Here is a 72,089-nt window from a genome sequence, read left to right on the forward strand (position 1 = left end):
TGAAGATCACGGAGAACTTTGTATTGAAGATCCAAGAGAGAGAAGAAGCCATCTAGCTACTAACTATGGACCCATAGGTCTAAAGTGAACTACTCACGAGTCATTGGAGGAGCGATGATGATGATGAAGAAGCCCTCCAACTCCAAAGTCCCCTCCGGCAGGGTGCCGCGAAGGGTCTCCAGATGAGATCTCGCGGAAACGGAAGCTTGCGGTAGTGGAAAATTATTTTCGAGGCTCCCCTGATTTTTTGTTGTATTTTAGGGAATATATAGGCCAAGGATCTAGGTCAGTGGGCGGCCAGAGAGGCCACAAGCCCTGACACCGCCGCCTCCCCTTGGTGGCGGAGTGGGAGCTTGTGAGCTCCCTGGAGCCCACCTGCCTTGGCCCAGAGGCCCCTTGATCTTCTTCCGTTTGGGAAAAAATCATTTCGGGGATTTTATTCCGGTTGGACTCCGTTCCGAAATCAGATCTGAAAAGAGCCAAAAACACAGAAAAAACTGGAACTGGCACTTGGCACTGAATTAATAAGTTAGTCCCAAAAAAAGATAAAAAGGGTACATAAAACATCCAAAGATGACAAGATAACAGCGTGAAACCATCAAAAATTGTCGATACGTTTGAGACGTATCAAGCATCCCCAAGCTTAACTCCTGCTCGTCCTCGAGTAGGGAAGTGATAAAGAATGAATTTTTGATGCTTTCATGCTACCTAGCATAGATGTCCTTTGTAACTCCTCTTATGTGACGTGAATGTTCAGATCCATTAGATTCAAAACAATAGTTTGCTATTGACGTGGAAACAATAATAATTCAAGCAAACTAGCAAGGTAATCATGAACTTTCAAATTAACAAGGCCAAAAGAAAGTTATCCCTACAAAATCATATAGTCTGGCTATGCTCTATCATCATTGCACAACGAATTTAAATCATGCACAACCCCGGTATTGGCCAAGTAATTGTTTCACACCTTTACTTTTTCAAACCTTTTCAACTCTCACGCAATACATGAGCGTGAGCCATGGTTATAGCACTATAGATGGTGTGGAGTATGGTGGATGTTGCAAGACAAAAAAGGAGAAGATAGTCACATTAACTAGGCATATCAATGAGCTGTGGAGATGTTCATCAATAGATATCAATGTGAATGAGTAGGAATTGACATACAAATGATGCACTAGAGCTAAGAGTATGTGGAAGCTCTTAAAGAAAACTAGTGGGTGTGCATCCAACTTGCTTGCTCACGAAGACCTAAGGCAATTTTGAGGAAGCCTATCATTGGAATATACAAGCCAAGTTACATAATGAAGATTTTCCCACTAGCTATATGGTGGTGACAAAACGAGAGACTCTCAATCATGAAGATCATGGTGCTTAATATGCACAAGTGTGGAAAAAGTGGTAGCATTGTCCCTTCTCTCTTTTTCTCTCATTTTCTTTATTTTTTGGTGGGCTCTTTGGCCTCTTTTTTATTTTATTTTTTTATTTTGGTGGGCTTCTTTGGCCTCTTTTATTTCCTCACATGGGACAATGCTCCATTAATGATGATCATCACACTTTCAACTCAAAACATAGAGCAACTATGACTCTATATGGAATGCCCTCGGTAGTGTACCGTGACAATGATCTAGCATGGCATAGACGTCAATGGAAACATCATGCTATCTATCTTACGGTCGTGCAATGGAAATGTAGACATGGTGGCACATGTCATGGTGGTAGTTGCATGGCAATATATCTCGGAATGACTTGGAAAAAGCCATAGTTGGTAGGTATGGTGGCTGTTTTGAGGGAGGCTAATGGTGGGTTTTGTGCACCGGCGAAAGTTGCACGGCACTAAGAAGATAGTGATGGTGGCACGTGAAAGTGCATCTAAACCATGGACTCAACATTAGTCATGAAGAACTCATATACTTGTTGCACAAGTTTTCTTAGTAATCGAAACAAAGCATTCAACGCATACTCCTAGAGGATGGGTTGGTAGGTATAAACAATCGCGTGATCCCGACCGCCATGCAAAGGATGACAATCAATATACTAATCATGCTCAGATTTCATCACATAGCGGTTCACCATACGTGCATGCTACAGGAATCACTAAGTTCAACACAAGTATTTCTAGATCCACAACACCTTACTAGCATGACTTCAATATTACCATAACCGCAACTCAAAACTAATTGAGATGAATCAAACTTCTCTAACTATTCAATGCACATGAAGGTGGAAGTTTTCGTATCCCTTTGGATAACTAACCCTTTTGAGACTACTTTCAAAGCATAGATCAACTACCAAACCACGCACCGCTGTGCTCTAAAAGATATAAGTGAAGAACATAGAGCAAAAGTATCTAGCTCAAAAGATATAAGTGAAGCACATGTGAGCTGAATTGTCTACCAAAAGATATAAGTGAAGCTCGACAAAATCATGGTGACTGCATGTCTCTCTCTCTAGGTGTGCATCACGGATGATTGTGACACAACAAAAATAAAAGACTCCTACGATTCAAGACGCTCCAAGCAAAAACACATAACATGTGGTGAATAAAAATATAGCCCCAAGTAACGTTACCGATGGATTGAAGACGAGAGAGGGGATGCCTTCCCGGGGCATCCCCAAGCTTAGGCTTTTACGGAATCCTTGAATCTCTTGGGGTGCCTTGGCCATCCCCGAGCTTGAGCTCTTGCCACTCTTTATTGTTGGGGAACGCCGCATGGGAAACAAAAAATTTCCTACGCGCACGAAGACCTATCATGGTGATGTCCATCTACGAGAGGGGATGAGTGATCTACGTACCCTTGTAGACCGTACAGCAGAAGCGTTAGAGAACACGGTTGATGTAGTGGAACGTCCTCACGTCCCTCGATCCGCCCCGCGAACAATCCCGCGATCAGTCCCACGATCTAGTACCGAACGGACGGCACCTCCGCGTTCAGCACACGTACAGCTCGACGATGATCTCGGCCTTCTGGATCAAGCAAGAGAGACGGAGAGGTAGAAGAGTTCTCCGGCAGCGTGACAGCGCTCCGGAGGTTGGTGATAACCTTGTCTCAGCAGGGCTCCGCCCGAGCTCCGCAGAAACGCGATCTAGAGGAAAAACCGTGGAGGTATGTGGTCGGGCTGCCGTGGAAAAGTCGTCTCAAATCAGCCCTAAAACCTCTGTATATATAGGTGGGAGGGAGGGGGCCTTGCCTTGGGGCTCAAGGAGCCCCAAGGGGGTTGGCCGAGTCCAAGGGGGAGGACTCTCCCCCCCCCCCCAAACCGAGTTGGACTAGGTTTGGTGGGAGGGAGTCCCCCTTCCTTCCCACCTCCTCCTTTTTCTTTCTTCCTCTCTTGATTTTCTTCTCCTTGGCGCATAGGGCACTTGTGGGCTGTCCCACCAGCCCACTAAGGGCTGGTGTGTCTCCCCCAAGGCCTATGGGCTTCCCCGGGGTGGGTTGCCCCCCCCCCCGGTGAACTCCCGGAACCCATTCGTCATTCCCGGTACATTCCCGGTAACTCCGAAAACCTTCCGGTAATCAAATGAGGTCATCCTATATAGAAATCTTCGTTTCCGGACCATTCTGGAAACCCTCGTGACTTTCGTGATCTCATCCGGGACTCCGAACAACATTTGGTAACCAACCATATAACTCAAATACGCATAAAACAACGTCGAACCTTAAGTGTGCAAACCCTGCGGGTTCGAGAACTATGTAGACATGACCCGAGAGACTCCTCGGTCAATATCCAATAGCGGGACCTGGATGCCCATATTGGATCCTACATATTCTACGAAGATCTTATCGTTTGAACCTCAGTGTCAAGGATTCATATAATCCCGTATGTCATTCCCTTTGTCCTTCGGTATGTTACTTGCCCGAGATTCGATCGTCAGTATCCGCATACCTATTTCAATCTCGTTTACCGGCAAGTCTCTTTATTCGTTCCGTAATACAAGATCCCATAACTTACACTAAGTCACATTGCTTGCAAGGCTTGTGTGTGATGTTGTATTACCGAGTGGGCCCCGAGATACCTCTCCGTCACACGGAGTGACAAATCCCAGTCTTGATCCATACTAACTCAACTAACACCTTCGGAGATACCTGTAGAGCATCTTTATAGTCACCCAGTTACGTTGCGACGTTTGATACACACAAAGCATTCCTCCGATGTCAGTGAGTTATATGATCTCATGGTCATAGGAATAAATACTTGACACGCAGAAAACAGTAGCAACAAAATGACACGATCAACATGCTACGTCTATTAGTTTGGGTCTAGTCCATCACATGATTCTCCTAATGATGTGATCCCGTTATCAAGTGACAACACTTGCCTATGGCCAAGAAACCTTGACCATCTTTGATCAACGAGCTAGTCAACTAGAGGCTTACTAGGGACCGTGTTTTGTCTATGTATCCACACAAGTATTGTGTTTCCAATCAATACAATTATAGCATGGATAATAAACGATTATCATGAACTAAGAAATACAATAATAACTAATTTATTATTGCTCTAGGGCATATTTCCAACAGTCTCCCACTTGCACTAGAGTCAATAATCTAGTTCACATCACCATGTGATTCCAACGAATCCAACACCCATATAGTTATGGGGTCTGATCACGTCTTGCTCGTGAGAGAGGTTTTAGTCAACGGTTCTGAAACTTTCAGATCCGTGCGTTCTTTACAAATATTTATGTCATCTTATAGATGCTGCTACTACGTGCTATTCGGAAATGCTCCAAATATCTACTCTACTATACGAATCCGTTTCACTACTCATAGTTATTCAGATTAGTGTCAAAGCTTGCATCGACGTAACCCTTTACGACGAACTATTTAACCACCTCCATAATTGAGAAAAATTCCTTAGTCCATTAGTTACTAAGGATAAATTTTGACCGCTGCTAGTGATTCAATCATGGATCACTCTGTGTACCTCTCAACATACTTTGAGTCAAGGCATACATCAGGTGCGGTACACAGCATGGCATACTTTAGATTCTACGGCTAAGGCATAGAAGACGACCCTCGTCTATTCTCTTTATTCTGCCGTGGTCCGGTTTTGAGTCTTACTCAAATTCACACCTCACAACGCAACCAAGAACTCCTTCTTTGCTGATCTATTTTGAACTCCTTCAAAAACTTGTCAAGGCATGCATCTTGTTGAAACTTCCATTAAGCGCTTTCGATCTATCTCCATAGATCTTTGATGCTCAACGTTCAAGTAGCTCAATCCAGGTATTCCTTTGAAAACTCCTTTCAAACAACCTTGTATGTTTTACAGAAATTCTACATTATTTCTGATCCACAATATGTCAACCACATATAATTATCAGAAATTCTATAGTGCTCCCACTCACTTCTTTGGAAATACAAGTTTCTCATAAACCTTGTACAAACCCAATATCTTTGATCATCTCATCAAAGTGTATATTCCAACTCTGAGATGCTTGCACCAGTCCATTAAAGGATCACTGGAGCTTGCATACTTGCTAGTATCTTTAGGATCGACAAAACCTTCTGGTTGTATCACATACAATGTTTGCTCAAGGAAACCGTCGAGAAAACAATGTTTTGACATCCTACGTGCAATATTTCATAAATAATGCATCAACAACTAACATAATTCTAACAGACATTTAGCATCGCTACGAGTGAGAAAGTCTCATCATAGTCAACTGTTTGATCTTGTCGAAAACATCTTTGCGACAAGTCGAGTTTTTCTTAATAGTGACTTATCACCATCATCGTCTGTCTTCTTTTAAAGATCCATCTTTACTCAATAGTCTTATGACCATCAAGTAGTTCTTTCAAAGTCTACACTTTGTTTTCATACATGGATCCTCTCTCGGATTTCATGGCTTCCAGCCATTTGTCGGAATCTGGGCCCACCATCGCTTTCTCCATAACTCGTAGGTTCACTGTTGCTCAACAACATGACCTCCAAGACAGGGTTACCGTACCACTCTGTAGTAGTATGCGACCTTGTCAACCTACGAGGCTTGTAGTAACTTGATCCGATGCTTGATGATCACCATCATCAGCTTCCACTTCAATTGGTGTAGGCGCCACAGGAACAACTTCCTGCGCCCTGCTACACACTGGTTGAAGTGATGGTTCAATAACCTCATCAAGTTCTACTACCCTCCCACTCAATTCATTCGAGAGAAACCTTTCCTCGAGAAAGGATCCGTTTCTAGAAACAAACACTTTGCTTTCGGATCTGAGATAGGAGATGTACCCAACTGTTTTGGATATCCTATGAAGATGCATTTATCCGCTTTGGGTTCGAGCTTATCAGACTGAAACTTTTTCACATAAGTGTCGAAGCCCCAAACTTTCATGAAACGACAGTTTAGATTTCTCTAAACCTCAGTCTATATTGTGTCATCTCAACGGAAATACGCGGTGCCCTATTTAAAGTGAGTGCGGTTGTCTCTAATGCATAACCCATAAACGATAGTGGTAATTCGATAAGAGACATCATAGTATGCACCATACCAAATAGTGCGTGGCTATGACGTTCAGACACATCATCACACTATGATGTTCCAGGTGGCATGAACTGCGAAACAATTTCCACATTGTCTTAACTGCGTACCAAAACTTGTAACTCAGATATTCATTTTCATGATCATATCGTCGACAGTTTATCCTCTTGTTACGACGAACTTCACTCTGAAACGGAATTGAACTTTTCAACATTTCAGACTTGTGATTCATTAAGTAAATACTCCTGTATCTACTCAAATCGTCAGTGAAGTAAGAACATAATGATATCCACTACGTGCCTCAGCACCCATTGGACTGCATACATCAAAATGTATCACTTCCAACAAGTTACTATCTTATTTCATCTCAATGAAAACAAGGCCTTGCTCATGTGGTATGATTTGCATGTCACTAGTGATTCGAAATCAGGTGAGTACAAAGATCCATCAGCATGGAGCCTCTTCAGGCAATTTATACTAACATGACTCAAGCGGCAGTGCCACAAGCAAGTGGTACTATCATCATTAACTCATATGTTTTGGCACCAATATCATGAACATGTGTAACACTACGATCGAGATTCAATAAACCATTGAAGGTGAATATTCAAGAAAATAGAGTAACCATTATTCTCCTTAAATGAATAATCGTATTGCAATAAACACGATCCAATCATGTTCATGCTTAACGCAAGCACCAAATAACAATTATTTAGGTTTAACACCAATCCCGATGGTAGAGGGAGCGTGCAACGTTTGATCATATCAACCTTGGAAACACTTCCAACACGTATCGTCACCTCGCCTTTAGCTAGTCTCCGTTTATGCCGTAGCTTTCATTTCGTGTTACTAATCACTTAGCAACCGAACCGGTATCCAATACCCTCATGCTACTAGGAGTACTAGTAAAGTACACATCAACATCATGTATATCAAATACACTTCTTTCGACTTTTGCCAGCCTTCTTATCTACCAAGTATCTAGAGTTGCTCTGCCTCAGTGACTGTTCCCCTCATTACAGAAGCACTTAGTCTCGGGTTCGGGTTTAATCTTGGGTCTCTTCATTAGTGCAGCAACTGTTTTGCCGTTTCACGAAGTATCCCTTCTAGCCCTTGCCTTTCTTGAAACTTAGTGGTTTTACAAACCATCAACTATTGACGCTCCTTCTTGATTTCTACTTTCGCAGTGTCAAACATCGCAAATCGCTCAAGGATCATTGTATCTATCCTTGATATGTTATAGTTCATCACGAAGCTCTCACAGCTTGGTGGCAGTGACTTTGGAGAACCATCACTATCTCATCTGGAAGATTAACTCCCACTTGATTCAAGTGATTGTCGTACTCAGACAATCTGAGCACACGCTCAACGATTGAGCTTTTCTCCTTTACTTTGTGGACAAAGAATCTTGTTGGAGGTCTCGTACCTCTTAACAAGGGCACAAGCATGAAATCACAATTCATCTCTTTAGAACATCACTTATGTTCCGTGACGTTTTACAACGTTTTCGGCGCCTTGCTTCTAAGCCATTAAGTATTTTGCACTGAACTATCGTGTAGTCATCAGAAACGTGTATGTCGGATGTTCATAGCATCCACAGACGACGCTCGAGGTGCAGCACACCGAGTGGTGCATTAAGGACATAAGCCTTCTGCGTAGCAACGAGGACAATCCTCGGTTTTACAGACTCAGTCTGCAAAGTTTGCTACTATCAATTTTCAACTAAATTTTCTCTAGGAACATATAAAAAAACAGTAGAGCTATAGCGCAAGCTACATCGTAATTCGCCAAGACCATTAGACTATGTTCATGACAATTAGTTCAATTAATCATATTACTTAAGAATTCCCACTCAAAAAGTACATCTCTCTAGTCATTTGAGTGGTACATGATCCAAATCCACTATCTCAAGTCCGATCATCACGTGAGTCGAGAATAGTTTCAGTGGTAAGCATCTCTATGCTAATCATATCAACTATACAATTCATGCTCGACATTTCGGTCTCATGTGTTCCGAGGCCATGTCTGCACATGCTAGGCTCGTCAAGCTTAACCCGAGTGTTCTGCGTGTGCAACTGTTTTGCACCCGTTGTATGTGAACGTTGAGTCTATCACACCCGATCATCACGTGGTGTCTCGAAACGAAGAACTGTCGCAACGGTGCACAGTCGGGGAGAACACAATTTCTTCTTGAAATTTTAGTGAGAGATCACCTCATAATGCTACCGTCGTTCTAAGCAAGATAAGGTGCAAAAAGGATTAACATCACATACAATTCATAAGTGACATGATATGGCCATCATCATGCGCTTCTTGATCTCCATCACCAAAGCACCGACACGATCTTCTTGTCACCGGCGTCACACCATGATCTCCATCAACGTGTCGCCATCGGGGTTGTCATGCTACTCATGCTATTACTACTAAAGCTACGTCCTAGCAATATAGTAAACGCATCTACAAGCACAAACGTTAGTTTAAAGACAACCCTATGGCTCCTGCCGGTTGCCGTACCATCGACGTGCAAGTCGATATTAACTATTACAACATGATCATCTCATACATCCAATATATCACATCACATCGTTGGCCATATCACATCACAAGCATACCCTGCAAAAACAAGTTAGACGTCCTCTAATTTTGTTGTTGCATGTTTTACGTGGTGACCATGGGTATCTAGTAGGATCGCATCTTACTTACGTAAACACCACAACGGAGATATATGAATTGCTATTTAACCTCATCCAAGGACCTCCTCGGTCAATTCCGATTCAACTAAAGTTGGAGAAACTGACACCCGCCAGTCATCTTTGAGCAACGGAGTTACTCGTAGCGATGAAACCAGTCTCTCGTAAGCGTACGAGTAATGTCGGTCCGAGCCGCTTCGATCCGACAATACCGCGGAATCAAGAAAAGACTAAGGAGGGCAGCAAAACGCACATCACCGCCCACAAAAACTTTTGTGTTCTACTCGAGAAGACATCTACGCATGAACCTAGCTCATGATGCCACTGTTGGGGAACGCCGCATGGGAAACAAAAATTTTCCTACGCGCACGAAGACCTATCATGGTGATGTCCATCTACGAGAGGGGATGAGTGATCTACGTACCCTTGTAGACCGTACAGCAGAAGCGTTAGAGAACGCGGTTGATGTAGTGGAACGTCCTCACGTCCCTCGATCCGCCCCGCGAACAATCCCGCGATCAGTCCCACGATCTAGTACCGAACGGACGGCACCTCCGCGTTCAGCACACGTACAGCTCGACGATGATCTCGGCCTTCTTGATCCAGCAAGAGAGACAGAGAGGTAGAAGAGTTCTCCGGCAGCATGACGGCGCTCCGGAGGTTGGTGATGACCTTGTCTCAGCAGGGCTCCGCCCGAGCTCCGCACAAACGCGATCTAGAGGAAAAACCGTGGAGGTATGTGGTCGGGCTGCCGTGGAAAAGTCGTCTCAAATCAGCCCTAAAACCTCCGTATATATAGGTGGGAGGGAGGGGGCCTTGCCTTGGGGCTCAAGGAGCCCCAAGGGGGTTGGCCGAGTCCAAGGGGGAGGACTCTCCCCCCCCCCCCAAACCGAGTTGGACTAGGTTTGGTGGGAGGGAGTCCCCCTTCCTTCCCACCTCCTCCTTTTTCTTTCTTCCTCTCTTGATTTTCTTCTCCTTGGCTCATAGGGCACTTGTGGGCTGTCCCACCAGCCCACTAAGGGCTGGTGTGTCTCCCCCAAGGCCTATGGGCTTCCCCGGGGTGGGTTGCCCCCCCCCCCCCCCCCGGTGAACTCCCGGAACCCATTCGTCATTCCCGGTACATTCCCGGTAACTCCGAAAACCTTCCGGTAATCAAATGAGGTCATCCTATATAGAAATCTTCGTTTCCGGACCATTCTGGAAACCCTCGTGACTTTCGTGATCTCATCCGGGACTCCGAACAACATTCGATAACCAACCATATAACTCAAATACGCATAAAACAACGTCGAACCTTAAGTGTGCAGACCCTGCGGGTTCGAGAACTATGTAGACATGACCCGAGAGACTCCTCGGTCAATATCCAATAGCGGGACCTGGATGCCCATATTGGATCCTACATATTCTACGAAGATCTTATCGTTTGAACCTCAGTGTCAAGGATTCATATAATCCCGTATGTCATTCCCTTTGTCCTTCGGTATGTTACTTGCCCGAGATTCGATCGTCAGTATCCGCATACCTATTTCAATCTCGTTTACCGGCAAGTCTCTTTACTCGTTCCGTAATACAAGATCCCGCAACTTACACTAAGTCACATTGCTTGCAAGGCTTGTGTGTGATGTTGTATTACCGAGTGGGCCCCGAGATACCTCTCCGTCACACGGAGTGACAAATCCCAGTCTTGATCCATACTAACTCAACTAACACCTTCGGAGATACCTGTAGAGCATCTTTATAGTCACCCAGTTACGTTGCGACGTTTGATACACACAAAGCATTCCTCCGGTGTCAGTGAGTTATATGATCTCATGGTCATAGGAATAAATACTTGACACGCAGAAAACAGTAGCAACAAAATGACACGATCAACATGCTACGTCTATTAGTTTGGGTCTAGTCCATCACATGATTCTCCTAATGATGTGATCCCGTTATCAAGTGACAACACTTGCCTATGGCCAGGAAACCTTGACCATCTTTGATCAACGAGCTAGTCAACTAGAGGCTTACTAGGGACCGTGTTTTGTCTATGTATCCACACAAGTATTGTGTTTCCAATCAATACAATTATCGCATGGATAATAAACGATTATCATGAACTAAGAAATATAATAATAACTAATTTATTATTGCTCTAGGGCATATTTCCATGTAACGTTACCGATGGATTGAAGACGAGAGAGGGGATGCCTTCCCGGGGCATCCCCAAGCTTAGGCTTTTACGGAATCCTTGAATCTCTTGGGGTGCCTTGGGCATCCCCGAGCTTGAGCTCTTGCCACTCTTTATATCTTTGTCCATAAGAACTTCACCCAAAACTTGAAAACTTCACAACACGAAACTTAAACAGAAACTCGTGATAACATTAGTATGAGAAAACAAACCACCACTTCCTTAGGTACTGTAGCAAACTTAAACTCAACTTATGCTGATGTTGGGTTGATGTATTTTCAATCTTCCATGGCTAGTACCCCCCTGGTACTATCCATAGTTTCATCAAAATAAGCAACCAACACAACAAAAACAGAATCTGTTAACAGCAGACCAATCTGTAGCAATCTGTATATTTCGTATACCTCTCTTACTTCACAAATTCTGAAAAATTACGAAAGTCTGAAGAATGTGCGTAGCAATCAGCAGCAAAAAGAATCAACTCAAAATCTCTTACAGAAGAAAAAAAATGAAAATTCTTTTCGTGAGCAGAAAGTTTCTGGCTTTTCCAGCATGACCAAACGATCATCCCCATGACTAATCATAACGGTTTTGCTAGGCACAAACGCAAAAAGAAACACAAAAAACACAATCATAATAGAATTATGAAAGTGTGAAAAACACAAAACAGAAAGAAAAAGGATAGATTCGTTGGGTTGCCTCCCAACAAGCGCTTTTGTTTAACGCCCTTAGCTAGGAAAAAAAGTGATGCAATCACGTATATTCATCTTTGGTGCTCAAACCATAAGTAGCATGATCATTTATCATCTTAAGATCTTCATCTTTATTGGATGACTCACCACTAGCTTTAGGAACAAAAACAGGCTTGACGGTCTTTTTGAGAGTGAGATTTGGAGTATTTTGCACAGCGGCAAAAGCGGAAGCCAAGTTGGTTATGACATCTTCTAATTTGCCAATTCTAGAAGAATCATTAACTATAAGTTCCTTCTCCCTTAAATTTTTCAAAAAGTTTCCCACTTTGGATCCGTACTGAGTAATTTGATTGTGGATCTTTCTATCCAAACCCTCAATAAGTTCAACTGTGGCAATTTTGTTTTCAATAGCGTCAAGCCTTTGCATCACGTGTTCCAAGGTCAAGATAGTCCCATTAACCATGAGCGGGGGTGAGCCTACCAAATTCATGATAGCTCTATAGGAGTCAACAGTATGGCTCCCCAAAAAGTTCCCGCCTACAATGGTATCTAGGATATACCTATTCCAAGGAGAAATTCCAACATAGAAACTGCGAAGGAGGACGGTAGTGGATTGCTTATGAGTAGATCTACTTTGAGCATTGCAAATCCTATACCAAGCGTCCTTCAAATTTTCTTCCTCATTTGGCCTGAAATTGAGAACTCCATTTTCAGGGGTGTCGTTTGGAGTGGTGGGTGTAGCCATTGATGGACTATCTCACACATAAACGAGCAGGAAGAGAGAGTGAAACGAGGAAAAGAAAACGGCAACAGAGAAAGGCAAATTTAAACGGCAAATGTGAAGTGGGGGAGAGGAAAACGAGAGGCAACTGGCAACAAAAGTAAATGCAAGAGATGAGTTTGTGAGACCTACTTGCATAGATCTTGATCTCTCCTCCCCGGCAAAGGCGCCAGAAATACTTCTTCTACTGCGACAACAGACCTTGCCTGGCAATGGCACCAGAAATACTGCGACAACAGACCTTGCCCGGCAATGGCACCAGAAATACTTCTGATGTCAGCTATGCTTCCCTTGCAACGGCGCCAAGAATAGTCATGTCGATAGCACCAGGAATCCTTGTGCTACGGCTACGCCTTAAGGGACTTCCTAGGCAAGTATGCAAAGGATTTCCCCCGTGGCCTTGGAGCCTTGCGTTGGTGTTCCCTCGAAGCAGAAAGGGTGATGTAGCACAGCGGTGGTAAGTATTTCCCTCAGTTTAAGAACCAAGGTATCAATCCAGTGGAGGAGTATCACAAGATCCAGCACAAACACAAAAGCTTGCTCCCAACGCTATGAAGGGGTTGTCAAGCCCTTATAGATTGTTCGCCAAGTGAGAACTGAAAGCAACAAAGTAACAAAGCAATGTAAAAGCGGAGGTGTAAACGATGGATGTGAATAGACCCGGGGGCCGTAGTGTTTACTAGTGGATTCTCTCATGAAAGCAAGTAGACGGTGGGTGAACAAATTACTGTCGAGCAATTGATAGAACCGCACAAAGCCGTGACGATATCTATGGCAATGATTATATCTATAGGCATCACGTCCAAAACAAGTAGACCGGTACTTTCTGCATCTACTACTATTACTCCACACGTCGACCGCTATCCAGCATGCATCTAGTGTATTAAGTCCAAAAGAACAGAGTAACGCCTTAAGCAAGATGACATGATGTAGATGGACAATCTCATATCAACGACAGAGCCCATCTTGTTACCCTTGATGGCAACTACTTAATGTGTGCCTTGCTGCCCCTACTGTCACTAGGAAAGGTCGCCACATGGTAGAACCCAAAACCAAGCACTTCTCCCATTGCAAGAATCATAGATCTAGTTGGCCAAACAAAACCCAAGACTCGAAGAGACTTACAAGGATATCAAATCATGCATATAAGAAATCAGAAAAGACTCACATATATATCATAGATAATCTGATCACAAATCCACAATTCATCGGATCTCGACAAACACACCGCCAAAGAAGATTACATCGGATAGATCTCCATGAAGATCATGGAGAACTTTGTATTGAAGATCCAAGAGAGAGAAGAATCCATCTAGCTACTAACTACGGACCCGTAGGTATGAAGTGAACTACTCACGAGTCATTGGAGGGGCGATGATGATGATGAAGAAGCCCTCCAACTCCAAAGTCCCCACCGGCAGGGTGCCGGGAAGGGTCTCTAGATGAGATCTCGCGGAAACGGAAGCTTGCGGCAGCGGAAAATTATTTTCGAGGCTACCCTGATTTTTTGATGTATTTTAGGGAATATATAGGCCAAGGATCTAGGTCAAGGGGCGGCGAGGGAGGCCACAAGCCCTGACACCGCGGCCTCCCCCCTGGTGGCGGAGTGGGAGCTTGTGGGCTCCCTGGAGCCCACCTGGCTTGGCCCAGAGGCCCCCTGATCTTCTTCCATTCGGGAAAAAATCATTTCGGGGATTTTATTCCATTTGGACTCCGTTCCAAAATCAGATCTGAAAAGAGCCAAAAACACAGAAAAAACATGAACTGGCACTTGGCACTGAATTAATAAGTTAGTCCCAAAAAAAAGATAAAAAAGGTACATAAAACATCCAAAGATGACAAGATAACAGCGTGAAACCATCAAAAATTATTGATACGTTTGAGACGTATCAGACGCCCATTCAAGATACCTAGTCAGAAGGAGACGCACACGTTCGCGATCAATGCAATACATCAAAATTTATCACATTACACGTGAGGGATTTTACTTACAGAACCGGTCGCCCTTTAATTTCCGATTCTCCTCGTAGTTTTGCGCTAATTGAGCTTTCAAACTCTCAATCTCTTCAACTTGGTTTTTATTCTCCCCTTTGAGATGATTATTCTTCTCAAAACATCTCTTTAATATGCGATGACCAGCTTCAAGCAGAGATTCGGCATACCTTTGAGACTCTCGAATCGCATCTAAATCCTTTTGCAATAGGCCTATTGACTTGCTTGCTATAAACAAAATTCTTGGTTAAAAAGGAAATACAACTGCAATTTAGCTTATCACAAGTAATTTTCCTTACCATGTGCTTCTTTGGTGAATTTTTTCACATCCTCCAGTTCGGCCCTTCTGGCTTGAAGATCGGCTTGGCTCAGCTAGAAATCCTTGGATAGTTTTTCATTTTCCTGCCTTAAAGACTTTAGGATGGCAAAGTCTCACGTCGACCCTTAATTCGACCGTCCCGACCGAATTAAGGTTCGGGGGATACTCGGACCATATGTCCTCGGCTAACGTCGCTGAGATCTAACCCTAGGAGCCCTGGTGTCTATATAAACCGGGGCTCTCATTCGTGTAGAGGAGGTTGAATCATCTAGGGTCTAGCTTATACGATCTCGAGGTAGATCAACTCTATAATCATCATCCACGTCAATATAATCAAGTAGGTGATAACCCACAAGTGTAGGGGATCGCAACAGTCTTCGCGGGTAAGTTAACCCAATTTATTGATTCAACACAAGGGGGGCCAAAGAACATTTATAAACTTTAACAGTTGAGTTGTCAATTCAAGCGCATCCGAAAGATACTTGCTTGCCAATGAAATATTAGTAGCACCGGTGATATGGAAGTGATGGTGGCAGCGGAAATAATAGTGGAAAAGAAGGGAAGTAAAACGGCGGAAGTAAAGCAACTTGTAACTAGCAGTATTAAAACACTGTAGGATAGGGAGATGGATGGTTGGTCATGGATAAGAGATATCATGTATTTAACTTGGGGCAAGGCACATAGAAAAGTAATGATCATCTAGGCATATATCAAACATTAGGCATGTATCCCAAGGTAGTCGTGCGTGCTTGCAATAAGAACTTGCACAACATCTTTTGTCCTACCATCCCACTATCAATGGGGCCAAAAGGAACTTATGGATATTGCTCCTGTCAAAGAGCACCGAAACAAAGCATTAACAATCAATGGATACATGGAATCCTCAAACTATAGTCTATCCCCTTTGGTGTCCCAAAGTGTCACCATTGGGATCGCCGGTTCCGGACTATAATAGGTGCATACTATTCATAGATAGGATCTAGAACACAAATATATTCATGAAAACATAATGAATTCAGATCTGAAATCAGGGCACTCGGGCCCAAAGTGACAAGCATTAAGAGTAACAAGTAGTAGCAAAGATGATAAACACCATAGTAGATAATAGGCAACATGCCCCCAACAATCCGACAAACTACTACATGATCTAACTCATCCAATCTCTCCCATCCCCTTCACCTACACCAGGAATTACTCACACATGATGGGGAAGCCATGGGAGGATGATGGAGTGGTGATGGTGATGACGATGCGATGATTTCCCCTCTCCGGAGGCCAAATCATCCTACAGATTAGCTCTCGCGAACAAGAATCGAGAGTGGCGGCGGCTCCGCATCGAGAACTTGCAAAACGACTTCCGTTCTGGGATTTCTCTATCACGGGCTAAAATAGGATTCAAAGTAGGGCACCAGAGGGGGTCGACCCCACCTAGGCGGAATCCCATAGCGACCAGGGGGGCGGCCGCAGCCATAGGTCGCCTGGAGGCCGTGTGGCTCCCCTCTGGCCCATCTTTTGGCCCAAGGTTCCTCCCGATGCGTGGATTTTCTCTATTTTTTATGGGAATTTTCCGGGACGTCTAAATATCCATTTTCTTGCACACAAGAAAACCATACAGACAACTCTACTGAAAACAGCGTCAGTCCGGGTTAGTTTGATTCAAATCATGCAAGAATGAGGCCAAAACAATAGCAAAAGTGATTGGAAAAGTCGATACGTTTGAGACGTATCAACTCCCCCAAGCTTAGCATATTGCTTCTCCTCAAGCAATTCAGTTCAACGAACTTAATGCGACAAAGAAAACTTTGACAAACTCTTTTGGTTCATTAGATGTATATAAGCATGTACTACGAACAAGTCCAACAAGTATTGAAGCAATTCTACAAAGACAATGCACGAAGCATTCCTACAATCATGTGAAGAGTTTCAAACAACTAAGAATGAATAATATGTAACCGAAAATCATAACGATATCACAATGCACATGACTTGGGCATACTAGAGTGGTATCTCGCTAGCCCCCATGAGTGAAGCAAAACATAAATGCAGACGCTCCTTCGGAGTCTTAAAGGAGACTAGAAATAAATATTTCAGAATAAGTAATATCACAATCATAGAGAAGACAATGTGGTACTTTGGGACAATCCACATTACACTCATAATGACAATTATGCTCTCTATAGTTGGTGTCTTCTATAAGAAGGGGATGACTCAACAATAAAGTAAAATAGATAGGCTCTTTGTAGAGGCAAGCGTTGATTTGCAGAGGTGCCAGAGCTTGAGCTTTAAAATAGAGATAAATCAAAATTTTGGGTGGTATGCTTTCATTGTCAATGTAACAATTAAGAGATCTCAATATCTTCCAAGCTAAATACATTATAGGCGATTCCCAAACATTATAGTAAAGTTTTTACTCCCCCTCCACCAATCAATCACACTCCACGGCGGGCCAAATCCACGGGTACCGTCCATACAAACAACAATCCTGGGGTAGTTTTGTTTCATTACATTTGATTAGTCTTTGAGCATGGAACTGGCCATCCCGTTTACCAACCACTTTCTCGTGAATGATAGTGAATCAACACATATCTTGAGAATAACCTACTTAGCATGGAAGATACTGATAGCCCCTGGTCACTACATGAGCGGTTTGGGCATACAAAACAAAATATTTATTTGAAAATTTAAGAATACGACACATGCAAATTTACTTAGGACGGCACATAAATACCGCATATAGGTAGGTATGGTGGATTCATATGGCGCAACTAGTTTCAATGATTTTGGATGCACAAGCAGTCAATCCGCTTAGTACAGGTGAAAGCTAGCAGAAGACGGGGAAGCGAACAACTAGAGAGCGATAACGGTCATAATCATGCAGAGCGACAAAGCAACATTGAATCGGGCATGAAAGCGATATAACTATTCTGAAATAAAAAGATCATCAAGGCTTTATAGACTTCTAGTCATAAACATGTGTAAGCATGTGCCAAGTCAATCCTAAAACTCTCCGAAGAGAAATACCACTCTAATATGCCAAACCATGAACAATGCAATGGATGCTAAACATTTCAATAACACATTATGCAATCCATATATTTGAGACTAGTCACAAAGAAAGTATGAACTACTGGGAAAGCATTGTAATCATAGCACTATGTCGCTACAAGCTGGTCTCTAGATCATAAGTACACGCATATGTACAAAAGTAGAAACAAATAGAGACCATACCGGCTTTCCTTGTTGCATTCCTTCCGTCGACCTTCGTCATTATTGCATCGTCACTTGCACGATCGAACGTAGAAAGATATAATCAAGTGCAATTACAACCATGGACGTGAGCTGAACTCTGCAAACAAAGCAAACTAAAGAGAGAAAAGAAATCTTTTTGGATTTTCCAAAGGTTAAACAAAAGCAAAAGAAAAGAGAAATATTTTTGTTGTTTTTGCAAAGAAAGAACAAACAAGAATAGGCAAAAACTCCAAAAATATTAAAAAGCAAACTACGGATGATACAATGAAAGGGGAGAAGGTACGTACTCCCCCAAGCTTAGGCTTTTGGCCTAAGTTGAGCTCAGCTACTGCGGGCTCCAGGAGCTCCCTCCGGCTCCGGAGTGGTACGGGTGGCCTCCCAAGAAGAAGACTCTTCTTCCTCGGGAACAACCCCCTCCATGGGGTTGTGGAACTGCTGCTAGATCACGAACTCGTCTAGCTCAATCGAGGTGAAGGACCATCTATTCCTGCTAGTGTAATCAAACAAAAGTGGTGTAGTTAGACGGATCTCGCGAGTAGTAAGCTCGCCAAATCTTGTAATATAAACAAGGTTACCAAACTCACAAGTCCTAGTAAAAAACTCATGCCTCTTCATAGCGGTAAGATCAAAGCTTATGAATGAAAAAGGTGTATCATTCGTGCCTACAGTGCGCCCGAGGTGCTCAAGGATAAGCGTGGCATAAATGCCACCAAAGTGAGGCCCTTTGCCGCTGTTAGCGACGAGGCAACGAGCAATCAAAGCACCAATATTATGTGTGTTATCTCCTAAGAGGGCAACTGCTAAGATAGCAAGATCCAGAGCCAAAATGTTGCTCGTGTTGTCACGAGCTAGCACCCCTCGAGCAATATAGTATGTGAAATACCTGATGTGGGGAAACAAGATGCTGGAGGTCTTCCCCTGGTGAATGTCTCGCGGGTCCTTAATGCAAAGGGAAGCGAATAGGGATTTCAGATTGTAGGGCTGTACTTTCATTTTAGTTTTTATCATTGTGAAGACATGGTGAAGACATCCTCACATAATCTGAATTCAATCATGGAAGTTTTTATCATTGTATCTAAACCAGTTGACAAAATAATAGGTGAGTTTTGGATATTGTTGCACACGTTGTGTTACGAGACTTGTCAAACCTGCAGCTGCACAGAGGTTATCGAACTCATCCTTAATACGTGCCGCCATAAGGAAATCTGAACACGGGTATGCCATGGCATGTGTCGTGTCCGCCTCGTGGAACAACTCTGGTGGCACGATATCATCATTGTAACTCGTCCTCACAGTAGAGAATTAAGCCGCAACTCTAGTTAGTCTATCGGTAGGCTCGGGTCTCTTCTTCCCAAGCCATCCTTTTGCTTCTCCAAACAAACTCATTTCTGAAATTTTTGGTTCATCACAAAAATGGAGGTTTAAGCAAAATGAGTTGGAGCAAACTATTCTACTCACTTCCCTCATGCATAAACTTGCGTCAAAACTTCATAAATAAATTCCTAATCATGCATGCAAGCTCATATGAACAGCACCAAGAACTCCTAAATACTCACAAATAAGACCAACAATCAAAAATTTAATTGGGGGAGTGGAGGAGTCACATACCAAGGAGGAAATGCTCAAATTCTCAATGCAAATGATGGGATGTAGAGAGAGATTGAAATTTTCCACCAAGAACAGCAAGAACTCGAACTCTAGGAGAAAAATCGGGATTTTGGGAGTGAGAGGGAGAAGGGAGGAAGAAGTACCTCGAAAGGAGACCAGGTGGGCCCAGACGACCTATGGGCGTGGCCAGGGGGGAGGCCGCGCCAGTTGGCCGCCTGGACCAAGGGTGGCCCTCCTGGCTGGATCCAGGTGCCCCTGCGTCTCTTATTTGACACAAATTTTTATTATAGTTTTTATGGAATTTTTCTCACAACTTCACTTTTGAAAAGAATTCGAAGTACCGAAAGCTGCAAAACTTTCGAAAAGCTCGAAACAATGGTTAAACATATGAAGCTTCAAAAACATAAAACTTTGGTACAGCTAGGAGGATGAAACATAAAAGAAATGAAAACATAACAACCTTCTCTTTTCACTCATATAATACATATTTGTTAGAAAGGTTGATCAAGTCTTACTACCAAACAGGTGTTATATTGAGCAAAAAGTTTCACTTCTTATAAAGACATCATGGTACCTTTATTTCAATGGATATTGTCCCCACCATAATGGTTTTGTATTTGTCGTGCACATGTAGAGGACAATCCCACTCTCCAACCTTCACAGTCTCAATATTCTCAACAGAATTAAGGTAATGCCTTTTATCAATCTTCTTCAGAAAATATACCGTGTGCTCCTTCTCATTAACGTTGAAAGTCACCTTTCCTTTATTGCAATCAATAATAGCACCTGTGGTGTTAAGAAAAGGTCTACCAAGAATAATAGACATGCTCCCATCCTCGGACATGTCAAGCACAACAAAGTCAGTAAGGATCAAGCAATTAGCAACTTCAACACGAACATCTTCACAAATACCAACAGGAACGATTGTTGACTTATCAGCATTTGAAGAGAGATATCTGTAGGGATTAGTTTATCTAGACAAAGCCTTTTGTAAAGAGAGAAAGGCATAACACTCACTCCTGCACCAAGATCACATAAAGCAGTTCTGACATAATTATTTTTTATGGAGCAAGGAATGGTGGGTATACCTGGATCACCAAGCTTCTCAGGAATCTTACCACTGAAGGAGTAATTAGTGAGCATAGTAGATATTGCCTCATTAGGAACTTTTCTTTTATTAGTAACAATATCTTTCATATACCTTGAGTACGGAGGCAACTTAATAGCATCAATCAAAGGAATTTGAAGAAAAAGAGGTTTCATCCATTCACAAAATTTATTGTAATGCTCTTCTTCTTTGGTTTTGAAAGACTTACCTCGGAAGGGAATTGATTTATGTACCCATGGTTCTCTTTCCTTCACATGTCCTCTTGCAACAAAATATTCTCTAGTATACATCTTGCACTTGTCGGGTTCTTCTTCTTCTTTTACTTCAGGAGGATCATTCTTCTCATTATCTTTATCAGGTTCAGCACCATCTTCAGTTTCACCATCGGAAATAGATATACTATTAGGATCAACAATAGGTTCCTAATCAATTATGGGATCATTGGAGTTGTCAGCTTCCTTGTGTGTCTTCTTCTTTCGGGCGCTGACGGCGTCTTCTTCCTGCAATTGAGAATCTTGCTCGATCCTCTTTGGATGCCCCTCCAGATAGAGGGGGTCCTCGGTGTGTTTACCTCCTCGGGTCTTTATACCATATGTCTGTGTATCAACTTGTTTGGCATTGTTAGCAAGAAAATCATTTTGCACATTAGAAACTTGTTCTAGCTGAGTTTGAACCATATGAAAATGCTTAACAAGACATTTAACATCATTAACAGTTCTACTTAAAACATCAAGCAAACTTTTGATAGCAAGGGAATTATCATGCAATTGGCTTTGAATCCTCTCATTAAAATGATTTTTCTTGACAATAAAATTATCAAGCTCATCTAAACATTGATTAGGGGGCTTACCATGAGGGATGTCACTTGCATTGAATTCTAAAAGAGACTGTACCTCTACCATAGGTGGGTGAGTGGTAGGCTCACATAATTTCTCAATAGGAGGTAGATTCTTCACATCTTCATCTTTAATACCTCTTTCTTTCATAGACTTCTTGGATTCTTGCATAACTTCGGGGCTCAAGAAAAGCATGCCCCTCTTCTTAGGTGGTGGAGGTGGTTCAGGAACGGACCAATCGTCATAATTTTTAGCTATCTTGCCCATTAGTTCTTCAGCACCGTCGGGTGTTCTTTCCTTGAAAACACAACCAGCACAACTATCCAGATAGGTTCTAGATTCATCGGTTAGACCTGTTGGAAATATGCCCTAGAGGCAATAATAAAATGGTTATTATCGTATTTCCTTGTTCATGATAATCGTCTATTGTTCATGCTATAATTGTATTAACAGGAAACAGTAATACATGTGTGAATAAATAGATCACAATGTGTCCCTAGCAAGCCTCTAGTTGGCTAGCTCGTTGATCAATAGATCATGGTTTCTTGATCATGGACATTAGATGTCATTGATAACGGGATCACATCATTGGGAGAATGATGTGATGGACAAGACCCCTAAGCATAGCACTAGATCGTATTGTTCGTATGCTAAAACTTTTCTAATGTCAAGTGTCTTTTCTTTTGACCGTGAGATTGTGCAACTCCCGGATACTGTAGGAGTGCTTTGGGTGTATCAAACCTCACAACGTAACTGGGTAACTATAAAGGTGCACTACGGGTACCTCTGAAAGTGTATGTCGGGTTGGTACGAATCGAGATCGGGATTTGTCACTCCGTGTGACGGAGAGGTATCTCTGGGCCCACTCGGTAGAACATCATCATGAGCTCAATGTGACTAAGGAGTTAGTCACACGATGACGTGCTACATAACGACTAAAGAGACTTACCGGTAACGAGATTGAACAAGGTATAGGTATACCGACGGTCGAATCTCGGGCAAGTACTATACCGACAGACAAAGGGAATTGTATACGGGATTGATTGAATCCTTGACATCGTGGTTCATCCGATGAGATCATCGTGGAACGTGTGGGAGCCACCATGGGTATTCAGATCCCGCTGATGGTTATTGGCTGGAGAACGTCTCGGTCATGTCTGCATGCTTCCCGAACCCGTAGGGTCTACACACTTAAGGTTCGATGATGCTAGGGTTATAGGGAAATGTTATACGAGGTTACCGAAAGTTGTTCGGAGTCCTGGATGAGATCCCGGATGTTACGAGGAGCTCCGGAATGGTCCGGAGGTAAAGATTGACATATAGGATGGATGGTTTTGGACACCGGAAATGTTTCAGGCGTCGCCGATAGCGTACCGGCACCACCGGGACCACCGGAAATGGTCCCGGGGGCCCACCGGGAGGGGCCACCAGGCCCAAGAGGTAGCATGGGCCAAAAGGGGGCGGGAAACCAGCCCAAAGTGGGTTGGTGCGCCTCCCACAAGAGGCCCAAGGCGCAGGAGGGAGAGAGGGGGGGAAACCCTAGCGCTGGTGGGCCTAAGGCCCACCTAAGGGGTGCGCCACCCCCTCCCCCTGCCCTAGCCGCCACACCTCCCATCTGGGGGGCTGCCGCACCACCTAGGGGGGAAACCCTAGGGGTGGCACCCCCCTCCCCTCCTCCTATAAATAGAGAGGGGTTTTGGGCTGTTTTCTACACCGTTTCTTCTCCTCTCGGCGCAGCCCTGCTCACCTCCTTCCTTCTCCTCCCACGGTGCTTGGCGAAGCCCTGCCGGGAGACCTCGTCTCTCCATCGACACCACGTCGTCGTGCTGCCGGAGATCTTCCCCAACCTCTCCCTCCTCCTTGCTGGATCAAGGTGCCGGAGACGTCACCGGGCTGCACGTGTGTTGAACGCGGAGGTGTCGTGGTTCGACACTAGATCGGAATCTCACCGCGATCTGAATCGCCGCGAGTACGACTCTAGCAATCACGTTCTAGCAACGCTTCCGCTTAGCGATCTTCAAAGGTATGAAGATGCACTCACCCCTCTCTCGTTGTTGGTCTCTCTATAGGAAGATCTAAATATGCATAGGAATGTTTTTTTTGAATTTATGCTACGTTACCCAACAGTGGCATCCGAGCCAGGTTTTCTATGCGTAGATTCTATGCACGAGTAGAACACAAAAGGTTGTGGGCGATGATTTGTCAATTGCTTGCCGCTACTAGTCTTATTCTTTTCCGGCGGTATTCTGGTATGAAGCGGCCCGGACCGACCTTACACGTACGCTTACGTGAGACTGGTTCCACCGACAGACATGCACACCATGCATAAAGGTGGCTAGCGGGTGTTGATACGTCTCCAACGTATCTACTTTTGCAAACTCTTTTGCCCTTCTTTTGGACTATAATTTGCATGATTTGAGTGGAACTAACCTGGACTAACGTTGTTTTCAGCAGAATTGCCTTGGTGTTATTTTTGTGCAGAAATCAAAGTTCTCCAAACGTCCTGAAAATTTACGGGGAGCAGTTTTGGAAAATATCAAAAATATCTGCGCCAAGTTCCACCTCAGGGGGTGGGCCAGTGGGCCACAAGCCCCTGCTCCGCCACCACCCCCTGGTGGCGGTGGGCAGGCTTGTGGGGCCCACAGGCACCTGCCGCCCCCAACTCCAGCTCTATAAGTTGCCTTTCGTCCGAGAAAAAATAAAAAGAGAAGTTTTCGTCGCGTTTTAGATACGGAGGCGCCGACACCACCTGTTCTTCATCTGGAGGGCAGATCTGGAGTCCGTCTTGGGCTCCGGAGAGGGGAAATCGTCACCATCGTCATCATCACCCTTCTTCCCTCTCCAATTCCATGAAGCTCTTCGTCATTCGTGAGTAATCTATTCATAGGCTCGCTCGGCGGTGATGAGTAGGATGAGATCTATCATGTAATCGAGTTATTTTTGATGGGGATTGATCCCTAGTATCCACTATGTTCTGAGATTTGATGTTGCTACTACTTTGCCATGCTTAATGCTTGTCACTAGGGCCCGAGTGCCATGATTTCAGATCTGAAACTATTATGTTGTCACCAATATATGTGTGTTTTAGATCCGATCTTGCAAGTTGTAGTTACCTACTATGTGTTATGATCCGGCAACCCCGGAGTGACAATAACCAGAACCACTCCCGGTGATGACCATAGTTTGAGGAGTTCATGTGTTCACCAAGTGCTAATGCGTTGGTCCGGTTCTTTATTAAAAGGAGAACCTTAATATCCCGTAGTTTCCTTTTGGACCCCGCTGCCAAGGGAGGGATGGACAATAGATGTCATGCAAGTTCTTTTCCCTAAGCACGTATTACGACACACGGAATGCATGCCTACATCACATTGACGAACGGTAGCTAGCCACATATCTCTCCGTGTTATAGCTGTTGCATGATGAATATCATCCAAACAAATCACCGACCCATTGCCTACGAGTTTGTCCTACTATTGTTACTTGTCTTGCTCTGCTGCTGCTACTACTGTTGCTACTCTTATTACTTGTCTTGCTCTACTGTTGCTACTACTGTTGTTACTTGTTTTGCTCTGCTGCTGCTACTACTGTTGCTATTACTGTCGCTTGCTACTGTTCTACTTGCTACTGCTGTCACTACTGCTGTTCCTTGCCACTGTTATTGCTCGTTACACTGCTGCTACCTGCTACACTGTTGGTTCGCTGACCGTTGACGGGAACTGACAACTTCCGTCAACGCGGCAACGAAGGCGCCATTGATACAATTGTTAGGAATAGTCTGCCGTCAACAGATCGTTTCTGACACTGTTTTTATCATACTACTTTGTTGTTACTAATGTGCTTGCAGATACTAATCTTTCAGGTGTGGTTGAATCCGACGAATTCAGCTGCTAATACTCAAGAGTATTCTCTCACCTCGTGTGGCTAATCAACAAATTGGGTCGAATACTCTACCCTCGAAAACTTTTGTGAACCCACGCGCTGGTGGGCCATCAACAACATTCTTCTAGTTCCATTACTGGGGAGTGCTTTCAGCATTCTTCTGGTGCCGTTGCGGGAGAAGGTTTGTTGTCATAAACATTCGTCTAGCTAACGCCAGAGATTGCACGATCTGGTGTTTGTCTCTCCTACTCTAGTCGGATTGGATTTGATGAAAAGGGTCCTTATGAAGGGTAAATAGCTTTGGCATATCATCGTTGTGGTTGTCGCGTAGGTAAGAAGACGTTCTTGCTAGAAACCCAAATCAGCCACGTAAAACTTGCAACAACAATTAGAGGACGTCTAACTTGTTTTTGCAGGGTTTGACATGTGATGTGATTTGGCCAAAGTTGTGATGTTGCATGTATGATGTATGAGATTATCATGTTATTGTAATAGGTTTCACGACTTGCATGTCGATGAGTATGACAACCGGCAGGAGCCATAAGAGTTGTCTTAATTTATTGTATGAGATGCAACGCCATGTGCTTACTACTTTTACTTCATTGCTAATGGTTAGCTATAGTAGTAGTGATAGTAGTAGTTGGCGTGACGACTTCACGGAGACACGATGATGGAAATCATGATGATGGAGATCATGGTGTCACGCCGGTGACAATGATGATCATGCGATGCCTGAAGATGGAGATCGAAAGAGCAAAGATGATAATGGCCATATCATGTCACTATATGATTGCATTGTGTTGTTTATCATGTTTTTCATCTTATTGCTTAGAATGACAGTAGCATAATAAGATGATCCCTCTTAAAATTTCAAGAACGTATTCCCCTAAGTGTGCACCGTTGCGAAGGATCGTTGTCTCGAAGCACCACGTGATGATCGGGTGTGATAGTTCTAACGTGCGCATACAACGGGTGTAAGCCAGATTTACACACGCGAAACACCTAGGTTGAGTCGATGAGCTTAGCATGTGCATACATGACCTCGAATACAAGAGACCGAAAGTTCGAACATGAGTCGTATGGTTGAATACGATCAGCATGAAGTTGCTCACCATGATGACTAGTCCGTCTCACGTGATGATCGGACACGGGTTAGTCAACATGAATCATGTATCACTTAGATGACTAGAGGGATGTCGATTTAAGTGGGAGTTCATACTTAATTTGATTAAATGAACTTAATTGTCATGAACTTAGTCTAAAAGTTGTCTTTATAAATATTGTAGATGGCCAACGTCAACCTCAATTTCAACGCATTCCTAGAGAAAAACAAGCTGAAAGATGATGGTAGAAACTATGCGGACTGGGTCCGCAACTTGAAGCTCATCCTTAAAGCAGCTAAAAAGGCTTATGTCCTTGATGCGCCGCTAGGTGACCCTCCCGCTCCCGCAGCAGCCCAAGACATTTTGAACGTCTGGCAAACACGGAGTGATGACTACTCTCTGGTTAGGTGTGGCATGCTATACAGTTTGGAAACGGGGCTCCAAAGGCGTTTTGAGCAACACGGTGCATATGAGATGTTCCAAGAGCTGAAACTAGGTTTTCAAGCTCATGCACGTGTCGAGAGATATGAAGTCTCCAACAAGTTCTTTAGCTGTAAGATGGAGGAGAACAGTTCTGTCAGTGAGCACATATTCAAAATGTCTGGGTTACACGGTCGTCTGACTTCACTTGGAGTCGAACTTCCGGATGATGCTATAATTGACAGAATCCTCCAGTCTCTCCCACCAAGCTACAAAGGTTTTGTGGTGAACTACAACATGCAAGGGATGGAGAAGACCATTCCCGAGTTGTACTCGATGCTCAAGTCTGCAGAAGTAGAAATCAAGAAAGAGCATCAAGTGTTGATGGTCAACAAGACCACCAGTTTCAAGAAGGGCAAGGGTAAGAAGAACTTCAAGAAAGACGGCAAAGCAGTTGCCGCGCCCGGTAAGCCAGATGTCGGGAAGAAGAAAAAGAATGGACCCAAGCCTGAGACTGAGTGCTTCTATTGCAAGGGAAAAGGTCACTCGAAGCGGAACTGCCCCAAGTACTTAGCGGACAAGAAGGCCGACAACGTTAAAGGTATATGTGATATACATGTTATTGATGTGTACCTTACCAGCGCTTGGAGTAGCTCCTGGGTATTTGATACCGGTGATGTTGCTCACATTTCCAACTCAAAGTAGGAACTGCGGAATAAGCGGAGACTGGCCAAGGACAAGGTGACGATGCGCGTCGGGAATGGCTCCAAGGTCGACGTGATCGCCGTCGGCACGCTACCTCTACATCTACCGTCGGGATTAGTTTTAAACCTTAATAATTGTTATTTAGTACCAGCTTTGAGCATGAATATTGTATAAGGGTCTTGCTTAATGCAAGACGGCTACTCATTTAAGTCAGAGAATAATATATGAGTGATATGTTTTATGGTCATGCTCCGCTGGTGAATGGTTTATTCTTGATGAATCTCGATCCTTATGTTACACATATTAATAGTGTGAGTAACAAAAGATGTAAAGTTGATAATGATAGTCCCACATACTTGTGGCACTGCCACCTTGGTCATATCGGTGTTAAGCGCATGAAGAAACTCCATACTGATGGACTATTAGAGTCTCTTGACTTTGAATTATTTGACACATGCGAACCGTGCCTCATGGGCAAGATGACTAAGACTCCATTCTCAGGAATAATGGAGAGAGCGACCGACTTATTGGAAATAATACATACTGATGTGTGTGGTCCAATGAACGTTGAAGCTCGCGGTGGCTACCGTTATGTTCTCACTCTCATCGATGATTTGAGTAGGTATGGGTATATCTACTTGATGAAGCACAAATCTGAGACGTTCGAAAAGTTCAAGGAATTTTAGAGTGAGGTTGAGAATCAACGTGACAGAAAAATTAAGTGTCTACGATCCGATCGTGGAGGAGAATATTCAAGTCACGAGTTTGGCACACACCTAAGGAAGTGTGGAATCGTTTCACAACTGACGCCGCCTGGCACACCGCAACGCAACGGAGTGTTTGAACATCGTAATCGCACTTTATTAGATATGGTACGATCTATGATGTCTCTTACCGACTTCTCGCTATCATTTTGGGGATACGCATTAGAAACTGCAGCATTCACTTTAAATAGGGCACCGTCTAAATCCGTTGAGATGACACCGTATGAACTATGGTTTGGCAAGAAACCTAAGTTGTCGTTTCTTAAAATTTGGGGCTGCGATGCTTATGTGAAGAAACTTCAACCAGAGAAGCTCGAACCCAAAGCGAAGAAATGAGTATTCATAGGATACCCTAAGGAAACTATAGGGTATACCTTCTATCTTAGATCCGAAAGTAAAACCTTTGTTGCCAAGAACGGATCCTTTCTAGAGAAAGACTTTCTCTCGAAAGAAGTAAGTGGGAGGAAAGTACAACTTGATGAGGTAATTACACCCCCTCTCGAACGAGAAAGTATCGCAGCGTGCGAAATTGTTCATGTGGCGCCTACACCAACTGAAGAGGAAGTTAATGATAATGATCATGAAGCTTCGGATCAAGTTGCTACTAAACCGCGAAGGTCCAGAAGGGCACGCACCGCACCAGAGTGGTACGGCAACCTGCTACTGCAACAAAAGACGTTCCAACGGCGCCAAAAACAAGCGTGTTCACAGGAGACTATTCTTGATACTCCTCAGCAACGGCGCCAGGAATCCTTCTGCTACGGCTACGCCTTTAGGGACTTCCTTGGCAAATATGCAAAGGATTCCCCCATGGCCTTGGAGCCTTGCGTTGGTGTTCCCTCGAAGCAGAAAAGGTGATGTAGCACAGCGGCGGCAAGTATTTCCCTTAGTTTTGAGAACCAAGGTATCGATCCAGAGGAAGGATTGCGAAAAGCCACAAGTACCTGCACAAACACAAAGAGCTTGCACCCAACGCTATGAAGGGGTTGTCAATCCCGTATAGATTGTTTGCAAAGTGAGAACTGAAAGCAACAAAGAAAACAAAGCAAAGTAAAAGTGAAAGTGGAGACGATAGTTGGGAATAGACCCGGGGGCCGTAGTGTTCACTAGTGGCTTCTCTCACGAAAGCAAGTAGACGGTGGGTGAACGAATTACTGTCGAGCAATTGATAGAACCGCGCAAAATCGTGACGTTATCTATGGCAATGATTATATCTATAGGCATCACGTCCAAAACAAGTAGACCGATACTTTCTGCATCTACTACTATTACTCCACACGTCGACCGCTATCCAGCATGCATCTAGTGTATTAAGTCCAATAGAACAGAGTAACGCCTTAAGAAAGATGACATGATGTAGATGGACAATCTCATATCTACGATAAAAGCCCATCTTGTTACCCTTGATGGCAACAACACGATGGGTGCCTTGCTACCCGTTCTGTCACTGGGCAAGGTCACCACACGGTATGAACCCAAAACCAAGCACTTCTCCCATTGCAAGAATCATAGATCTAGTTGGCCAAACAAAACCCAAGACTCTGAGAGACTTACAAGGATATCAAATCATGCATATAAGAAATCAGCAAAGACTCAAATATAATTCATAGATAATCTGATCACAAATCCACAATTCATCGGATCACGACAAACACACCGCCAAAGAGGATTACATCGGATAGATCTCCATGAAGATCATGGAGAACTTTGTATTGAAGATCCAAGAGAGAGAAGAAGCCATCTAGCTACTAACTACGGACCCGTAGGTCTAAAGTGAACTACTCACGAGTCATTGGAGAGGCAATGATGTTGATGAAGAAGCCCTCCAGCTCCAAAGTCCCCTCCGGCAGGGCACCGGGAAGGGTCTCCAGATGAGATCTCGTGGAAATGGAAGCTTGCGGCGGCGGAAAAGTGTTTTCGTGGATCCCCTGATTTTTTCTGTGATTTTAGGGAATTTATAGGGCAAAGAGCTAGGGTAGGGGAGCGTCAGGGAGGCCACAAGCATGGTTGCGGTCCCCCGTTGGCCGCGGCAATAGGGCTTGTGGGCTCCCTGTGAGCCAACTTCCTTGGCCCTCAAGCCTCCCGATCTTCTTCCGTTCTGGAAAAAATTATTTCGGGGATTTTATTCCGTTTGGACTCCGTTCCAAAATTAGATCTGAAAAGAGTCAAAAACACAGAAAAAACAGGAACTGACACTTGGCACTCGATTAATAAGTTAGTCCCAAAAATACATAAAAGGTATATAAAACATCCAATGTTGACAAGATAACAGCGTGAAACCATCAAAAATTATAGATACGTTTGAGACGTATCAAGCATCCCCAAGCTTAACTCTTGCTCGTCCTCGGGTAGGGAAGTGATAAATAATGAATTTTTGATGCTTTCATGCTACCTAGCATAGATGTCCTTTGTAACTCCTCTTATGTGACGTGAATGTTCAGATCCATTAGATTCAAAACAATAGTTTGCTATTGACGTGGAAACAATAATAATTCAAGCAAACTAGCAAGGTAATCATGAACTTTCAAAATAACAAGGCCAAAACAAAGGTATCCCTACAAAATCATATAGTCTAGCTATGCTCTATCATCCTTGCACAACGAATTTAAATCATGCACAACCCCGGTATTGGCCAAGTAATTATTTTCACACCTTTACTTTCTCAAACTTTTTCAACTCTCACGCAATACGTGAGTGTGAGCCATGGTTTTAGCACTATAAGTGGTGTGGAGTGTGGTGGAGGTGGCAAGACAAACAAGGAGAAGATAGTCACATTGACTAGGCATATCAATGAGCTATGGAGATGCTCATCAATAGATATCAACGTGAATGAGTAGGGATTGCCATACAATTGATGCACTAGAGCTAAGAGTATATCAAAGCTCTTGAAGAAAACTAGTGGGTGTGCATCCAACTTGCTTGCTCACGAACACCTAAGGCAATTTTGAGGAAGCCTATCATTGGAATATACAAGCCAAGTTATATAATGAAAATTTCCCACTAGCTATATGGTGGTGACAAAACGAGAGACTCTCAATCATGAAGATCATGGTGCTTAATATGCACAAGTGTGGAAGGATAGTACCATTGTCCCTTCTCTCTTTTTCTCTCATTTTTTTGGTGGGCTCTTTGGCCTCTTTTTTTTGGGTGGGCATCTTTGGCCTCTTTTTATATATGGGATTCGTTGGCCTCTTTTATTTCCTCACATGGGACAATGCTCCATCAATGATGATCATCACACTTACAACTCAAAACTTAGAGCAATAATGACTCTATATGGAATGCCTTTGGTAGTGTACCGTGACAATGATCTAGCATGCATAGACATCAATGGAAACGTCATGCTAGCTATCTTACGATCATGCAATGGCAATGTAGGAGTGGTGGTACATGTCATGGTGGTAGTCATATGGAAATATATCTCGGAATAGCTTTGAAAAAGCCATAGTAGGTAGGTATAGTGGCTGTTTTGAGGGATGTTGTTGGTGGGTTTTGTGCACCGGCGAAAGTTGCACGGTACTAAAGAAGATAGTGATGGTGGAAGGTGAAAGTGCATCTAAACCATGGACTCAACATTAGTCATGAAGAACTCATATACTTGTTGCAAAAGTTTTAGTAGTAATCAAAACAAAGCATTCAACGCATACTCCTAGGGGAAGGGTTGGTAGGTATAAACCATCGCGCGATCCCGACCGCCACAGAAAGGATGACAATCAATAGACTAATCATGCTCAGACTTCATCACATAGAGGTTCACCATACGTGCATGCTACGGGAATCACTAACTTCAACACAAGTATTTCTAGATCCACAACACCTTACTAATATAACTTCAATATTACCACAACCACAACTCAAAACTAATTGAGATGAATCAAACTTCTCTAACTATTCAATGCACATGAAGGTGGAAGTTTTCATATCCCTTTGGATAACTACCCTTTTTGAGACTACTATCAAAGCATAGATCAACTACCAAGCCACGCACCGCTGTGCTCTAAAAGATATAAGTGAAGCACATAGAGCAAAATCAACTAGCTCAAAAGATATAAGTGAAGCCCATGTGAGCTGAATTGCCTAACCAAAGGATATAAGTGAAGCTCGACAAAATCACGGTGAGTGCATGTATTTCTCTCTCTAGGTGTGCAGCAAGGATGACTATGACACAACAAAAATAAAAGACTCCAACGATACAACACGCTCCAAGCAAAACACATAACATGTGGTGAATAAAAATATAGCCCCAAGTAACGTTACCGATGGATTGAAGACGAAAGAGGGGATGCCTTCCCGGGGCATCCCTAAGCTTAGGCTTTTACGGCATACTGGAATCAACTTGGGGTGCCTTGGGCATCCCCAATCTTGAGCTCTTGCCACTCTTTATCTCTTTGTCCATAAGAACTTCACCCAAAACTTGAAAACTTCACAACACGAAACTTAAACAGAAACTCGTGATAACATTAGTATAAGAAAGCAAACCACCAGTTCCTTAGGTGTTGTAGCAAACTTATATTCTACTTATGTTTATGTTGGGTTACTGTATTTTCAATTTTCCATGGCCAATACCCCTCGATACTATCCGTAGTTTCATCAAAATAAGCAACCAACTCAACAAAAACAGAATCTGTTAACAGCAGACTAGTCTGTAGCAATCTGTATACTTCGTATACTTTTGGTACTTCAAAAATTCTGAAAAATTACGACAGTTTGAAGAATTTGCGTAGCAATCTGAAGCAAAAAGATCAACTCAAAAACTCTTACAGAAAAAGAAATGGAAATTCTTTTTGTGAGCAGAAAGTTTCTGTCTTTTCCAGCATGACCAAACAATCATCCCCAAGACTAATCATAACGGTTTTGCTTGGCACAAACGCAAAAAGAAACACAAAAAACACAATAATAACAGAATTATGGAAGTGTGGAAACACAAAACACAAAGAAAAAGGATAGATTCGTTGGGTTGCCTCCCAACAAGCGCTATTGTTTAACGCCCTTAGCTAGGTAAAAGGTGATAGAATCACGTATAGTCATCTTTGGTGCTCAAACCATAAGTAGCGTGATCATTTATCATCTTAAGATCTTCATCTTTATTGGATGACTCACCGCTAGCTTTAGGAACAAAAACAGACTTGACTGTCTTTTTGAGAGTGAGATTTGGAGTATTTTGCACAGCGGCAAAAGCAGAACCCAAGTTGGTTATGACATCTTCTAGTTTGCCAATTCTAGAGAATCATTACCTATAGGTTCCTTCTCCCTTCAATTTTTCAAGACCATTCCCACTTTGGATCCGTACTGAGTAATTTGATTGTGGATCTTTCTGTCCAAACCCTCAATAAGTTTAATCGTGGCAATTTTGTTTTCAATAGTGTCAAGCCTTTGCATCACGTGTTCCAAGGTCAAGGTGGTTCCATTAACCATGAGCGGGGGTGAGCCTACCAAATTCATGATAGCTCCATAGGAGTCAATAGTATGGCTTCCCAAAAAATTCCCGCCTACGATGGTATCAAGGTATACCTATTCCAAGGAGAGATTCCATCATACAAACTACGAAGAAGAACGGTAGTGGATTGCTTACGAGTAGATCTACTTTGAGCATTGCAAATCCTATACCAAGCGTCCTTTAAATTTTCTTCCTCATTCTGCCTGAAATTGAGAACTTCGTTCTCAGGGGTATCGTTTGGAGTAGTGGGTCTAGCCATTGATGGACTATCCCACACACAAACGAGCAGGAAGAAAGCAGGCAAAAGAGAACGGCAAAAAGGCAAAAGGCAAAAGAAAACGGCAAAGGAAAAAAGGCAAAAAGGCAAAAAAGGTAAATGCAAGAGATGAGTTTGTGACACCTACTTGGATAGGTCTTGATCTCTCCTTCCCCGGCAACGGCGCCATAAATACTTCTGCTACTGCAACAAAAGACGTTCCAACGGCGCCAGAAACAAGCGTGTTGACGGGAGACTATTCTTGATACTCCTTAGCAACGGCGCGAGGAATCCTTCTGCTACGGCTACGCCTTTAGGGAATTCCTTGCAAATATGCAAAGGATTCCCCCATGGACTTGGAGCCTTGCGTTGGTATTCCCTCGAAGCGGAAACGGTGATGTAGCACAGCGGCGGCAAGTATTTCCCTCAGTTTTGTGAACCAAGGTATTGATCCAGAGGAAGGATTGCATCAAGCCACAAGTACCTGCACAAACACAAAGAGCTTGCACCCAACACTACGAAGGGATTGTTATCCCTTATAGATTGTTTGCAAAGTGAGAACTAAAAGCAACAAAGAAAACAAAGAAAAGTAGAAGTGAAAGTGGAGACAATAGTTGTGAATAGACCCGGGGGCCTTAGTGTTCACTAGTGGCTTGTCTCATGAAAGCAAGTAGACGGTGGGTGAACGAATTACTATCGAGAAATTGATAGAACCGCGCAAAATCGTGACCTTATCTATGGCAATGATTATATCTATAGGAATCACGTCCAAAACAAGTAGATCGATACTTTCTTCATCTACTACTATCACTCCACACGTCGACCGCTATCCAGCAAGCATCTAGTGTATTAAGTCCAAAAGAACAGAGTAACGCCTTAAGCAAGATGACATGATGTAGATGGACAATCTCATATCTACGATAAAATCCCATCTTGTTACCCTTGATGGCAACAACACGATGTGTGCCTTGCTGACCCTTCTGTCACTGGGAAAGGTCACCATACGGTATGAACCCAAAACCAAGCACTTCTCCCATTGCAAGAATCATAGATCTAGTTGGCCAAACAAAACCCAAGACTCGGAGAGACGTACAAGGATATCAACTCATGCATATAAGAAATCAGCAAAGACTCAAATATAATTCATAGATAATCTGATCACAAATCCACAATTCATCGGATCTCGACAAACACACCGCCAAAGAGGATTACATCAGATAGATCTCCATGAAGATCATGGAGAACTTTGTATTGAAGATCCAAGAGAGAGAAGAAGCCATCTAGCTACTAACTACGGACCCGTAGGTATGAAGTGAACTACTCACGAGTCATTGGAGAGGCGATGATGTTGATGAAGAAGCCCTCCAGCTCCAAAGTCCCCTCCGGCAAGGCACCGGGAAGGGTCTCCAGATGAGATCTCGCGGAAACGGAAACTTGCGGCGGCGGAAAAGTGTTTTCGTGGATGCCCTTATTTTTTCTGTGATTTTAGGGAATTTATAGGCCAAAGAGCTAGGCCAGGGGAGTGCCAGGGAGGCCACAAGCCTGGTTGCCGCGGGCGCCCCCCTGGCCGCGGCAACAGGGCTTGTGGGCTCCCTGTGAGCCCACTGCCTTGGCCCTCAAGCCTCCCGATCTTCTTCCGTTCTGGAAAAATTTGTTTCAGGGATTTGATTCCGTTTGGACTCCGTTCCAAAATCAGATCTGAAAAGAGTCAAAAACACAGAAAAAACAGGAACTGGCACTTGGCACTGGATTAATTAGTTAGTCCCTAAAAAGATATAAAAGGTATATAAAACATCCAAAGTTTACAAGATAACAGCGTGAAACAATCAAAAATTATAGATACGTTTGAGACGTATCACAACCCTTGTGATGGAAATCATGTTGTTAGACAACGGTGAAACTTCGAACTATGAAGAAGCAATGGCGGGCTCGGATTCCAACAAATGGCTTGAGGCTATGAAATCCGAGATAGGATCCATGTATGAGAACAAAGTATGGACTTTGGTGGACTTGCCCGATGACCGGCGAGCCATAGAAAATAAAAGGATCTTCAAGAAGAAGACTGATGCAAACGGTAATGTGACCGTTTATAAAGCTCGACTTGTCGCAAAGGGTTTTCGACAAATTTAAGGAGTTGACTACGAAGAGACTTTCTCTCCCGTAGCGAAGCTGAAATTGGTCCGAATCATGTTAGCAATTGCCGCCTTTTATGATTATGAAATTTGGCAAATGGACGTCAAAACAGCGTTCCTTAACAGGAATCTTAAGGAAGAGTTGTATATGATGCAACCAGAAGGTTTTGTCGACCCTAAGGGTGCTAACAAAGTGTGCAAGCTCCAGCGCTCCATCTATGGGCTGGTGCAAGCATCTCGGAGTTGGAACATTCGCTTTAATGAGGTGATTAAAGCGTTTGGATTCATACAGGTTTATGGAGAAGCCTGTCCGTACAAGAAAGTGAGTGGGAGCTCTGTAGCTTTCCTCATACTATATGTGGATGACATATTATTGATGGAATAATATATAGATGTTGGAGAGCATAAAGGCCTATTTGAACAAGAGGTTTTCAATGAAGGACCTTGGAGAAGCTGCATACATATTAGGCATCAAGATCTATAGAGATAGATCGAGACGCCTCATAGGTCTTTCGCAAAGTACATACCTTGACAAGATATTGAAGAAGTTCAATATGGAAAACTCAAAGAAAGGGCTCTGTCCAGTTTTGCAAGGTATGAGACTGAGTAAGACTCTCAGTCACCGACCACGGCAGCAGATAGAGAGAAGATGAGTACTATCCCCTACGCTTCAGCCGTAGGCTCTCTAATGTATGTCGTGCTATGTACCAGACCTGATATAAACCTTGCCATAAGTTTGGTAGGGAGGTACCAAAGTGATCCCGGTATGGAACACTGGACAGCGGTCAAGAATATCCTTAAGTACCTCAAGAGGACTAAGGAGATGTTTCTCGTTTATGGAGGTGACGAAGAGCTCGTTGTAAAGGGTTATGTCGATGCTAGCTTCGACACAGATCTGGCTGACTCTAAGTCACACACCGGATACGTGTATGTTTTGAATGGTGGGGCAGTGAGCTGGTGCAGCACAAAGCAAGAAATCGTGGCAGCATCTACATGTGAAGCGGAGTACATAGCTGCTTCAGAAGCGGCTCATGAAGGAATTTGGATGAAGGAGCTCATCACCGACCTTGGAGTGGTTCCAAGCGCGTCGGATCCAATTACACTCTTCTGTGATAACACTGGTGCCATTGCCATAGCCAAGGAGCCCAGGTTTCATGGGAAGACGAAGCACATCAAACGCCACTACAACTCCACCCAGGACCATGTCCAGAGTGGAGTAATAGAGACTTGTAAAGTACACACGGATCTGAATGTTGCAGACCCGTTTACTAAACCTCTTCCTCGAGAAAAACATGATCAACACCATAATGCTATGGGTGTTCGATAATCACAATGTAACTAGATTATTGACTCTAGTGCAAGTGGGAGACTGTTGGAAATATGCCCTAGAGGCAATAATAAAATGGTTATTATCATACTTCCTTATTCATGATAATCATCTATTGTTCATGCTATAATTGTATTAAGAGGAAACAGTAATACATGTGTGAATAAATAGATCACAATGTGTCCCTAGCAAGCCTCTAGTTGGCTAGCTCGTTGATCAATAGATGATCATGGTTTCCTGATCATGGACATTAGATGTCATTGATAACGGGATCACATCATTGGGAGAATGATGTGATGGACAAGACCCAATCCTAAGCATAGCACTAGATCATATTGTTCGTATGCTAAAGCTTTTCTAATGTCAAGTGTCTTTTCCTTCGACCGTGAGATTGTGCAACTCCCGGATACCGTAGGAGTGCTTTGGGTGTATCAAACGTCACATCATAACTGGGTGACTATAAAGGTGCACTACTGATGACCCACAAGTATAGGGGATCAATCGTAGTCCTTTCGATAAGTAAGAGTGTCGAACCCAACGAGGAGGAGAAGGCTCTGATAAACGGATTTCAGCAAGGTAATAACTGCAAGCACTGGAAGTAGCGGTAACAAGTGATTGTGTAGTGAGGTGAAACGTAGCAAGCGAAGAGTAACAAGTAACAAGTAGTAGCAACGGTGCAGCAAGTGGCCCAATCCCTTTTTGTAGCAAGGGACAAGCCTGAACAAAGTCTTATAGGAGGAAAAACGCTCCCAAGGACACACGGGAATTTCTGTCATGCTAGTTTCATCATGTTAATATGATTCGCGTTCGTTACTTTGATAGTTTGATATGTGGGTGGACCGGCGCTGTTGGGGAACGTCGCATGGGAAACAAAAAATTTCCTACGCGCACGAAGACCTATCATGGTGATGTCCATCTACGAGAGGGGATGAGAGATCTACGAACCCTTGTAGATCGTACAGCATAAGCATTAGTGAACGCGGTTGATGTAGTGGAACATCCTCACGTCCTTCGATCCGCCCCGCGAACAATCCCGCGATCAGTCCCACGATCTAGTACCGAACGGACGGCACCTCCGCGTTCAGCACACGTACAGCTCGACGATGATCTCGGCCTTCTTGATCCAGCAAGAGAGACGGAGAGGTAGAAGAGTTCTCCGGCAGCGTGACGGCGCTCCGGAGGTTGGTGATGACCTTGTCTCAGCAGGGCTCCGCCCGAGCTCCGCAGAAACGCGATCTAGAGGAAAAAACGCGGAGGTATGTGGTCGGGCTGCCGTGGAAAAGTCGTCTCAAATCAGCCCTAAAACCTCCGTATATATAGGTGGGAGGGAGGGGACCTTGCCTTGGAGCTCAAGGAGCCCCAAGGGGGTCGTCCGAGTCCCCCTTCCTTCCCACCTCCTCCTTTTTTTTCTCTTGATTTTCTCTTCTTGGCGCATAGAGCCCTTTTGGGCTGTCCCACCAGCCCACTAAGGGCTGGTGTGCCACCCTCAAGGCCTATGGGCTTCCCCGGGGTGGGTTGCCCCCCCCCCCCCGATGAACTCCCGGAACCCATTCATCATTCCCGGTACATTCCCGGTAACTCCGAAAACCATTCGGTACTCAAATGAGGTCATCCTATATATCAATCTTCGTTTCCGGACTATTCCGGAAACCCTCGTGACATCCGTGATCTCATCCGGGACTCCGAACAACATTCGGTAACCAACCATATAACTCAAATACGCATAAAACAACGTCGAACCTTAAGTGTGCAGACCCTGCGGGTTCGAGAACTATGTAGACATGACCCGAGAGACTCCTCGGTCAATATCCAATAGCGGGACCTGGATGCCCATATTGGATCCTACATATTCTACGAAGATCTTATCGTTTGAACCTCAGTGCCAAGGATTCATATAATCCCGTATGTCATTCCCTTTGTCCTTCGGTATGTTACTTGCCCGAGATTCGATCGTCAGTATCCGTATACCTATTTCAATCTCGTTTACCGGCAAGTCTCTTTACTCGTTCCGTAATACAAGATCCCGCAACTTACACTAAGTTACATTGCTTGCAAGGCTTGTGTGTGATGTTGTATTACCGAGTGGGCCCCGAGATACCTCTCCGTTCACACGGAGTGACAAATCCCAGTCTTGATCCATACTAACTCAACTAACACCTTCGGAGATACCTGTAGAGCGTCTTTATAGTCACCCAGTTACGTTGCGACGTTTGATACACACAAAGCATTCCTCCGGTGTCAGTGAGTTATATGATCTCATGGTCATAGGAATAAATACTTGACACGCAGAAAACAGTAGCAACAAAATGACACGATCAACATGCTACGTCTATTAGTTTGGGTCTAGTCCATCACGTGATTCTCCTAATGACGTGATCCTGTTATCAAGTAACAACACCTTGTTCATAATCAGAAGACACTGACTATCTTTGATCAACTGGCTAGCCAACTAGAGGCTTGCTAGGGACGGTGTTTTGTCTATGTATCCACACATGTAAATGAGTCTTCATTCAATACAATTATAGCATGGATAATAAACGATTATCTTGATACAGGAATTATAATAATAACTATATTTATTATTGCCTCTAGGGCATAATTCCAACAATCTCCCACTTGCACTAGAGTCAATAATCTAGCCCTCACATCACCATGTGAATTACATTGTAATAAATCTAACACCCATACAGTTCTGGTGTTGATCATGCTTTGGCCGTGGAAGAGGTTTAGTCAGCGGGTCCGCTACATTCAGATCCGTTTGCACTTTGCATATATTCACGTCCTCTCCCTCGACGTAGTCGCGGATGAGGTTGAAGCGTCGTTTGATGTGTCTGGTCTTCTTGTGAAACCGTGGTTCCTTTGCTAAGGCAATGGCACCAGTGTTGTCACAGAACAAGTTTATTGGATTTAGTGCGCTTGGCACCACTCCAAGATCCGTCATGAACTGCTTCATCCAGACACCCTCCTTAGCCGCCTCCGAGGCAGCCATGTACTCCGCTTCACATGTAGAATATGCTACGACGCTTTGCTTGGAACTGCACCAGCTTACTGCACCCCCATTAAGAATAAATACGTATCCGGTTTGCGACTTAGAGTCGTCCGGATCTGTGTCAAAGCTTGCATCGACGTAACCTTTTACGGCGAACTCTTCGTCACCTCCATACACGAGAAACATCTCCTTAGTCCTTTTCACGTACTTCAGGATATTCTTGACCGCTGTCCAATGATCCACTCCTGGATTACTCTGGAACCTACCTGCCATACTTATGGCCAGGCTAACATCCGGTCTAGTGCACAGCATTGCATACATGATAGAACCTATGGCTGAAGCATAGGGGACGGAGCGCATATGCTCTCTATCTTCATCAGTTGCTGGGCACTGAGTCTTACTCAATCTCGTACCTTGTAGAACTGGCAAGAACCCTTTCTTGGACTGTTCCATTTTGAACCTCTTCAAAACTTTATCAAGGTATGTGCTTTGTGAAAGTCCTATCAGGCGTTTTGATCTATCCCTATAGATCTTAATGCCTAGAATGTAAGCAGCTTCTCCTAGGTCCTTCATAGAGAAACTTTTATTCAAGTAATCCTTTATGCTCTCTAAAAACTCTACATTGTTTCCAATCAGTAATATGTCATCCACATATAATATTAGAAACGCCACAGAGCTCCCACTCACTTTCTTGTAAATACAAGATTCTCCAACCACTTGTATAAACCCAAATACTTTGATCATCTCATCAAAGCGTTTGTTCCAACTCCGAGATGTTTCCACCAGTCCATAAATGGATCGCTGGAGCTTGCACACCTTGTTAGCATTCTTAGGATCGACAAAACCTTCGGGTTGTATCATATACAACTCTTCCTTAAGGAAACCGTTAAGGAACGCCGTTTTGACATCCATCTGCCAGATTTCATAATCGAAAAATGCAGCTATTGCTAACATGATTCTGACGGACTTAAGCATCGCTACGGGTGAGAAAGTCTCATCGTAGTCAACTCCTTGAACTTGTGAAAAACCCTTTGCCACAAGTCGAGCTTTATAAACGGTCACATTATCGTCAACGTCCGTCTTCCTCTTAAAGATCCATTTGTTCTGAATGGCCTTGCGGCCCTCAGGCAGTACCTCCAAAGTCCACACTTTGTTCTCATACATGGATCCTATCTCGGACTTCATGGTTTCCAGCCATTTGTTGGAATCTGGGCCCACCATTGCTTCTTCATAATTCGCAGGTTCATTGTTATCTAACAACATGATTGATAAGACGGGATTACCGTACCACTCTGGAGCAGCACGTGGTCTCGTCGACCTGCGTGGTTCGACAGAAACTTTTACTGGAGTTTCATGATCATCATCATTAACTTCCTCCTCAACCGACCTCGCAATGACAGAGGTTTCCCCTTGCCCTGCGCCACCATCCAGAGGGATGAGAGGTTCGACAACCTCGTCAAGTTCTATCTTGCTCCCACTCAATTCTCTCGAGAGAAACTCCTTCTCGAGAAAAGCTCCGTTTTTAGCAACAAACACTTTGCCCTCGGATTTGAGATAGAAGGTGTACCCAACTGTCTCTTTTGGGTAACCTACGAAGACGCACTTTTCCGCTTTGGGTTCCAGCTTTTCAGGCTGAAGCTTTTTGACATAAGCATCACATCCCCAAACTTTAAGAAACGACAACTTTGGCCTTTTGCCATACCACAGTTCGTATGGTTTCGTCTCAACGGATTTTGATGGTGCCCTATTTAAAGTGAATGCAGCTGTTTCTAATGCATAGCCCCAAAATGATAACGGCAAATCAGTAAGAGACATCATAGATCGCACCATCTCTAATAGAGTACGATTACGACGTTCGGACACACCATTACGCTGTGGTGTTCCAGGCGGTGTTAACTGTGAAACAATTCCACATTGTCTTAAGTGAGCACCAAACTCGAAACTCAGATATTCACCCCCACGATCAGACCGTAGGAACTTGATCTTCTTGTTACGATGATTTTCCACTTTGCTCTGAAATTGCTTGAACTTTTCAAATGTTTCAGACTTGTGCTTCATCAAGTAGACATAACCATATCTACTTAAATCGTCAGTGAAGGTGAGAAAATAACGATATCCGCCGCGTGCCTCCACGCTCATCGGACCACACACATCGGTATGTATGATTTCCAACAAGTCACTTGCACGCTCCATTGTTCCTGAGAACGGATTCTTAGTCATCTTGCCCATGAGGCATGGTTCGCACGTGTCAAGTGAATCAAATTCAAGTGACTCCAAAAGTCCATCATCATGGAGTTTCTTCATGCGCTTTACACCAATATGACCTAAGCGGCAGTGCCACAAAAATATGGCGCTATCATTGTTAACTCTAACTCTTTTGGTCTCAATGTTATGTATATGCGTATCGTTATCAAGATTCAATATGAACAATCCTCTCACATTCGGTGCATGACCATAAAAGATGTTACTCATAGAAATAGAACAACCATTATTCTCTGACTTAAAAGAGTAACCGTCTCGCAATAAACAAGATCCAGATATAATGTTCATGCTCAACGCAGGCACCAAATAACAATGATTTAAGTTCATCACTAATCCTGACGGTAATTGAAGTGACACTGTGCCGACGGCGATTGCATCAACCTTGGAACCATTTCCTACGTGCATCGTCACTTCATCTTTCGCCAGCCTTCGCCTATTCCGCAGTTCCTGTTTCGAGTTGCAAATATGAGCAACAGAACCGGTATCGAATACCCAGGCACTACTACGAGAGCCGGTCATCAATAACATGTATATCAAATATACCTGATTTTTCTTTGCCCGCCTTCTTATCTGCCAGATACTTGGGGCAATTGCGCTTCCAGTGACCCATACCCTTGCAATAGTAACACTCCGTTTCTGGTTTAGGTCCAGCTTTGGGTTTCTTCGTCGGATTGGCAACAGGCTTGCCGCTCTTCTTCGAATTGCCCTTCTTTCCTTTGCCGTTTCTCTTGAAACTAGTGGTCTTATTCACCATCAACACTTGATGCTCTTTACGGAGTTCAGACTCTGCGACTTTCAGCATCGCAAACAACTCGCCGGGAGACTTGTTCATCCCTTGCATGTTGTAGTTCAACACAAAGCCTTTATAGCTTGGCGGCAGTGATTGAAGGATTCTGTCAGTGATAGCTTCTTGCGGGAGTTCAATCCCCGGCTCAGCTAGACGGTTTGAGTACCCAGACATTTTGAGCACATGTTCACTGACAGATGAGTTTTCCTCCATCTTGCAAGCATATAATTTATTGGAGGTCTCATACCTCTCGATCCGGGCGTTCTTCTGAAAGATAAACTCCAACTCCTAGAACATCTCAAATGCTCCATGACGCTCAAAGCGACGTTGAAGTCCCGGTTCTAAGCCATACAAGACTGCACATTGAACTATTGAGTAGTCCTCCTTACGTGCTAACCAAGCGTTCTTAACATCCTAATCAGCCGTAGCGGGTGGTTCATCTCCTAACGCAGCATTAAGTACATAATCCTTCTTCCCAGCTTGTAAGATTAGCTTAAGATTACGAGCCCAGTCTACAAAGTTGCTTCCATCATCTTTCAACTTAGCTTTCTCTAGGAACGTATTAAAATTCAGGATGACTGTCGCGTGAGCCATGATCTACAACACAAATATATATTCAAAGTGGACTTAGACTATGTTCAAGATAATTAGAGTTTAACTTAATCAAATTATTCGCTAAACTCCCACTCAAAAAGTACATCTCTCTAGTCATTTGAGTGGTTCATGATCCACTTACACTAGCTCAAGTCCGATCATCACGTGAGTTGAGTATAGTTTCAGTGGTAAGCATCCCTATGCTAATCATATCATCTATATGATTCATGATCGACCTTTCGGTCTCATGTGTTCCGAGGCCATGTCTGCACATGCTAGGCTCATCAAGCTTAACCCGAGTGTTTTGCGTGCGCAACTGTTTTGCACCCGTTGTATGTGAACGTTGAGTCTATCACACCCGATCATCACGTGGTGTCTAGAAACGAAGAACTCTAGCAACGGTGCACAGTCGGGGAGAACACAATTTCGTCTTGAAATTTTAGTGAGAGATCACCTCATAATGCTACCGTCGTTCTAAGCAAAATAAGGTGCATAAAAGGATTAACATCACATGCAATTCATAAGTGACATGATATGGCCATCATCACGTGCTTCTTGATCTCCATCACCAAAGCACCGGCACGATCTTCTTGTCACCGGCGCCACACCATGATCTCCATCAACGTGTTGCCATCGGGGTTGTCGTGCTACTCATGCTATTACTACTAAAGCTACATCCTAGCAAAATAGTAAACGCATCTGCAAGCACACACGTTAGTATAAAGACAACCCTATGGCTCCTGCCAGTTGCCGTACCATCGACGTGCAAGTCGATATTTCTATTACAACATGATCATCTCATACATCCAATATATCACATCACATCATTGGCCATATCACATCACAAGCATACCCTGCAAAAACAAGTTACACGTCCTCTAATTTTGTTGTTGCATATTTTACGTGGTGACCATGGGTATCTAGTAGGATCGCATCTTACTTACGCAAACACCACAACGGAGATATATGAGTTGCTATTTAACCTCATCCAAGGACCTCCTCGGTCAAATCCGATTCAACTAAAGTTGGAGAAACCGACACTTGCCAGTCATCTTTGAGCAACGGAGTTACTCGTAACGATGAAACCAGTCTCTCGTAAGCGTACGAGTAATGTCGGTCCAAGCCGCTTCAATCCAACAATACCGCGGAATCAAGAAAAGACTAAGGAGGGCAGCAAAACGCACATCACCGCCCACAAAAACTTTTGTGTTCTACTCGAGAAGACATCTACGCATGAACCTAGCTCATGATGCCACTGTTGGGGAACGTCGCATGGGAAACAAAAAATTTCCTACGCGCACGAGGACCTATCATGGTGATGTCCATCTACGAGAGGGGATGAGTGATCTACGTACCCTTGTAGATCGTACAGCAGAAGCGTTAGTGAACGCGGTTGATGTAGTGGAACGTCCTCACGTCCCTCGATCCGCCCCGCGAACAATCCCGCGATCAGTCCCACGATCTAGTACCGAACGGATGGCACCTCCGCGTTCAGCACACGTACAGCTCGATGATGATCTCGGCCTTCTTGATCCAGTAAGAGAGACGGAGAGGTAGAAGAGTTCTCCGGCAGCGTGACAGCGCTCCGGAGGTTGGTGATGACCTTGTCTCAGCAGGGCTCCGCCCGAGCTCCGCAGAAACGCGATCTAGAGGAAAAAACGTGGAGGTATGTGGTCGGGCTGCCGTGGAAAAGTCGTCTCAAATCAGCCCTAAAACCTCCGTATATATAGGTGGGAGGGAGGGGACCTTGCCTTGGAGCTCAAGGAGCCCCAAGGGGGTCGGCCGAGTCCAAGGGGGGAGGACTCCCCCCCAAACCGAGTTGGACTTGGTTTGGTGGGAGGGAGTCCCCCTTCCTTCCCACCTCCTCCTTTTTTTTCTCTTGATTTTCTCTTCTTGGCGCATAGAGCCCTTTTGGGCTGTCCCACCAGCCCACTAAGGGCTGGTGTGCCACCCTCAAGGCCTATGGGCTTCCCCGGGGTGGGTTGCCCCCCCCCCCCCCCCGGTGAACTCCCGGAACCCATTCGTCATTCCCGGTACATTCCCGGTAACTCCGAAAACCTTCCGGTAATCAAATGAGGTCATCCTATATATCAATCTTCGTTTCCGGACTATTCCGGAAACCCTCGTGACGTCCGTGATCTCATCCGGGACTCCGAACAACATTCGGTAACCAACCATATAACTCAAATACGCATAAAACAACGTCGAACCTTAAGTGTGCAGACCCTGCGGGTTCGAGAACTATGTAGACATGACCCAAGAGACTCCTCGGTCAATATCCAATAGCGGGACCTGGATGCCCATATTGGATCCTACATATTCTACGAAGATCTTATCGTTTGAACCTCAGTGCCAAGGATTCATATAATCCCGTATGTCATTCCCTTTGTCCTTCGGTATGTTACTTGCCCGAGATTCGATCGTCAGTATCCGTATACCTATTTCAATCTCGTTTACCGGCAAGTCTCTTTACTCGTTCCGTAATACAAGATCCCGCAACTTACACTAAGTTACATTGCTTGCAAGGCTTGTGTGTGATGTTGTATTACCGAGTGGGCCCCGAGATACCTCTCCGTTCACACAGAGTGACAAATCCCAGTCTTAATCCATACTAACTCAACTAACACCTTCGGAGATACCTGTAGAGCTTCTTTATAGTCACCAAGTTACGTTGCGACGTTTGATACACACAAAGCATTCCTCCGGTGTCAGTGAGTTATATGATCTCATGGTCATAGGAATAAATACTTGACACGCAGAAAACAGTAGCAACAAAATGACACGATCAACATGCTACGTCTATTAGTTGGGGTCTAGTCCATCACGTGATTCTCCTAATGACGTGATCCAGTTATCAAGTAACAACACCTTGTTCATAATCAGAAGACACTGACTATCTTTGATCAACTGGCTAGCCAACTAGAGGCTTGCTAGGGACGGTGTTTTGTCTATGTATCCACACATGTAAATGAGTCTTCATTCAATACAATTATAGCATGGATAATAAACGATTATCTTGATACAGGAATTATAATAATAACTATATTTATTATTGCCTCTAGGGCATAATTCCAACAGGCACTAGGGTACTACCCTTACTTGGACAAGCATACCACTTATGATTAACCTCTCTCGCAAGCATCCGCAACTACAAAAGAAGAATTAAGACAAAGTCTAACCATAGCATTAAACTAGTGGATCCAAATCAGCCCCTCACGAAGCAATGCATAGACTCGGGTTTAAGCTTCTGTCACTCCAGCAACCCATCATCTACTTACTACTTCCCAATGCCTTCCTCTAGGCCCAAATATGGTGAATTGTTATGTAGTCGACGTTCACATAACACCACTATAGGAAAAGACAACATACAGCATATCAAAATACCAAACGAATATCAAATTCACATGACTATTATCAGCATGACTTATCCCATGTCCTCAGGAACAAAAGTAACTACTCACAAAGCATAATCATAATCATGATCAGAGGTGTAATGAATAGCATCAAGGATCTGAACATAAACTCTTCCACCAAGTAATCCAACTAGCATCAACTACAAAGAGTAATCAACACTACTAGCAACCTTACAAGTACCAATCGGAGTCGCCAGATGAAGATTGGTTACAAGAGATGAACTAGGGATTGGAGAGGAGATGGTGCTAATGAAGATGTTGATGAAGATACCTCCCCTCCGACGAGAGGAGTGTTGGTGATGACGATGGTGACGATTTCCCCCTCCGGGAGGGAATTTTCCCCGGCAGGATCGTCCTGCCAGAGCTCTAGATTGGATGTGCTCAAGTTCAGCCTCGTGGCGGCGGCGAAGCCACGAAAAAGCTCTCTATTGATTTTTTTTTCCAGACCAAAACCCTTCATATAGCAAAAGAGGGGGGCTAGTGGGCTGTCAGGAAGCCGAAAAGCTTGCCCTGCGCCACCAGGGGGTGGTGGCGGTGGGCAGGCTTGTGGAGCCCTGGTGGCCCCCCTCCGGTAGTTCTTTCGCCTAGTATTTTTTATATATTCCAGAAAAAATCCACGTAACTTTTCAGGGCATTTGGAGATGTGCAGAATAGTGGACTAGGATTTGCTCCTTTTCCAGTCTAGAATTCCTGCTGCGTGAATTCTCCCTCTTCAAATAAACCTTGCAAAATAAGAGAGAAAAGGCATAAGTATGGTACCACAAGTAATATAACAGCCCAAAAAGCAATAAATATCAACATGAAAGCATGATGCAAAATGGACGTATCAACTACGGGTACCTCTGAAAGTGTTTGTTGGGTTGGTACGAATCGAGATCGGGATTTGTCACTCCGTGTGACGGAGAGGTATCTCTGGGCCCACTCGGTAGAACATCATCATGAGCTCAATGTGACTAAGGAGTTAGTCACACGATGACGTGCTACGGAAAGAGTAAAGAGACTTACCGGTAATGAGATTGAATAAGGTATAGGTATACCGACGATCGAATCTCGGGCAAGTACTATACCGACAGACAAAGGGAATTGTATACGGGATTGATTGAATCCTTGACATCGTGGTTCATCCGATGAGATCATCGTGGAACGTGTGGGAGCCACCATGGGTATCCAGGTCCCGCTGATGGTTATTGGCCGGAGAACGTCTCGGTCATGTCTGCATGCTTCCCGAACCCGTAGGGTCCACACACTTAAGGTTCGATGATGCTAGGGTTATAGGGAAATGTTATACGAGGTTACCGAAAGTTGTTCGGAGTCCCGGATGAGATCCCGGACGTTACGAGGAGCTCTGGAATGGTCCGGAGGTAAATATTGATATATAGAATGGATGGTTTTGGACACCGGAAATGTTTCGGGCGTCACCGGTAGCGTACCGGGACCACCGGGACCACCGGAAATGGTCTCGGGGGTCCACCGGGAGGGGCCACTAGGCCCAAGAGGTAGCATGGGCCAAAAGGGGGAGGGCAACCAGCCCAAAGTGGGCTGGTGCGCCTCCCACAAGAGGCCCAAGGCGCATAAGGGTGAGAGGGGGGAAACCCTAGCGCTGGTGGGCCTAAGGCCCACCTAAGGGGTGCGCCACCCCCTCCCCTGCCCTTGCCGCCACACCTCCCATCTGGGGGGGCTGCCGCACCACCGAGGGGGGAAACCCTAGGGGTGGCACCCCCCTCCCCTCCTCCTATAAATAGAGAGGGGTTTGGGGCTGTTTTCTACACCGTTTCTTCTCCTCTCGACGCAGTCGTGCTCCCCTCCTTCCTCCTCCTCCCACGGTGCTTCACGAAGCCCTGCCGGGAGACCTCATATCTCCATAGACACCTCGTCGTCGTTCTGCCGGAGATCTTCCCCAACCTCTCCCTCCTCCTTGCTGGATCAAGGTGCGGGAGATGTCACCGGGCTGCACGTGTGTTGAACGCGGAGGTGCCGTGGTTCGGCACTAGATCGGAATCTCACCGTGATCTGAATCACCGCGAGTACGACTCCATCAATCGCGTTCTAGCAATGCTTCCTCTTAGCGATCTTCAAAGGTATGAAGATGCACTCACCCCTCTCTCGTTGCTGGTCTCTCCATAGGAAGATCTGAATATGCGTAGGAATTTTTTTTCAATTTATGCTACGTTACCCAACAAGACCAGCATAAAATATATCAATCAATTCATTCTTAGGGATTCCATGTACGGGTCTAGCCTTAAGTAAAGTGCAATACCTCCCCCAAGCTTTAGGGAGGTGCTCATCCTGCAACTATTTATAGTTATATATTCTTTGTAAAGCAGCATGTTGCTTATGAGTAGGAAAATATTTAGCAACAAAAGATTGAGCTAAATCTTGAGGACTCTTAATGGACCCACATGGTAGTGCATCATACCATGCTTTAGCATCTTCCTTCAAAGAGAAAGGAAGTAGCTTAGTAACATAATAGTTTCTCTTCTTGTCCTCTGTAGTGAATAAGCCGCCCAACTCAATGAGATTGGTAAGGTCTGCAATAGCATCGTCATCTGCTCTGCCATAAAAGGGGTCAGCTTCAACTGTGGTTATAAGTGAAAGATCGACGGAGAAATTAAAATCAGCATCCTCAATGCAAATAGGAGATGAAGCAAATTTAGGATCATGAGTAAATTTGTTCTTCATAGAATGCTTTTCAAGAAGCTTCCTAACAGAAGCAGGGTCAGAGTCAGCACACTCTGTAAGTTCCCCGCATAAATCATCATCAAGTTCAATATAATCATCATCAAGAATTCTTTCCTTGAGACCACTCAAGTCTGGGTAACCAAAAGATCTACCAATGGGGTAGTGTGTAACAGGAAGTTCAATTCCAGACTGCTTAGAAACCTTAGCAATCTGAGACTCAATAAAATAACCAAGTAAACCAGGCTCATCAATAGTAGTAGAAGCATCATCAAAAGTATCAGGCATAGTGACACACTCGATAGAAGCATCATGCGGTGGTGGTGAAGCAAACTTACTCATAATGGGAGGTGAATCAACCGTAGCGCCACTGCTAAAAACAGTACTTTTTCTCGTAGTGGATGGTAAAATTGGAACCATTGGATCTCCTTTCTTACCCATAGTGAATAAATCGCACCAAGAAAAATAAATCCAAGTAGACTTGTAAATAAAGCTATGCTCCCCGGCAACGGCACCAGAAAATAGTCTTGATAACCCACAAGTGTAGGGGATCGCAACAGTCTTCGCGGGTAAGTTAACCCAATTTATTGATTCGACACAAGGGGAGCCAAAGAATATTTATAAGTTTTAAGAATTGAGTTGTCAATTCAACCGCACCTGAAAGATACTTGTTTGGCAACGAAATATTAGTAGCAACGGTGATATGGAAGTGATGGTGGCAACAAAAATAATAGTCGCAAATCGACGAAAGTAAAATGGCGAAAGTAAAGCAACTTGTAACTAGCAGTAGTAAAACACTGTAGGCTAGGGAGATGGATGGTTGGTCATGGATAATAGATATCATGTATTTAACTTGGGGCAAGGCACATAGAAAAGTAATGATCGTCTAGGCATATATCAAACATTAGGCATGTATCCCAAGGTAGTCGTGCGTGCTTGCAATAAGAGCTTGCACAACATCTTTTGTCCTACCATCCCACTATCAACGGGGCCAAAGGGAACTTATGGATATTAAGGTGCTCCTGTCAAAGAGCACCGGAACAAAGCACTAACAATCAATGGATACATGGAATCCTCAAACTATAATCTATCCCCTTCGTGTCCCAAGATGTTACCATTGGGATCGCTGGTTCCGGACTATAATAGGTGCATACTACTCATAGATAGGATATAGAACACAAACATATTCATGAAAACATAATGAATTCGGATCTGAAATCATGGCATTCGGGCCCAAAGTGACAAGCATTAAGAGTAACAAGTAGTAGAAAAGATGATAAACACCATAGTAGATGATAGGCAACATGCCCCCAACAATCCGACAAACTATTACATGATCTAACTCATCCAATCTCTCCCATCCCCTTCACCTATAGCAGGGAATTACTTACACATGATGGGGGAAGCCATGGGTGGATGATGGAGTGGTGATGGTGATGACGATGGCGACGATTTCCCCTCTCTCGAGGCCAAAGCAGCCTCCAGATTAGCTCTCGCAAAGAAGAACCGAGGGTGGCGGCGGCTCCATGTCCAGAACTTGCAAAACGGCATCCGTTCTAGGATTTCTCCGTCACGGGTAAAAATAGGAGCCAAAGTAGGGCACCACAGGGGGTGGACCCCACCCAGACGGCCTCCCGGCATGACCAGGGGGCAGGCCGCGTCCACAGGTCGCCTAGAGGCCCTTTGGCTCCCCTCTGGCCCATCTTATATCCCAAGGTTCCTCCCGGTGCAAGGATTTTCTCTATTTTTTATGGGAATTTTCCGGACTTCTATATATCCATTTTCCTACGCACAAGAAAACCATACAGACACTCTGCTGAAAACAGCGTTAGTCTGGGTTAGATTCATTCAAATCATGCAAGAATGAGGCCAAAACAATAGCAAAAGTGTTTGGAAAAGTCGATACGTTTGAGATGTATCAGCAGGATGTAGGGTTTTACCTCCTCACGAGCGCCTGAACCTGGGTAAATATTGTCTCCCCTTTGTCCTGCAATCCATCGATCCAAGGTCCAAACCTCGGGACACCCTACCCGAGAACTGCCGGTTTTGACACTGATAGGGGTGCCTTGGTCATCCACAAGCTTAGATTCTTTCAACTCCTTATTCACCTCATATCGATATCTCACCCAAAACTAGAAAACTTCAATCACACAAAAGTTAACCGAACTTCGTGAGATGAGTTAGTGTAATAAAGATAGATTTTCACTTAGGCACTGTCATGACAAGATTCATAATTGTTCTCAAATGATACCTACTGTATTCTATCATTCCCATTATTTATATCACCAAATATAAGCTATGGAAACACTAAAATAAGCAAACTATGCATGCAAAACAGATTCTGCCAAAATAGAACAGTCTATGAAGATCTGAATGGACACCATACTTCTGTGGCTCTAAACATTCTGAACAATTAGGAAAACACAAATAATTTCCATGGCAATTTTGTGTAATTTTTTTATAATTTTTTGACTCTCCACTAAAATCAAATAATTCATATAGTCGAGCAAAAGTTTCTGTTTTTGCACAGAATCAAACAAACAAGTATCCACACTATCCCAAAGGCTTTACTTGTCACTTTATTGAAATAAAGCTATAAACATGATTACCGTAGTACCTTAATCATGCGAACACATGAAAACAAGAAAGTAAAAGTTTTGGGTTGTCTCCCAACAAGCGCTTTTCTTTAATGCCTTTTAGCTAGGCATGATGATTTCAATGATGCTCGTATAAAAAGTAGTAACTGAGGCACGCAAGAGAGCATCATGAATCACATGACAAGAAAATTTAAGTCTAATCAATTTCCTATGCATATGGATTTTGCAAGCAAATAATTTATTGTAGCAACAATCAACTTGCAAAGGAAAACAAAACAAGCATGACTTCAAAACTTTGAACACATAGAGAGGAAACTTGATATTATTGCAAGTCCTACAAGCATATGTTCCTCCCTCATCATAATTTTCAATAACATCATGAACGAATTAAAAAATATAACTATCACATAAAGCATTATTTTCAAGATGCACAAGCACATAATTTTTATTACTACCCACACGAGCAAAATTCTTATCATTCATAGTTGTGGGAACAAACTCAACAAAATACTATCATGAGATATTTGATTGATATAATCCATGTGAAGATTAAAATCATGATGACAAGCTTCATGGTTATGCTTATTCTTTATAGCATAAATTTCATCACAATAATCCTCATAGATAGGAGGCATGATTTCATCATAATAAACTTGCTCATCAAAACTTGGGGGAATAAAAATAGCATCTTCTTCAAACATAGCATCACCTCGCTTTGCATATAATTAGCATCATGGATATTCAGAGAATTCATACCAACAATATTTCTATCATGCTCATCATTCATTGATTTCACATTAATCATTTTCATAAATTCTTCCTCTAGCAATTGAGCACAATTTTCCGGTCCATCATTTTCAAGAAAGACATTATAGAGACAAAGCAAGTGAGGCAACGTAAACTCCATTTTTTTGTAGTTGTCTTTTATAAACCAAACTAGTGAAAGACAAGAAACTAATAGATTTAATTGCAAGATCTAAAGATATACCTTCGAGCACTCACCTCCCCGGCAATGGCGCCAGAAAAGAGCTTGACGTCTACTAAAAACTTTATTCTTGTAGACTATGTTGGGCCTCCAAGCGCAGAGTTTTGTAGTATAGTAGCAATTTTCCCTCAAGTAGATGACCAAAGGTTTATCAATCCATGGGAGGTGTAGGGTGACGATGGTCTCTATCAAATAACCCTGCAATCAAATACAAAAAATCTCTTGTCTCCCCAATACACCCAATACAACGGAAAATTGTATGGGTGCACTAGTTCGGCGAAGAGATGGTGATAAAAGTGTAGCGTGGATAGTAGATATAGGTTTTTGTAATCTGAAAATATAAAAACAGCAAGGTAGCAAGTGGAAAACAGCAAGCAAAACGTTGTATAAATACTTGGTAATAAGGCCTAGGGTTCATACTTTCACTAGTGCAATCTCTCAACAATGCTAACATTGTAGAATAATATAATCATCCCTCAACGTGCAACAAAGAATTACTCAAAAGTTCGTATCTAGTAGAGAATATTAAGATGAAATTGGTGTAGGTAGTAGAACCACCTCAAAGTTATTCTTCCTAATCAACTTTTTGAGCTATTCATATAAGTGTCACAAACAGTCCTAGAGTTCGTACTAGAATAACACCCATGATACATATCAATCAACCCTAATGTCACCTACATATTCCATTGTCACCTCAAGTATCTGTGAGTAAATTATGCGACATGCATCAAACAATTTCGGATCAATCGTATTAAATTAGACACACAGAACTTCAAGGAGCACCCCAAGATTTCTATCGAAGAACATAGTATGAAAACGTGAAGCAACCCCTATGCATAGATCCCCAAGGTCAACGAAATCTAAAATTTGATGCCATAACATATATCAAGTGAATCACTTGAATACCCCAATGTCACTATGGGTATCCGCATGCAAGACATACATCAAGTGTTCTCAAACCAAAATATTCAACCCAACATAACGAGATCTTAAAGGGAAAGATTCAATTCATCACAACAAGGTAGCAACGGAATAACATCATATGATCCAACTAGATTAACAAGACTGGTGATACATCAAAACCGTGCCATCTCAAGAACAAGAGAGAGAGAGAGAGAGATATTAAACACATAACTATCGGTACATACCCTCAGCCCCGAGGGTGAACTACTCCCTCCTCGTCATGGCCTCCGCCGGGATGATGAAGATGGTCACCGAAGATGATTTCCCCTCTTCGAAAGGGTACTGAAAAGGCTCCAGATGGGGTTTTTCATAGATACAGAGAGTTGCGGTGGTGGAGCGGAAGTTCTCTCTTTATTTCTGGGGTTTCTGGTATATATAGGATTTTTCAGTGTTGGAATCACGTGAAACGGAGTCATGTGGACCCCATAAGCCATCAGGTGCGACTTTGGTGGGTCGCGCCATGTTGTCTTGTGGCCCACAGGTGGCTCCCCTCCGGTGGTTGTTTCCTCCGATATTGCTTATTTCCTCTAAAAAAAATATAAAAAAGTTTTGGGTGATTCCGAGAGCTTTTATTTTCTGCACAAAAACAACACCATGGTAATTCTGTTGGAAAGAGCGTCAGTCGGGGTTAGTTCTAAATAAATCATGTAAAGTGCATCAAAACCATATAAAAGTATTTTAAACATAGGAAAACATGGCATGAATACTTCATAAATTATCGATGCGTTGGAGACGTATCAATTCGCATGATGCAAAATAGGAACGACGCCCCGAGATCCCGTCAGGATATGGAGAGGTCGGCAATCCCCGTATCCTAAATGGGGTTGCTGCCGGTGATGAGGGTGAGTGGTGGATCATAACGAGACGGTGGCTTCGCCATCGGATAAACTGAAAGGATGGTTGCGGGAGAGAGAGGTGTGTGTGTGAACTGGTGAGGGAGGTGCCGGGAGAGAGCGTGGGGAGTTATGAGATGCCGCGTCATCTCTTTCGCGTCCTCACGCATACAGGCTCTCTCCACGTGTGGCTCGAGCGAGCATAGATCGCAAAAAAATGTTGATTCAGCCATTCCTCTAGAATCAGGCCGAGAGGTGCCTTGATGTTCGTGTGGGCCAAGAAACTCATTCAGCCCAGATAACCAATTAGGCCAATTTCATACCGCATAGGCCTGACTCAACCTAATGCAGTATACCAAACACATCCTTAACATCTAGCATTGAAACAAACAACGCCTAGTAATTTTGTGATATTTTTAAATTTCTCTAAGCGCATATCTAAGTGTACTGCATTGGAAATGCCCTTATGGCATCTCCCACGAACTCTCTAATTTCTTTTCTATATGTTTGGACACACAAACACTCCGCTAGATCGGAGCCGCTGGACTTTGGCTTGACCCCGAAGGTCTTCAACTAAAGGCCGAAGTGCGGTTTGCAATAAAGAAAGGCCTCGCAGACCATGATGAAGGAGGTGAGGTGGAGGATGGAATTTGGGGCCATGCGGTGGAAGTTGAGCTCGTAATAAAACATATTCCCATGCATGAATGGGTGCAGAAGGAACCCTAGGCCTCGGAGGAGGTGGGGAACAAAGACTACCCGCTCTCTTAGGTTGGGAACGGGCATGTGCTGGTTAGCGCCGGGAGCGCGATGCCGATGTTGGCGGAGAGGTATCCTGCCATACGCAGCTCTAGGATGGCGCCTTCCGCACAGAGGAACCACCCCAATGCCATTGGAGGGTATCGACCATGGTTGTCTGGGGGAGCTTGGATTTGCTGAAAAATAGGGGTACAAGATTGGATCTCGATGTTGGAGCCGAACAAAGCAACAGACGAAGGGGAATGAGAGCGTGGTTGCGTGTGATGTTCTCTTTTTACTCTTATAGGTTGTTGAAAGGCGAAGATTCCCCCTTCTTGCGCCGATAAAAACGTCACTCCCGCAAAAAGATGTTGTTGTGCATATGAGGGAAACAAAATCTTGATGATATCCCTAAGAAAACAGGCACGATCTTTACTTCGATGGGCCATGCCAATGAAAAGCCTGCCTCACGCCGCGATTCGTGGTAGGCAGTAACTGCTCAACCAATCGTGGGGTGTGTCACTTCAATAAAGTTTTCAGGCTAGGTGGCACTATTCACATCTACGTGGTCAACCTTCGAGGCTAGGTTACCCCGCCTCTTCAGGTAAAGAATGAGCTTGATTAGGTCTTGTTTATAAGTCGCCGCTTCTTTTGAGAGTGGATCGGGAGTTTGGAAGTCATGAAGGGGAACCCGTTTGTCAAGCCAAGGACTTCAGATCTGAGGTTATCTTCATCAAGGGAATCATCCTCGACATAGAGGACCGGTTCGGGGGCTACTGAAGGTGTCCTGGATTAGGGGCTACTAGCCTAGTCGGCCCATGCTCCTCAGATTGGACCAATGTGCCCTCATTCTTCTCAATATGGTATTGGGAAGCTATACGATGTGGCATTATCAAGAGTGCATCTGACGAAGGCTTCACGTATACTCCAAGACTTCTCGTGTCGCCTCCATGCCAAGATGTCGACCTTGTACCCCTAGATACTCTACCTAGTGTATATATAAGCCGTAGGATTTAATACGTATAGAGGACATCAACACAATATCATCCACATAGCCCTAGGTTAGAACACATCTGATGATCTCGAGGTAGATCAACTCTGTACTTGACACTTCTCCATTGATATAAACAAGAGCAGGAAGTAGGGTTTTACCTCCATTAAGAGGGCCTGAACCTGGGTAAACATTGTCCCCTTGTTCATGTTATCATCCGTCTGAGATCCATGGCTCGGGACCCCCTACCCCAAGGTATGTCGGTTTTCACACCGACAGCCGGCCTGCAAACACCGTGGATACGGCCAACCATGCATCACACACCAACTCACCCTCCATGGTCGAGTACCCCGCTATTCCTCGTAGTCTAATAAAACGACATGCCATTCAAAAATAAGCTCAAGTTTGACTAAACACCTGTCAGGTGGTGTCGGCCATGGACATCGTCGACAGGGGGGCAAAGTGCACCTGGGTATGGACGGGTCTTGGGTGGACTACACCATTGTAAAAGGCGAGCGGGCACGTCAGTGTTGGTTGCGGATGTACAACAATGCTTGTGTGGCTGTCGGAGAGGTACAACGACAGCGTTGGTGGAGGAGGAAGCAAAGGGGAGAAGAGACGGATTGAAAGGAAATGGGATCGGGAGAGGGGATTTTAGTGGGCTCGGGGTTCAAAGTCCTACGTGGTTGTTGTCCGGACTCCCGCAAAGCCCCCCACTTTGCTTCCATTTTATGGGAAAAAGTGCATCCAGACTGGCCGACGGACTGATACACGACCGTGTTGGATGGCCAAACACGTGCGGACCGTGCGGCGTAGTCCGTAAGTATGTAGACAGTTTGAGGGTCAACATTGAAGATGCCCTAAGGAATTATAGCTTGGAGTTCATTGAATTGACCATAAGTTTGGATGGAGAGAGCGGTATGAAACTTCTCCATCCAGTTATCACTTCCTATGAAAGATGTCATCGAGTCATATTTAATTGAGGCAATAGAGTATACCTCAAGGAACTTAGTCCTGAGAAGCTCCCCACCCCAATTGTCATGCCAGCAAATAATGGTATCCCCTTGGCCAAACTTGCATGAAGCAAACTTCTTGTAAATAGGGTAACTGAAGTTGAGCTTTCCATCAAAATGAGCCTTCAATTTTAACTTTTTGAGATGTGGTGGAGAGTGGTTGCAGTATTTTTTCCGCATAAACTTAATCCAAGGCAGATCTTGCTTATTTAGAAACTTATGCGGATTTTCATGAGTAATTTTTTATTATGGATGGCAACATCCATTCTCAGTCCTTCCTGATCTTTGGGCTTGCATACTTTTTCCCAGATAATTAAAGCAGAGCCCTTATCGTCCATTTCATATTTTCTCCATGGACAGTGCGTTGGATAATTGTTAATTTGGTTAACAATTGTCACTGAGAGCATCAGACAACACATGAAGAACATGGGAAGAGTTTTTTTTAAAGAAAGAAGGCAAAAGATTTGCCTCATTCATTAATTAAGAGGGAAAGGAGTATAAAGTTTGTGTTACAATGATCATCGTGCTACAACACCAATACAAAAGGTCTACTCTCGTGGCATGATGGATCCCAATTTCTTTGCACCCGCGGTGACCCAGATTTGGGCCTTAATCTTGATATTAGCAAGTACAACCGTCGGTGGGGCACTCTAGCAATGAAAGATGCGAGCGTTCCTTTCATTCCATATTGTCCAACGGATGAGCATGGAGAGCGTCGCCATGGCCTTCCTATTCGAAACGGTAGAGGGGAAAAGCCCTATCCACAACTCCTCGGTCGAACGTGACAAGTGCCAAGTAGAAGTGTTGATGCTCTCGAGTTGGAGCCAATCTTTGATCATTCCCCAAAGTCTAGTAGTATACTGGCATTGGAAGAGGAGGTGGTCAATGGATTCTTGCACGTGCTTACAGAGTGGGCATAACCCATAATTATGCCATCCCCGCTTGGCCAAGCGGTCAGCAGTCCAAACTATGTTTTGCATAGATAGCCAAGCAAAAAAATTAACCTTAGACGGAGCCCAAACACTCCACACCGCAAGCTCCATGGGAGAGCCGAAGGTGTCGAAGAATTGGGCAAGATAGACGGGCTTGAGAGTGTACATCCGGCTCTCAGAGCACCCCAGCAGCCTTCTATCATAAGGGAAGAGTTGAGATGACAGATTTGATCAAGATAAGCTTCCCATCACAAGGGAGCAGCTCAGAGCACCCCAGCAGCCTTGTATCGATTCTTTGCAATATAGGAACAAAGTCGTCAATCTAGGCTTGGTGAAACTCATGTGAAGACAAGAAGCACACGGACATGCGTCTAGTAGACAAGCACACATTTGTCAGCATCATCTACTACACCAAAGGACAAGACCAGACGCGACCGTACACATGCCGGATCAAGTTGCTTTGCGTTCACGCAGCCAGCAAGCAGCTCGCGTCCTACGCGGCCACCAGACCCTCTCGCTTTCCCAGCGTCGGAAAGGTAGATTGCACCACCTCTCCATGCTTGCGACGACTGACGAGTGACAAGAGCTCTCTCGTGTGCCCGGTTGTCTTGTCGCCTGTATCGACAAACACCAACTGGTCGATTAGCTTCAAAGACCCCGATGATCAAACGCAATCAGCCGCTGATGTCGTACTTGAGCCTGTACTGTACCGGCTCCGTTATCAACGGCCAAAGCTGCAATCATGGGTACGGTTATCTGTACTTGTGGCGCTAGTTAAGCTTTGCGCTGCTGCTCGGATTTAATTAGCTCACCCGTAGCGACCGACCAGCACGGCCCGATGACCTGTGGGCGGCTACGGCAGAGCCCCCGAAAGGCGGCAGAGCAGTTGCACTTGCACCCGTCGTGTTTGCTTCGTCGCACAGGGCCAGGAGGACTCTGCGATGCGGAGTGATATCCCAGAGACTCAGCGTACTGTCCCAGCTCATCCAGATCACCATGCATTTGGGCAATTTTGTTACTAGCCTGGTTCGGTCGCAAAGTTGCTGCTTGCCAATGCCAGGCTGCGGTGTAGCGGCCGGCCACGAATGAGTGAGTGGTGACCACCTCCAGCACAGACACGCACACACACAGGCCGCAGCGCATCATGCAATGCATCGACCGACTGTCCGGCCTGTTATTATTTCCTGCATCATCGCGTCCGAGCCTTTTCTCCACGGGGAGCAGTTCTCTACTACTAGCCCCCCGTCTTAAAAAGTTGCAAAAGCGACGTGTGTGCACACTGCACACATATATAAATGTACCGTGGAGTAATTTGGTTGGTGCGCGCACGAACGCCCTTGCTGTTGGGAGGGTCCCCCCCACCCCCGCAATTCGAGTCTCGATTCCATCACAACAGTGACCGGCCGCGCTGCACTGTGGGTGGATCGAACCTCGGACTGTAGCCAGTTAGTTGGACGGGCACGGATAGCTGCCCGGGGCGGCCCCCTGGCCACCGGTGACAACAACGCGCAACCATTTCCGTTTCCTATGCGATAAAGATCGCCCACATGTGTGTGTGTGTGTTCGCTCAATCGCTCGCCGTGACCCCAGAAAATAAAATAAAATAAAATCCCTGTTGCTCCACGGCGATGATGCCTGGCGTAAGGATCAAGCTTGGATGAATGGAATGACAGGTGATGAGGGTGCGCGTCCCCGTCCTGATCCTGTCCGGAAGCGCGCACTTGTCCCCCTTTTTTATTGAAGATTTGTTCGTTTGATGTCTTGACAACCTACGTACGCAGAGCGAGAGGCTCGCTAGGCTAGCAATGGTCCTGCTTGCCTGTGCTGCATGGCCCGGAAATTCGCAGGGACACGTAGAGCAACTCTAGCACACCCATATAATACGGACGTATATTTTACAGTTGTAAAAAACATTTTTTTTACAAGATGACAAGGGTCACGGTAAAATAGAACCCACATCTCGAAATTGTAAAATAAAATATTCACAGTTTCGCGATGCGGGTTTTGTTATGCCGCCTGTCCTCGCTAGCCCGCAAATTATAAAAAATTCAAACTTATAATCTAACATCAATTTCGCTGATTTGCGGCAAATTTGTGGTAGCATAGCCATTCGTGGGCATCCTCAGGGTTGCTCTTGCCTGTGCAACTGAAGGAGGCGTTGGAGGGGTTGCTATTGCGCCTATCTTCTTGCGCTTCACACCCGAGACCTTGCCTTTTTGGACCGACGTTGGCCTTTCTGGAATCGCAACGCCAACGACAGGCGTGCGTGCGTGCCTGGCGGGTGTTGTGTGTAAGCCGCCCTGGATGACGATGCTGCCCTACCACTTATAGGGTGGTGTGGACGCGCGTTGAACGACGTCGGGCATGACATGGCCGGCGATGATATCTGGCGGAGGGTTTGGCACGTGGCTGACGTCAACGGTGACAGACGATGGCTCGAAGGCTTCCATGGTGACGACGGCGGACGAGGATGATGGTCTGGAGCGACCGGAAGGAGATCAATGGACGGCATACCGAAGTGAAAACGGGAACTACCGCGCGAAAATGTCCTTCCCTCCAAAAAGCTCTGCTGATAGGGGTCGTACCCGGGTCACACTTTCAGCCCGTGAATCTAAAGGTGAAGGATGAACTTTTGCTGCGCCCTGCAATTTTTTACGGTTTGTCGATCGATACGGGGTATGTTCAGAACACTTTTGTAACGCCAAACTGTAGAATGACGATTGTTTGCAGGTTCGCGTGATATACATGGTGTGCTAGAGTTGCTCTTACCTGTCAAACCATTTGTCCCCTTGATTTACCTAGCGATTCACAAAGTTGCGGAATTTCGCACGAGGCACAAAAAAATCCTTAAAAAACTTTAAGTTGTAACAATGAAACTTATCTCTTTTTGCATAAAAATTGTTCTGTTTGAAAAACTTTCGGAGATATAATTTGAAGTAAACTTTTTATGGATCGTAGACACAAAACTATTGATTTTATAGGTCGCTTGTACTAAGTTTCTATCATTGAAACTTAACTTTGTTTCAAAGTTATAAAAAATGTTCAAAATGAATCTTATTTGAAAGCGCTGGTTGCAAGAAACACGAATATGAAAATAAAACTTAATTCAACATTTTTGTTAAAAAATATATATAATTTTGAAAATCAAAAATAAAAATAAAAAAATTGACAACAAGGACACTAGTAGCCCCGCATTACGTGCCAAATCCTAGTCCCTGCATGGCCACGGTGACTGCTGCAGAGGGTAAGTACATGAATTATTTGCATTAGGCACCGGCCTCCAAAAGCTTATGTACGTGGAGGGACGATGGGCGCGGGACTAAAAAGCGGCCGGGGTCCATTTAGAACAAAGCGACAGTTCTGCGTACGAGGCATTTATCCGTGGCTTCAGCTCGCCGGTCGTAAATATATCTGACCATTTCTCGGGCCGGGCCGGGCTTTGGATTGAACCAAAAAAATGACGTCTGCATGACAGGCCCGAGCCCGGCCTGACCGACCAATTGCAGCGTTTTCCAAGCCCAGGCCTGACCCAACGTAATGCCCGAAAGCCCGAAGCCCGGCCTGATGGCCCGACATAAGAAAAAACAACAGAAAAACTGCAAAATAGATGACAACAAAGCATCACTATTTCTGAAAGCAAAACATCACTATTTTACACAGCATAACAACATCAAATCATCATAATTTTTAACAGCAAAAGAGTAACACAAGTGTCCCAATTTCACAACAACATCTAAATGTTCAACTTTCAACAATACCATACGAAGTTCTAAGGACAACGTCTGTTTTCAACCGGTTGATTTACTCGGTGCATAAACCGTCTTGTGTGCATGACACGCGTCACACGGGCCCATGCACGACTATCCCGAATGTTCTCCCACCCTCGTCTTCTCTCAATCGATCCCCATCTACCGGTGCGCTTATTGTCTTTCCTCCTCCGTCTCGCAATCACCTTCTGTGGCATCAGTGATGTGTGCGTTGATGTGACCGGGATGTCGCTGCTACAGCAACAAAAGACCTTCAAACGGCGCCAGAAATAGTCGTGTTGACGGGAGACTGTTCTTGTCTTGGTACTCCTCAACAACGGCACCAGGAATCCTTCTGCTACGGCTACGCCTTAAGGGACTTCCTAGGCAGATATGCAAAGGATTTCCCCCGTGGCCTTGGAGCATTGCGTTGGTGTTTCCTCGAAGTGGAAAGGATGCTGTAGCGCAGCGGTGGTAAGTATTTCCCTCAGTTTTGAGAACCGAGGTATTGATCCAGTGAAGGAGTATCACAACTGCCTGCACAAACACAAAGAACCTGCTCCCAACGCTATGAAGGGGTTGTCAATCCCTTATAGATTGTTCGCCAAGTGAGAACTGAAAGCAACAAAGTAACAAAGCAAAGTAAAAGCGAAAGTGGAAACAATAGGTGTGAATAGACCCGGGGGCCGTAGTGTTTACTAGTGGCTTCTCTCATGAAAGCAAGTAGACGGTGAGTGAACAAATTACTGTCGAGCAATTGATAGAACCACGCAAAGTCGTAACGTCATCTATGGCAATTATTATATCTACAGGCATCACATCCAAAACAAGTAGACCGATACTGTCTGCATCTACTACTATTACTCCACACGTCGACCGCTATCCAGCATGCATCAAGTGTATTAAGTCCAAAAGAACAGAGTAACGCCTTAAGCAAGATGACATGATGTAGATGGACAATCTCATATCTACGACAAAGCCCATCTTGTTACCCTTAATGGCAACTACACGATGTGTGCCTTGCTGCCTCTACTGTCACTGGGAAAGGTCACCACACGGTAAGAACTCAAAACCAAGCACTTCTCTCATTGCAAGAATCATAGATCTAGTTGGCCAAACAAAACCCAAGACTCGGAGAGACTTACAAGGATATCAAATCATGCATAAAAGAAATCAGCAAAGACTCAAATATATATCATAGATAATATGGTCACAAATCCACAATTCATCGGATCTCGACAAACACACCACCAAAGAGGATTACATCGGATAGATCTCCATGAAGATCATGGAGAACTTTGTATCGGAGATTCAAGAGAGAGAAGAAGCCATCTAGCTACTAACTACGGACCCGTAGGTCTGAAGTGAAGTACTCACGAGTCATTGGAGGGGCGATGATGTTGATGTAGAAGCCCTCCAACTCCAAAGTCCCCTCCGGCAGGGCACCGTGAAGGGTCTCCAGATGAGATCTCGCGGAAACGGAAGCTTGCGGCAGCGGAAAAGTATTTTCGTGGATCCCTTGATTTTTTTTCTATATTTTAGGGAATATATAGGCGAAGGATCTAGGTTAGAGGGCGCCAGGGAGGCCACAAGCCTGCTGGCCGCCGCCCCTAGTGGCGGATAGGGGGCTTGTGGGCCCCCTGTAGCCCTCCTGGCTTGGCCCTCAAGCCCCCTGATCTTCTTCCGTTTGGCAAAAAATCATTTCGGGGATTTTATTCTGTTTGGACTCCATTCCAAAATCAGATCTGAAAAGAGCCAAAAACACAGAAAAAACAGGAACTGGCACTTGGCACTGAATTAATAAGTTAATCCCAAAAAAAGATATAAAAGGTACATAAAACATCCAAAGATGACAAGATAACAGCATGAAACCATCAAAAATTATAGATACGTTTGAGACGTATCAAGCATCCCCAAGCTTAACTCCTGCTCGTCCTCGAGTAGGGAAGTGATAAAGAATGAATTTTTGATGCTTTCATGCTACCTAGCATAGATGTCCTTTGTAACTCCTCTTATGTGACGTGAATGTTCAGATCCATTAGATTCAAAACAATAGTTTGCTATTGACGTGGAAACAATAATAATTCAAGCAAACTAGCAAGGTAATCATGAACTTTCAAAATAACAAGGCCAAAAGAAAGTTATCCCTACAAAAGCATATAGTCTGGCTATGCTCTATCATCATTGCACAACGAATTTAAATCATGCACAACCCCGGTATTGGCCAAGTAATTGTTTCACACTTTTACTTTCTCAAACCTTTTCAACTCTCACGCAATACATGAGCGTGAACCATGGTTTTAGCACTATAAGTGGTGTGGAGTGTGGTGGAGGTTGCAAGACAAAAATAAGGAGAAGATGATCACATTAACTAGGCATATCAATGAGCTGTGGAGATGCTCATCAATAGATATCAATGTGAATGAGTAGGGATTTCCATACAAATGATGCACTAGAGCTAAGAGTATGTGAAAGCTCTTAAAGAAAACTAGTGGGTGTGCATCCAACTTGCTTGCTCACGAAGACCTAAGGCAATTTTGAGGAAGCCTATCATTGGAATATACAAGCCAAGTTATATAATGAAAATTTCCCACTAGCTATATGGTGGTGACAAAACGAGAGACTCAAGCATCATGAAGATCATGGTGCTTAATATGCACAGGTGTGGAAAGGTGGTAGCATTGTCCCTTCTCTCTTTTTCTCTCATATATATTTTTTATTTTATTTTTATTTTTTGGTGGGCTCTTTGGTCTCTTTTTTTCTTTATTTATTTTTTATTTTGGTGGGCATCTTTGGCCTGTTTTATTTCCTCACATGGGACAATGCTCCATTAATGATGATCATCACACTTTCAACTCAAAACTTAGAGCAACGATGACTCTATATGGAATGTCTTCGGTAGTGTACCGTGACAATGATCTAGCATGGCATAGACATTAATGGAAACATCATGCTAGCTATCTTACGATCATGCAATGGCAATGTAGACGTGGTGGCACATGTCATGGTGGTAGTTGCATGGCAATATATCTCGGGATGACTTTGAAAAAGCCATAGTAGGTAGGTATGGTGGCTGTTTTGAGGGAGGCTAATGGTGGGTTTTGTGCACCAGCGAAAGTTGCACAACACTAAGAAGATGGTGATGGTGGAAGGTGAAAGTGCATCTAAACCATGGACTCAACATTAGTCATGAAGAACTCATATACTTGTTGCAAAAGTTTTATTAGTAATCGAAACAAAGCATTCAACGCATACTCCTAGGGGAAGGGTTGGTAGGTATAAACCATCGCGCGATCCCGACCGCCACGCAAAGGATGACAATCAAAAGACTAATCATGCTCAGACTTCATCACATAGCAGTTCACCATACGTGCATGCTACGGGAATCACTAACTTCAACACAAGTATTTCTAGATCCACAACACCTTACTAGCATAACTTCAATATTACCATGACCATAACTCAAAACTAATTGAGATGAATCAAACTTCTCTAACTATTCAATGGACATGAAGGTGGAAGTTTTCGTATCCCTTTGGATAACTACCCATTTTTAGACTACTTTCAAAGCATAGATCAACTACCAAGCCATGCACCGCCGTGCTCTAAAAGATATAAGTGAAGCATACAGAGCAAAAGTATCTACCTCAAACGATATAAGTGAAGCACATGTGAGCTGAATTGTCTACCAAAAGATATAATTGAAGCTCGACAAAATCACGGTGAGTGCATGTCTCTCTCTAGGTGTGCAGCAAGGATAATTGTGACACAACAAAAATAAAAGACTCCTACGATACAATTCGCTCCAAACAAAACACATAACATGTGGTGAATAAAAACATAGCCCCAAGTAACGTTACCGATGGATTGAAGACGAGAGAGGGGATGCCTTCCCGGGGCATCCCCAAGCTTAGGATTTTACGGCATCCTTGAATCTCTTGGGGTGACTTGGGAATCCCCAAGCTTGAGCTCTTGCCACTCTTTATCTCTTTGTCCATAAGAACTTCACCCAAAACTTGAAAACTTCACAACACGAAACTTAAACAGAAACTCGTGATAACATTAGTATAAGAAAGCAAACCACCACTCCCTTAGGTACTGTAGCAAACTTAAATTCTACTTATGCTGATGTTGGGTTACTGTATTTTCAATCTTCCATGGCTAATACCCTCCGATACTATCCATAGTTTCATCAAAATAAGCAACCAACGCAACAAAAACAGAATATGTCAACAGCAGACCACTCTGTAGAAATCTGTATATTTCGTATACTTATGGTACTTCAAAAATTCTGAACGATTACGACAGTCTGAAGAATTTGCGTTGCAATCAGCAGCAAAAAGAATCAACTCAAAAGCTCTTACATAAAAAAAAATCTTTTCGTGAGCAGAAAGTTTCTGTCTTTTCTAGCATGACCAAACGATCATCCCTAAGAGTAATCATAACGGTTTTGCTTGGCACAAACACAAAAAGAAACACAAAAACACAATCATAACAGAATTATGAAAGTGTGGAAAACACAAAATAGAAAGAAAAAGGATAGATTCGTTGGGTTGCCTCCCAACAAGCGCTTTTGTTTAATGTCCTTAGCTAGGCAAAAAGTGATGGAATCACGTATAGTCATCTTTGGTGCTCAAACCATAAGTAGTGTGATCATTTATCATCTTAAGATCTTCATCTTTATTGGATGACTCACCACTAGCTTTAGGAACAAAAACTGACTTGACGGTCTTTTTGAGAGTGAGATTTGGAGTATTTTGCACAGGGGCAAAAGCGGAACCCAAGTTGGTTATGATATCTTCTAGTTTGCCAATTCTAGAAGAATCATTAACTATAAGTTCCTTCTCCCTTAGATTTTTCAAAAAAAATCCCACTTTGGATCCGTACTGAGTAATTTTATTGTGGATCTTTCTATCCAAACCCTCAATAAGTTCAACTCTGGCAATTTTGTTTTAATAGAGTCAAGCCTTTGCATCACGTGTTCCAAGGTTAAGGTAGTTCCATTGACCATGAGCGGGGGTGGGCCTACCAAATTCATGATAGCTCCATAGGAGTCAACAGTATGGCTCCCCAGAAAATTCCCGCCTACAATGGTATCAAGGATATACCTATTCCAAGGAGAAATTCCAACATAAAAACTTCGAAGAAGAACGGTAGTGGATTGCTTACGAGTAGATCTACTTTGAGCGTTGCAAATCCTGTACCAAGCGTCCTTTAAATTTTCTTCCTCATTCTGCCTGAAATTGAGAACTTCATTCTCAGGAGTATCGTTTGGAGTGGCGGGTCTAGCCATTGATGGAATATCTCACACACAAACGAGCAGGAAGAGAGAGTGAAACGGGCAAAAGAAAACGGGAAAGGAGAAAGGCAAATGAAAAAGGCAAATGTGAAGTGGGGGAGAGGAAAACGAGAGGCAACTGGCAAAAAAGTAAATGCAGGAGATGAGTTTGTGAGACCTACTTGGATAGATCTCTCTTTCCCCAGCAACGGCGCGAGAAATACTTCCGCGATTGCAACAAAAGACCTTCCAACGGCGCCAGAAATTGTCGTGTTGACGGGATACTGTTCTTGTCTTGGTACTCCTCAGCAATGGCACCAGGAATCCTTCTGCTACGGCTACGCCTTAAGGGACTTCCTAGGCAAATATGCAAAGGATTTCCCCCGTGGCCTTGGAGCATTGCGTTGGTGTTCCCTCGAAGCAGAAAGGGTGATGTAGCGCAGCGGTGGTAAGTATTTCCCTCTGTTTTGAGAACCAAGGTATCGATCCAGTGAAGGAGTATCACAAGTGCGTGCACAAACACAAAGAACCTGCTCCCAACGCTATGAAGGGGTTGTCAATCCCTTATAGATTGTTAGCTAAGTGAGAACTGAAAGCAACAAAGTAACAAAGCAAAGTAAAAGCGAAAGTGGAAACGACAGGTGTGAATAGACCCGGGGGCCATAGTGTTTACTAGTGGCTTCTCTCATGAAAGCAAGTAGACGGTGGGTGAACAAATTACTATCGAGCAATTGATAGAACCGCGCAAAGTCGTGACGTCATCTATGGCAATGATTATATCTATAGGCATCACATCCAAAACAAGTAGACCGATACTTTCTGCATCTACTACTATTACTCCACACGTCGACCGCTATCCAGCATGCATCTAGTGTATTAAGTCCAAAAGAACAGAGTAATGCCTTAAGCAAGATGACATGATGTAGATGGCCAATCTCATATCTACGACAAAGCCCACCTTGTTACCCTTGATGGCAACTACACGATGCGTGCCTTGCTGCCCCTACTGACACTCGGAAAGGTCACCACACGGTAAGAACCAAAAACCAAGCACTTCTCCCATTGCAAGAATCATAGATCTAGTTGGCCAAACAAAACCCAAGACTCGGAGAGACTTACAAGGATATCAAATCATGCATAAAAGAAATCAGCAAAGACTCAAATATATATCATAGATAATCTTATCACAAATCCACAATTCATCGGATCTCGACAAACACACCGCCAAAAGAGGATTACATCGGATAGATCTCCATGAAGATCATGGAGAACTTTGTATTAAAGATCCAAGAGAGAGAAGAAGTCATCTAACTACTGACTACGGACCCGTAGGTCTGAAGTGAACTACTCACGAGTCATTGGAGGGGCGATGATGTTGATGTAGAAGCCCTCCAACTCCAAAGTCCCCTCCGGCAGGGCACCGGGAAGGGTCTCTAGATGAGATCTCGCGGAAACGGAAGTTTGCGGCGGCGGAAAAGTATTTTCGTGGATCCCTTGATTTTTCCTTTATTTTAGGGAATATATAGGCGAAGGATCTAGGTCAGGGGGCGCCAGGGAGGCCACGAGCCTGCTGGCCGCCGCCCCCCTGGTGGCGGATAGGGGGCTTGTGGGCCCCCTGTAGCCCTCCTGGCTTGGCCCTCAAGCCCCCTGATCTTCTTCCGTTCGGGAAAAAATCATTTCAGGGTTTTATTCCGTTTGGACTCTGTTCCAAAATCAGATCTGAAAAGGGCCCAAAACACAGAAAAAACAGGAACTGACACTTGGCACTGAATTAATAAGTTAGTCCCAAAAAAAGATATAAAAGGTACATAAAACATCCAGAGATGACAAGATAACGGCATGAAACCATCAAAAATTATAGATACGTTTGAGGCGTATCAGTCGCCGCCAGGAGAGCTCCAATGCAACGCCGCTGGTGCTGCGACCAGGTCCTTGTCATCGGCGGAGCTCCAATGCAATGTTCGGTGCTGCGACCCGGGGCCTCCCGCCGAAGGAACTCCAATCCAACGTGCTACCGTGACCCGGATGCTCAGGTGTCGTTGTCGGTGGAGATCCAATGCAATGCCGCAGGTGCTGCGACCCGAGGCCTCGCCGCTGACTTGAGCTAAATGCATTGCTTTGACCCAGACCAGATGTCGTCTCCGGCGGAGATACAATGCAAGGTCGCTGGTGCTGCGACGCGGGCTCGCCGCTGACGGATTTCCAATGCAACGTCGTCGCTGCTGTGCACCGGGTCTCACCACCGATAGAGCTCCAATGCAACTGTTGTTGTGCCTCGGATTCCCAGATGTTGTTGCCGGCGGGAGCTCCAATGTAACGTTGTCGGTGCTGGCCAGGGCCTCGCCGCCCGTGGAGCTCCAATGTAGTGCGCATGCTGATGCGACCTGGATGTCACCGCTGACAAAGCTGCAATGGTACTTGTTGCAACCTCTCGCGTGATGTTGATGCTGCAACACAAAGCGTGTGTGGTGCCGCGGATCTCGCCGACGGGGTTGGTCGCATCGGTCATCATGTGTTTGTAGGAGGACGAGTGGTTGTCATAAGGACTACTGCAAGGCGACGCTGCTTCGTGGCGACGCGGCTACATGTGTCGGACATCGAGATTGGTTGGTAAGGAGCGACGAGGTTGCAACCTTGCACATGACAATGGGTCAACCTGAGTGGGGTGCCGTGCATGTTGCCCATGTCAGATCGAATGGTTGGCGAGTGACTCCTCGCACGTGTGTTGGTTCTCCCTCCAAGCTTAAAGGGTGACGTAGCGCAGCGACGACAAGTATTTCCCTCAATTAATAAACCGAGGTATCGATTCAGTAGGAAGATCCACAAGACTATGTAAGAAGCACCTGCACACAAATAGAAAACCCTCGCAACCCAACGCGTAGAGGGGTTGTCAATACCTCGTGGGCAAAGTAAGGATAGATTGATAGATGCAAATAAGAGTGATAGAAAATAGAACTCACCAATGTATTTTTCGGGGTTTTGAGAATATAGATCTGAAAACAAAAGAGCAAATAAAGTAGAAATGCAAATAGCAAAGTAGATATTACAAATAGATCATGTGAAGTAGACCCGGGCCGTAGGTTCACTAGTGGCTTCTCTCGAGAAAATAACAAGCGGCGGGTAGACAAATTACCGTTGGGCAATTGATAGAAGAGCAAATAATTATGACGATATTCAATACAATGAGGATGTATATATGCATCACGTCCAAGATAAGTAGACCGACTTCTGCCTGCATCTACTTCTATTACTCCACACATCGACCGCTATCCAACATGCATCTAGTGTATTGAGTTCATGGAGAAACAGAGTAATGCCTTAAGAATGATGACATGATGTAGGC

Source organism: Hordeum vulgare, chromosome 1H (assembly GCF_904849725.1).
Source record: "Hordeum vulgare subsp. vulgare chromosome 1H, MorexV3_pseudomolecules_assembly, whole genome shotgun sequence".
Taxonomy (NCBI): domain Eukaryota; kingdom Viridiplantae; phylum Streptophyta; class Magnoliopsida; order Poales; family Poaceae; genus Hordeum; species Hordeum vulgare.